The sequence below is a fragment of the Somniosus microcephalus genome, unplaced genomic scaffold, assembly GCF_052327205.1.
Source record: "Somniosus microcephalus isolate GS21.2 unplaced genomic scaffold, FLI_Smic_1.0 scaffold218, whole genome shotgun sequence".
Lineage (NCBI taxonomy): Eukaryota > Metazoa > Chordata > Chondrichthyes > Squaliformes > Somniosidae > Somniosus > Somniosus microcephalus.
In genome coordinates, this window is record NW_028225405.1 from 190,705 (window position 1) to 262,793 (window position 72,089).

Here is a 72,089-nt window from a genome sequence, read left to right on the forward strand (position 1 = left end):
GAGGTGGTTCACACGCAGACAGCACCTGATTTCGAGACGCTGTCCTTTTAAAATTGGTCCTCCACAGGCAAGGAGGGACTCGGTCCCTTTAATGAAAATCACATTGAAAAGAAGAGTCCCTGTCCCTTTAAGAGCCCTCCGCCCACCATTCCCACCTTTTTGGTAAAGTCTTTGAAATTAATAATAAAAGTTCATGCAGAAAAAATGTGAGTGTGTGTCTGACTATATTTTAGTGAGTATCTGTGTCTGTCTGACTGTATGTGTGTGTGTCTGTGTAGAATAGCATCATAGAATGATGCCGCACAGAAGGAGGCCATTCGGCCCATCGTGCCTGTGCTGGCTCTTTGAAAGAGCGATCCAATTAATCCCACTCCCCCTGCTCTTTCCCCAAAGCCCTGTAAATGTTTTCCCTTCAAGTACTTAGCTCAGTCTCTTTTGAATTATAATATCGAATCTGCTTCCACCGCCCTTTCAGGCAGCGCATTCCAGATCACAACAACTTGGTGTAAAAATCTGTTTCCTCATGTCACCTCTGGTTCTTTTGCCAATCGCCTTAAATCTGGTTTCTGTCCCTTCAGCCATTGGAAACGGTTTCTCCTTATTTACTCTCTCAAAATCCATCCTGATTTTGAACAACTCTATCAAATCTCCTCTTCATCTTCTTTGCTTAAGGAGAACAACCCCAGCTTCTCCCGTCTCTCCACGTAACTCAAGTTCCTCATCCCTGGTCCCATTCTCGTAAATTTCTTCTGCACCCTCTCTTAGGCCTTGACATCCTTCCTAAAGTGTGGTGCCCAGCGGAAGCCTAGCCAGTGTTTTATAAAGGCTTAGCATAACCTGCTTGCTTTTGTACTCTATTCCTCTATTAATAAAGTCAAGGATCCTGTATACTTTTTTAACAGCCTTCTCAACTTGTCCTGCCACCTTCTAAGATTTGTGTACATACCCCCCGAGGCCTCTCTGTTCCTGCACCCTCTTTAAAACTGGACCATTTAGTTTATATTGCCTCTCCTCATTCTTCCTACCAAAATGAATCACTTCACACTTCTCTACATTAAATTTAATCTGCCACGTTTCTGCCCATTTCACCAGTCTGGCTACATCCTCCTGAAGTCTGTTACTATCCTCATTGTTTACTACATTTCCGAATTTCGTGTCATCTGTAAATTTTGAAATTTTGCCCTGGATCCCCAAGTCCAGGTCATTAATATATATCAAAAAAAGCAGTGGTCCAAATCAATGTTCACGTTAAGTTGCACGGCCGCGCAGCGGTCTGGAGGTCCCGCGCAGCCGGCTCACCGCCCTATAAATGGAATAAACGCGCATGCGTGGAAATTTGAATGGGCCGCGCAGCCCGTTAAAAGGGCCATGCACCTCAAAACAAAAGAGGGAACATTGATCCTAATACCGACCCCTGGGCAACATCACTGTTTACCTCCCTCCAGTCTGAAAAGCAACCGTTCACCACTATTCTCTGCTTTCTGTCCCTTGGCAGAAAATTGGGAGGGGGCGAGTGCAAACAGCACCTGCTTTGTCGCCAAGCACTCAGTGGAGCAGGGGATTAGCCCTACTTTAAATGTCAGTCTCTTACATATACATTAATAAAAAGGGAGACGATGTCCCTTTAAAATCGGTCATCCATGGGGACGCGGTCCCTTTAATGAAAATCTCATAGAAGAGAGTGCCTGTCCCTTTAAGAGAACCCCCACCACTCCCATATTTATCTTAAAGTGCTTGAAATTAATAATTAAAAACGCAGAAAATTGGAGAAAAAATATTTTCACTCACATTTGCTCCACAGGGTTTCTTGTTTCTGTTTCATCAATTTAAAAACAAACTGCTTTTTTTACGATCAGCCATGATCGCATTGAATGGCGGAGCAGGCTCGAAGGGCCGAATGGCCGACTCCTGCTCCTATCTTCCATGTTTCCATGTTTAAAACAAGTATCTTCTGTAAAATAAAATTAGTTTGAGCTGTAAAATGGTAAAGGAACATTAAAAATAAACTTTCCCAGAATCACAGATTCTGACCAGGCCGCTTTACAAAATGGCGGCGGGCCGATCCCAGGTCCCTCCTCCTCCTTCGCCGCGATTGGTTGGAGGACCAAAGCCCCTCGGTCGGTCCTCCAGGCTCCGCCTCCCCTCGCTCATTGGTGGAGAGCTCAGTGTCAGTCAGTGCACGCCGGCGACGTCGTGACGTGGCAGGGTGGGCGGTTGGAGCAGGCGGGAAATTAAATTCATTTAAATTAAATCTCCCGTCAGCCTCCTCTGTCCCAATCAGCCGGCGCAAGTCCCGCCCCTCGGGCTCCCCGATTGGTTGGAGGACCCGCCGCCGGCTCGCTCCTCCAGCCCCGCCCCACTCGCTCCCTATTGGTCGGAACCTCCCGTCAATCAGGCACTGGGCCCGGGTCCTATCTTCTATGTACTTTCAGTGATGACTTTTATAAACTGGTTTTACAGAAAATTAGAAGAGGAGGGGAGAGATTTGAAGACACTCGGTCCCTTTGTGACTCTAAAGTTGCAGCTGGCCCCGCCCTCTCCTGCTCCACAGGCGACCAGCCCGCATCGCGCATGCTCAGTACAACCCCTGGGCCTCTGTCAATCATCCTCCCCCTCTGAACAGGCCCCGCCCCTCCTCCTACTCCGCATGCGCCGCCGGGCCCAGCTCTCGAAGTTGAACCGCGCAGGGCCTCCGATTCTGGGTCGGCCCGGGCAACCGCGAGTCCGGATCACCGGCGGAAAGTGAGTTTTATGAAGGTTTTTTTTATATATAGCGGAGAGAAGCGCGGGCGAGGAGATAAATAAAAAGAAAGTACAAACCGTACCGTCCCAGCGCCCTCCCGGCACCGAGCGGAGTGGATTGAGCGGCTGCAGTCCCTTCTCTGAATGGCCTCTTCCTGTGATGACGTCACAACCAGGCCCCAGCGCCGGGGAGGGAAGGTCCCGCCCCCTAGCCGCGCCGCCATTGGTTGGAGGACCAGGCCGCCCAGTTCAGTCCTCCCAGCTCAGCCCTCTTCCTACTGGTCAGAGCTCCCGTCAGTCAGAATCACAATGTTCCGGCTCACTCCGCCACCCCGCGCGGTTCAAACCGCTCCGTTCGGCGTCCACGGAGGTCCCGCCCGCCCCTCAGGTTTGTTTTTTCTGGTATTTTACTTTATAATCTCGCTCTCCGCTCCCCCCTCACCTCCATTTAAATCGATTCCCCAACACTTTACTTTACCCGGCCGCTGATTTCGCCTCTTTCCCGGGCCGACTTCCGTCTTCTCCCCAGAGGCCCCGCGCAGGCGCACTGGCAGCCTCGTTTTGTGGTGGGGCCGAATGAGCATGCGCGGCCCCGCCTCTCCACATTTAAAGGGACACCCACCCCGTCCACATTTAAAGGGACACCCACCCCATCCATATTTAAAGGGACACCCACCACCTCCACATTTAAAGGGACATCCACCCCGCCACATTTAAAGGGACACCCACCTCCTCCACATTTAAAGGGACTCCCTCCCCCCCTCACATGTCCTCTACTGTGGAGGAGGAATTCCTTGAGTGTTTACGGGATGGTTTCCTGGACCAATATGTCGAGGAACCAACCAGAGATCAGGCCATCTTAGACTGGGTATTATGTAACGAGAAAGGATTAATTAGCAATCTTGTTGTACGAGGCCCCTTGGGTCGGAGTTATCATAATATGATCGAATGCTTCATTAAGATGGAGAATCAAGTTGTTGACTCAGAGACTAGGGTCCTAAATTTAAATAAAGGAAACTACGATGGTCTGAGGAGCAAGTTGGATGGGATTGATTGGGGAATGTCACTCAAAGGGTTGACGGTGGATAGGCAATGGCAAACATTCAAAGACCGCATGGATGAACTACAGAATTTGTTCATCCCAGTTTGGCATAAAAATAAAACTAAAGAGGTGACTCAACCGTGGCTAACAAGGGAAATTAGGGATAGCATAAGATCCAAGGAGAGGACATATAAATTGGGCAGAAAAAACAGTAAACCTGAGGATTCGGAGCAGTTTAGGATTCAACAAAGGAGGGGAAAATAGAATATGAGAGTAAGTTTTCAGGGAACATAAAAACTGACTGACTGTAAAAGCTTTTATAGATATGTGAAGAGAAAAAGAACATAAGAAGTAGGAGCAGAAGTAGGCCATATGGCCCCTCGGGCCTGCTCCGCCATTCAATAGGATCATGGCTGATCCGAACCTAGACTCACGTCCACTTCCCTGCCCGCTCCCCATAACCCCTAATTCCCTTATCAGTTAGGAAACTGTCTATCTCCGTTTTAAATTTATTTAATGTCGCAGCTTCCACAACTATCTCAGGTAGCAAATTCCATAGATTTACCACCCTCTGAGTGAAGAAGTTTCTCCTCATCTCAGTTTTGAAACGGCAGCCCCTTATTCTAAGATTATGCCCCCTAGTTCTAGTCTCACCCATCAGTGGAAACATTCTCTCTGCATCCACCCGATCGAGCCCCCTCACAATCTTATATGTTTCGATAAGATCGCCTCTCATTCTTCTGAATTCCAATGAGTAGAGGCCCAACCTACTCAACCTTTCCTCATAAGTCAACCCCCTCATCTCCGGAATCAACCGAGTGAACCTTCTCTGAACTGCCTCGAGAGCAAGTATATCTTTTCTTAAATATGGAAACCAAAACTGCATGCAATATTCCAGGTGTGGCCTCACCAGTACCCTGTATAACTGAAGCAAGACTTCCCTGCTTTTATACTCCACCCCCCTTGCAATAAAAGCCAAGATTCCATTGGCCTTCCTGATCACCTGCTGTACCTGCATACTAACCTGTGTTTCATGCACCAGGACCCCCAGATCCCTTTGTACTGTAGCACTTTGCAGTTTCTCTCCATTTAGATAATAACTTGCTCTTTGATTTTTTCTGCCAAGGTGCATAACCTCACACTTTCCAACATTATATTCCATCTGCCAAATTTCTGCCCACTCACTTAGCCTGCCTATGTCCTTTTGCAGGTTTTTTATGTCCTCCTCACTCACTGCTTTCCCTCCCATCTTTGTATCGTCGGCAAACTTGGATATGTTGCACTCGGTCCCCTCCTCCAAATCGTTAATATAGATTGTAAAGAGTTGGGGTCCCAGCACTGACCCCTGCGGAACACCACTAGTTACTGATTGCCAACCCGAGAATGAACCATTTATCCCAACTCTCTGTTTTCTGTTAGATAGCCAATCTTCCACCATGCCAGTATATTACCCCCAATTCCATAATTTTTTATCTTGCGTAGTAATCTTTTGTGTGGCACCTTGTCAAATGCTTTTTGGAAGTCCAAATACACCACATCCACTGGTTCCCCTTTATCCACCCTGTTTGTTACATCCTCAAAGAATTCGAGCAAATTTGTCAAACATGACTTTCCCTTTATAAAACCATGCTGACTCTGTCCAATTAAATTATGCTTATCCAAATGTCCTGTTACTGCTTCCTTAATAATGGACTCCAACATTTTACCAACCACAGATGTTAGGCTAACTGGTCAATAGTTTCCAACCTTTTGTCTCCCTCCCTTTTTAAATAAGGGCATTACATTAGCAGTTTTCCAATCTGCTGGGACCTTGCCTGAATCCAGGGAGTTTTGGAAAATTACCACCAATGCATCCACAATCCCCACTGCTACCTCTCTCAAGACCCTAGGATGTAAGCCATCAGGTCCAGGGGATTTATCCACCTTAAGTCATTCAATGGCATTACCATCGCTGAATCCCCCACTATCAACATCCTGGGGGTTACCATTGATCAGAAACTGAACTGGACCAGCCATATAAAGACTGTGGCTACAAGAGCAGGCCAGAGGCTGGGAATTCTGCAGCGAGTGTCTCACCTCCTGACTCCCCAAAGCCTTTCCACCATCTACAAGGCACAAGTCAGGAGTGTGATGGAATACTCTCCACTTGCCTGGATGAGTGCAGCTCCAAGAACACTCAAGAAGCTCGACACCATTCAGGATAAAGCAGCCCGTTTGATTGGCACTCCATCCACCACCTTCAACATTCACTCCCTCCACCACCGGCGCACTGTGGCTGCAGTGTGTACCATCTACAAGATGCACTGCAGCAACTCGCCAAAGCTCCTTCAACAGCACCTTCCAAACCCGCGACCTCTACCACTTAGAAGGGCAAGGGCAGCAGACGCATGGGAACATCACCACCTACAAGTTCCCCTCCAAGCCACACACCATCCTGACTTGGACCTGTATCGCCGTTCCTTCACTGTCGCTGGGCCAAAATCCTGGAACTCCCTTCCTAACAGCATTGTGGGTGTACCTACACCATATGGACTGCAGCGGTTCAAGAAGGCGGCTCACCACCATCTTCTCAAGGGCAATTAGGGATGGGCACTAAATGCAGGCCTAGCCAGCCAGCGACGCCCACATCCCATCAATGAATATATTTTTTTTTTTTTAAAGTCCCATTATCTTACCGAGTACCACCTCCTCAGTGATTTTAATCGTATTTAGCTCCTCCCCCCCCATAGCCCCCTGTTTGTCCAGTGTTGGGATATTTTTAGTGTCCTCTACTGTAAAGACTGATACAAAATATTTGTTCAGCGTTTTTGCCATCTCCATGTTCCCCACTACTGACTTCCCAGTCTCGTCCTCTAAGGGACCAACATTCACTTTAGCCACCCTTTTTCTTTTTCTATAACTGTAGAAACTCTTGCTGTCTGTTTTTATATTTTTTGCTAGTTTACTTTCATAATCTATCTTCCCTTTCTTAATTAATGTTTTAGTTATTCTTTGCTGGCTTTTAAATACTTCCTAATCTTCTATCCTCCCACTAGATTTGGCTACTTTATATGCCCTTGTTTTCAGTCGGGTACCATCCTTTATTACTTTACATAGCCACGGATGGCTGGCTTTTCTTTTACGCCCCTTTTTAGTCAGTGGAATATATTTTTCTTGAAAGTTGTGAAATATCTCCGTGAATGTACACCACTGCTCATTTGCCGTCTTGCACCTTAATCTATTTTCCGAGTCCACTTTAGTCAACTCTGCTCTCATACCTTCATAGTCTCCTTTATTTAAGCCTAGTACGCTGGTTTGAGATCCAACTCTCTCACCCTCCAACTGAATTTGGAATTCAACCATGTTATGGTCACTCATTCCAAGGGGATCCTTTACTGGGACATTTTTTATTAATCCTATCTCATTACACAGGACCAGATCTAAGATTGCCTGGGACAGTGTAGAGAGAGCTTTACTCTGTATCTAACCCATGCGCTACCTGCCCTCATGAGCAAATTTGGCTAGGGTAAATAAAATCAGAGAGTTAAATGCGTGGCTCAAAGACTGGTGTGGGAGAAATGGGTTTTGCTTCTTGGGACATTGGCACCAGTACTGGGACAGGAGAGAGCTGTTCCGTTGGGACGGAGTTCACTTGGCCAGTGCTGGGACTAGAATCCTGGCGAATCGAATAACTAGGGCTGTCGAGAGGGCTTTAAACTAATTAGTGGCGAGGAGGTTTCAAGAGAGCCTGGTTGGTTCAGTAACATACTGCTCAAGGAACCCGTCCCTAATGCACTCTATGAACTCTTCCTCAAGGCTGCCCTGCCCAATTTGATTTGTCCAGTCAATATGAAAGTTAAAATCTCCCATGATTATAGCTGTTCCCTTATTACAAGCCCCAACTATTTCCTGATTTATACTCCGACCAATAGAGTTGCAACTGTTAGGAGGCCTATAGACTACGCCCACTAGTGACTTTTTCCCCTTATTATTCCTTATTTCCACCCAAACCGTTTCACTATCCTGATCCTTTGACCCAATATCATTTCTCACTATTGCAGTGATTCCACCTTTATTAACACAGCCACCCCACCTCCTTTTCCTTCCTGGCTGTCCTTCCTAATAGTCAAATACCCCTGGATGTTTACTTCCCAGTCATGGTCACCCTGCAGCCATGTCTTCGTAATGGCCACCAGATCATACCCATGTGTAGTTATTTGTACCGTCAACGCGTCTATTTTGTTATGAATGCTGCGTGCATTCAGATAAAGAACTTTTAAATATGTTTTGTGACAATTTATTCCTGCTTTTACCCCCTTTACTACTTTACCTTTATCTTTATATATTCTGTCCCTTCCTGACACGCTCTGGTTTTTAATTCCCCCACTGCTACCTTGCTCTATTGCCTTCTCTGCTGACATTTTTAGCTCTCTTGAAACCTCCCCCCCACTAATTAGTTTAAAGCCCTCTCTACAGCACTAGTTATTCGATTCACCAGGATTCTGGTCCCAGCACTGGCCAAGTGAAGTCCGTCCCAACGGAACCGCTCTCTCCTGTCCCAGTACTTGTGCCAGTGTCCCAAGAAGCAAAACCCATTTCTCCCCCACCAGTCTTTGAGCCACGCATTTAACATTCTGATTTTATTTACCCTAGCCAAATTTGCTCGTGAGGGCAGGTGCAGCATGGGTTAGATACAGAGTAAATCTCCCTCTACACTGTCCCATCAAACACTCCCAGGGCAGGTACAGCACGGGTTAGATAAAGAGCAAAGCTCCCTCTACACTGTCCCATCAATCACTCCCAGGGCAGGTACAGCACACGTTAGACATGCAGTAAAGCTCCCTCTACACTGTCCCATCAAACACTCCCAGGGCAGGTACAGCACACGTTAGACACGGAGTAAAGCTCCCTCTACACTGTCCCATCAAACACTCCCAGGGCAGGAACAGCACGGGTTAGATACAGAGTGAACCTTCCTCTACACTGTCCCATCAAACACTCCCAGGGCAGGTGCAGCATGGGTTAGATACAGAGTAAATCTCCCTCTACACTGTCCCATCAAACACTCCCAGGGCAGGTACAGCACGGGTTAGATAAAGAGCAAAGCTCCCTCTACACTGTCCCATCAATCACTCCCAGGGCAGGTACAGCACACGTTAGACATGCAGTAAAGCTCCCTCTACACTGTCCCATCAAACACTCCCAGGGCAGGTACAGCACACGTTAGACACGGAGTAAAGCTCCCTCTACACTGTCCCATCAAACACTCCCAGGGCAGGAACAGCACGGGTTAGATACAGAGTGAACCTTCCTCTACACTGTCCCATCAAACACTCCCAGGGCAGGTGCAGCATGGGTTAGATACAGAGTAAATCTCCCTCTACACTGTCCCATCAAACACTCCCAGGGCAGGTACAGCACGGGTTAGATAAAGAGCAAAGCTCCCTCTACACTGTCCCATCAATCACTCCCAGGGCAGGTACAGCACACGTTAGACATGCAGTAAAGCTCCCTCTACACTGTCCCATCAAACACTCCCAGGGCAGGTACAGCACACGTTAGACACGGAGTAAAGCTCCCTCTACACTGTCCCATCAAACACTCCCAGGGCAGGAACAGCACGGGTTAGATACAGAGTGAACCTTCCTCTACACTGTCCCATCAAACACTCCCAGGGCAGGTGCAGCATGGGTTAGATACAGAGTAAAGCTCCCTCTACACTGTCCCATCAAACACTCCCAGGGCTGGTACAGCACGGGTTAGATACAGAGTAAAGCAAAGATTATTATTTGAATGGCAATAGATTGGGAGAAGGGGAAGTGCAAAGAGACCTGGGTGTTATTGTGCACCAGTCGCTGAAGGTAAGCATTCAGGTGCAGCAGGCGGTTAAGAAGGCAAATGGTATGTTGGCCTTCGTTGCAAGAGGGTTCGAATACAGGAACAGGGCCTTGGTGAGACCACACCTTGAGTATCGTGTACAGTTTTGGTCACCTTACCATGGAGGGAGTGCAGCGAAGATTCACCAGGCTGATACCTGGGATGACAGGAATGACGTATGAGAAAAGATTGTGTCGATTGGGCTTATACTCACTGGAGTTTAGAAGATTGAGAGGGGATCTCATTGAAACCTATAAAATTCTGTCAGGTCTGGACAGACTAGATGCAGGAAGGATGTTTCTGATGGCCGGGGAGTCCAGAACCAGGGGTCATAGTCTAAGGATAAGGGGTAAGCCATTTAGGACTGAAATGAGGAGGAATTTCTTCACCCAGGGAGTGGTGAACCTGTGGAATTCTCTGCCACAAAGGGCGGTGGAGGCCAGTTCATTAAATATATTCAAGAAAGAGTTGGATATATTTCTTGAGGCTAAAGGGATCAAGGGATATGGGGAGAAGGCAGGGACAGGGTACTGAATTTCGATGATCAGCCATGATCTCATTGAATGGCCTACTCCTGCTCCTATCTTCTATGTTTCTATGTTTCTCTACACTGTTCCATCAAACACTCCCAGGGCAGGGACAGCACGGGTTAGATACAGAGTGAAGCTCCCTCAACACTGTCTCATCAAATACTCCCAGGGCAGGTACAGCACAGGTTAGATACAGAGTAAAGCTCCCTCTACACTGTCCCATCAAACACTCCCAGGGCAGGTACAGCACGGGTTAGATACAGAGTAAAGCTCCCTCTACACTGTCCCATCAAACACTCCCAGGGCAGGTACAGCACGGGTTAGATACAGAGTAAAGCTCCCTCTACACTGTCCCATCAAACACTCCCAGGGCAGGTACAGCACGGGTTAGATACAGAGTAAAGCTCCCTCTACACTGTCCCATCAAACACTCCCAGGGCAGGTACAGCACGGGTTAGATACAGAGTAAAGCTCCCTCTACAATGTCCCATCAAACACTCCCAGGGCAGGTGCAGCACAGGTTAGATACAGAGTAAAGCTCCCTCTACACTGTCCCATCAAACACTCCCAGGGCAGGGACAGCACGGGTTAGATACAGAGTGAAGCTCCCTCAACACTGTCTCATCAAATACTCCCAGGGCAGGTACAGCACAGGTTAGATGCAGAGTAAAGCTCCCTCTACACTGTCCCATCAAACACTCCCAGGGCAGGTACAGCACGGGTTAGATACAGAGTAAAGCTCCCTCTACACTGTCCCATCAAACACTCCCAGGGCAGGTACAGCACGGGTTAGATACAGAGTAAAGCTCCCTCTACACTGTCCCATCAAACACTCCCAGGGCAGGTACAGCACGGGTTAGATACAGAGTAAAGCTCCCTCTACACTGTCCCATCAAACACTCCCAGGGCAGGTACAGCACGGGTTAGATACAGAGTAAAGCTCCCTCTACAATGTCCCATCAAACACTCCCAGGGCAGGTGCAGCACAGGTTAGATACAGAGTAAAGCTCCCTCTACACTGCCCCATCAAACACTCCCAGGGCAGGTACAGCACAGGTTAGATACAGAGTAAAGCTCCCTCTACAATGTCCCATCAAACACTCCCAGGGCAGGTACAGCACGGGTTAGATACAGACTAAAGCTCCCTCTGCACTGTCCCATCAAACACTCCCAGGGCAGGTACAGCACGGGATAGATACAGAGTAAAGCTCCCTCTACACTGTCCCATCAATCACTCCCAGGGCAGGTACAGCATGAGTTAGATACAGAGTAAAGCTCCCTCTACACTGTCCCATCAAACACTCCCAGGGCAGCTACAGCACAGGTTAGATACAGAGTAAAGCTCCCTCTACAGTGTCCCATCAAACACTCCCAGGGCAGGTACAGCATGGGTTAGATACAGAGTAAAGGTCCCTCTACACTGTCCCATCAAACACCCCCAGGGCAGGTACAGCACAGGTTAGATACAGAATAAAGCTCCCTCGCCACTGTCCCATCAAACACTCCCAGGGCAGGTACAGCACGGGTTAGATACTGAGTAAAGCTCCCTCTGCACTGTCCCGTCAAACACTCCCAGGGCAGGTACAGCACGGGTTAGATACAGAGTAAAGCTCCCTCTACACTGTCCCGTCAAACACTCCCAGGGCAGGTACAGCATGGGTTAGATACAGAGTAAAGCTCCCTCTACACTGTCCCGTCAAACACTCCCAGGGCAGGTACAGCATGGGTTAGATACAGAGTAAAGCTCCCTCTACACTGTCCCGTCAAACACTCCCAGGGCAGGTACAGCACGGGTTAGATACAGAGTAAAGCTCCCTCTACACTGTCCCATCAAATACTCCCAGGGCAGGTACAGCACGGGTTAGATACAGAGTAAAGCTCCCTCTACACTGTCCCATCAAACGCTCCCAGGGCAGGTACAGCACGGGTTAGATACAGAGTAAAGCTCCCTCTACACTGTCCCATCAAACACTCCCAGGGCAGGTACAGCACAGGTTAGATACTGAGTAAAGCTCCCTCTACACTGTCCCATCAAACACTCCCAGGGCAGGTACAGCACGGGTTAGATACAGAGTAAAGCTCCCTCTGCACTGTCCCATGAAACACTCCCAGGGCAGGTACAGCACGGGTTAGATACAGAGTAAAGCTCCCTCTGCACTGTCCCATCAAACACTCCCAGGGCAGGTACAGCATGAGTTAGATACAGAGTAAAGCTCCCTCTACACTGTCCCATCAAACACTCCCAGGGCAGCTGCAGCACGGGTTAGATACAGAGTAAAGCTCCCTCTACACTGTCCCATCAAACGCTCCCAGGGCAGGTACAGCACGGGTTAGATACAGAGTAAAGCTCCCTCTACACTGTCCCATCAAACACTCCCAGGGCAGGTACAGCACGGGTTAGATACAGAGTAAAGCTCCCTCTACACTGTCCCATCAAACACTCCCTCTACACTGTCCGATCATAAGAACATAAGAAGTAGGAGCAGGAGTAGGCCATACGGCCCCTCGGGCCTGCTCCGCCATTCAATAGGATCATGGTTGATCCGAACCTCGACTCACGTTCACTTCCCTGCCCTCTCCCCGTAACCCCTAATTCCCTTATCTGCTAGGAAACTGTCTATCTCCATTTTAAATTTATTTAATTTTGCAGCTTCCACAGCTCTCTGGGGTAGCAAATTCCATAGATTTACTACCCTCTGAGTGAAGAAGTTTCTCCTCATCTCAGTTTTGAAAGGGCAGCCCCTTATTCTAAGATTATGCCCCCTAGTTCTAGTCTCACCCATCAGTGGAAACATCCTCCCCGCATCCACCTGATCAAGCCCCCTCACAATCTTATATGTTTCGATAAGATCGCCTCTCATTCTTCTGAACTCCAATGAGTAGAGGCCCAACCTACTCAAACTTTCCTCATACGTCAACCCCCTCATCTTTGGAATCAACCGAGTGAACCTTCTCTGAACCGCCTCGAGGGCAAGTATATCTTTTCTTAAATATGGAAACCAAAACTGCACGCAGTATTCCAGGTGTGGCCTCACCAATACCCAGTATAACTGCAGCAAGACCTCCCTGTTTTTATACTCCATCCCCCTTGCAATAAAAGCCAAGATTCCATTGGCCTTCCTGATCACCTGCTGCACCTGCATACAAACCTTCTGTGTTTCATGCACCAGGACCCCCAGATCCCTTTGTACTGTAGCACTTTGCAGTTTCTCTCCATTCAGATAATAACTTGCTCTTTCATTTTTTCTGCCAAAGTGCATAACCTCACACTTTCCAACATTATATTGCATCTGCCAAATTTCTGCCCACTCACTTAGCCTGTCTATGTCCTTTTGCAGGTTTTTTATGTCCTCCTCACTCACTGCTTTCCCTCCCATCTTTGTATTGTCGGCAAACTTGGATATGTTGCACTCGGTCCCTTCCTCCAAATCGTTAATATAGATTGTAAAGAGTTGGGGTCCCAGCACTGACCCCTGCGGAACACCACTTGTTACTGATTGCCAGCCTGAGAACGAACCATTTATCACAACTCTTTGTTTTCTGTTAGATAGCCAGTCTTCCACCCATGCCAGTATATTACCCCCAATCCCGTGATTTTTTATCTTGATCAGTAATCTTTTGTGTGGAACCTTGTCAAATGCCTTTTGGAAGTCCAAATACACCACATCCACCGGTTCCCCTTTATCCACCCTGTATGTTACATCCTCAAAGAATTCGAGCAAATTTGTCAAACATGACTTCCCCTTCGGAAAACCATGCTGACTCTATCCTATTAAATTATGTTTATCTAAATGCGCTGTTACTGTTTCCTTAATAATTGACTCCAACATTTTGCCAACCACAGATGTTAAGCTAACTGGTCTATAGTTTCCAGCTTTTTGTCTACTTCCCTTCTTAAATAAGGGTGTTATATTAGCAGTTTTCCAATCTGCCGGGACCTTTCCTGAGTCCAGGGAGTTCTGGAAAATAATCACCAATGCATCCACAATCCCTACCGCCACTTCTCTCAAGACCTTAGGATGTAGGCCATCAGGTCAGGGGGATTTATCCGCCTTAAGTCCCATTATTTTACTGAGTACCATCTCCTTAGTGATTTTAATCGTGTTTAGCTCCTCCCCCCCCCCATTGCCCCCTGTTTGTCCAGTGTTGGGATATTTTTAGTGTCCTCTACTGTAAAGACTGATTCAAAATATTTGTTCAGCGTCTTTGCCATCTCCATGTTCCCCAGCACGAGTTTCCCGGTCCCATCCTCTAAGGGACCAACGTTCACTTTAGCCACTCTTTTTCTTTTTATATAGCTGTAGAAACTCTTGCTATCTGTTTTTATATATTTTGCTAGTTTACTTTCATAATCTATCTTCCCTTTCTTAATTAATCTTTTAGTTATTGTTTGCTGGCTTTTAAATGCTTCCCAATCTTCTATCCTCCCACTAGATTTGGCTACTTTATATGCCCTTGTTTTCAGTCGAATACTATCCTTTATTACTTTACTAAGCCACGGATGGCTGTCTTTTCTTTTACTCCCCTTTTTCCTCAGTGTAATATATTTATCTTGAAAGATGTGAAATTTCTCCTTGAATGTAGACCACTGCTCTTGTACCGTCTTACACTTTAATCTGTTTTCCCAGTCCACTTTAGTCAATTCTACTCTCATACCTTCATAGTCTCCTTTATTTAAGCATAGTACGCTGGTTTGAGATCCAACTCTCTCACCCTCAAACTGAATTTGGAATTCAACCATATTATGGTCACTCATTCCAAGGGGCTCCTTTACTAGGACATTTTTTATTAATCCTGTCTCATTACACAGGACCAGATCTAAGATTGCCTGCCCCCTGGTTGGTTCAGTTACATATTGCTCAAGGAACCCGTCCCTAATGCACTCTATGAACTCTTCCTCAATGCTGCCATGCCCAATTTGATTAGTCCAGTCAATATGAAAGTTAAAATCCCCCATGATTATAGCTGTTCCCTTATTACAAGCCCCAACTATTCCCTGATTTATACTCCGACCAACAGATTTGCAACTGTTAGGAGGCCTATAGACTACGCCCACTAGTGACTTTTTCCCCTTATTATTCCTTATCTCCACCCAAACTGTTTCACTATCCTGATCCTTTGACCCAATATCATTTCTGACTATTGCAGTAATTCCATCCTTCATTAACATAGCAACCCAACCTCCCTTTCCTTCCTGTCTGTCCTTCCTAATTGTCAAATACCCTTGTATGTTTAGTTCCCAGTCATGATTATCTTGCAGCCATGTTTCCGTAATGGCCACCAGATCATACCCATGTGTAGTTATTTGTACCGTCAACTTGTTAATTTTGTTACGAATGCTGCGTGCATTCAGATAAAGAACTTTCAAATATGTTTTCTGACAATTTATTCCTGCTGTTACCCCTTTTACTACTTTATCTTTATCATTATACATTCTGTCCCTTCCTGACACGCTCTGGTTTTTAATTCCCCCGCTGCTACCTTGCTCTATTGCCTTCTCCGCTGTCATTTTTATTTTTCGCTCTCTTAAAACCTCCCCCCCACTAATTAGTTTAAAGCCCTCTCTACAGCCCTAGTTATTTGATTCGCCAGGACTCTAGTCCCAGCACTGGCCAAGTGAAGTCCGTCCCAACAGAACAGCTCTCTCCTGTCCCAGTACTGATGCCAGTGTCCCAGGAAGCAAAACCCATTTCTCCCACACCAGTCTTTGAGCCACGTATTTAACTCTCTAATTTTATTTACCCTAGCCAAATTTGCACGTGGCTCAGGTAGTAACCCAGAGATTATTACCCTTGTGGTTCTGCTTTTTAATTTGGCCCCTAGCTGCTCAAACTCCCTCAGCAGAACCTCCTTCCTTGTCCTATCTATGTCGTTGGTACCAACATGGGCCAAGACAACTGGATCCTCCCCCTCCCACTCCAAGTTTCTCTCCAGCCCAGAGGAGATGTCCTTAACCCTGGCACCGGGCAGGCAACACAGCCTTCGGGACTCTCGCTCTCAGCTGCAAAGAACTCTATCTATCCCCCTAACGATACTATCTCCTACCACTACAACATTTATTTTATCTCCCCCCACTTGAATGGCCCCCCGCTCCACGGTGCTGTGGCCGGGTTGCTCATCCTCCCTGCAGTCCCTGTTCCCATCCTCACAGGGAGTAAGAGCCTCAAACCTGTTGGACAAGAGCAAGGGCTGCGGCTCCTCCAACACTACCTCCTGGATCCCCGTACCTGCCTCACTTCTAGTCACACCATCCTGACCCTGGCCACGGACTACATCTGAATTAATTAATCTAATAATTGGTGTGACTACCTCCTGATACACAGAGTCCAGGCAACTCTCCCCCTCCCTGATGTGTCTCAGTGTTTGAAGCTCGGACTCCAGCTCTTCAACACGGAGCCGGAATTCCTCGAGCAGCCAACACTTACTGCAAATGTGATCACCGTGAGCATTAATGGTGTTCACCAGCTCCCACATATTGCAGCAGCAACACATCGCCTGATCTCCCATTCTATGTAATTAATTAAATTTATTAATATTATTTTTAAATACCCTCTGCCCCGATTCTAGATGATGAATATCGCACCTTAGAAACTATAAACCACAGAGTTTAAGCTTAAAAAAGAGAGAAATACTCACCAACCAATCACTTATCCGCTTTCTGGTGACGTCACACTTGGATTACTTTTTACCTCTCTCCTTCCCTCTGAGGTCCGAGACTGGAGATTGGTAAAACCTTACCTGGGTCTCGGGAGCCTTTATACAGCCGCTCAGCCCGCGATTCCCGCCGATTCTCGCACTGAGGCCTTACCTGGGTCTCTGGGGCCTTTATACAGCCGCTCAGCCCACGATCCCCGCCGATTCTCGTACTGAGGCCTTACCTGGGTCTCTGGGGCCTTTATACAGCCGCTCAGCCCGCGATTCCCGCCGATTCTCGTACTGAGGCCTTACCTGGGTCTCTGGGGCCTTTATACAGCCGCTCAGCCCGCGATTCCCGCCGATTCTCGTACTGAGGCCTTACCTGGGTCTCTGGGGCCTTTATACAGCCGCTCAGCCCGCGATTCCCGCCGATTCTCGTACTGAGGCCTTACCTGGGTCTCGGGAGCCTTTATACAGCCGCTCAGCCCGCGATTCCCGCCGATTCTCGCACTGAGCCCTTACCTGGGTCTCGGGAGACTTTATACAGCCGCTCAGCCCGCGATTCCTGCCGATTCTCGCACTGAGGCCTTACCTGGGTCTCTGGGGCCTTTATACAGCCGCTCAGCCCGCGATTCCCGCCGATTCTCGCACTGAGGCCTTACCTGGGTCTCTGGAGCCTTTATACAGCCGCTCAGCCCACGATTCCCGCTGATTCTCACACTGAGACCTTACCTGGGTCTCTGGGGCCTTTATACAGCCGCTCAGCCCGCGATTCCCGCCGATTCTCGCACTGAGACCTTACCTGGGTCTCGGGAGCCTTTATACAGCCGCTCAGCCCGCGATTCCCGCCGATTCTCGCACTGAGGCCTTACCTGGGTCTCTGGGGCCTTTATACAGCCGCTCAGCCCACGATTCCCGCCGATTCTCGCACTGAGACCTTACCTGGGTCTCTGGGGCCTTTATACAGCCGCTCAGCCCGCGATTCCCGCCGATTCTCGCACTGAGACCTTACCTGGGTCTCGGGAGCCTTTATACAGCCGCTCAGCCCGCGATTCCCGCCGATTCTCGCACTGAGGCCTTACCTGGGTCTCTGGGGCCTTTATACAGCCGCTCAGCCCGCGATTCCCGCCGATTCTCGCACTGAGGCCTTACCTGGGTCTCTGGGGCCTTTATACAGCCGCTCAGCCTGCGATTCCCGCCGATTCTCGCACTGAGGCCTTACCTGGGTCTCGGGAGCCTTTATACAGCCGCTCAGCCCGCGATTCCCGCCGATTCTCGTACTGAGGCCTTACCTGGGTCTCTGGGGCCTTTATACAGCCGCTCAGCCCGCGATTCCCGCCGATTCTCGTACTGAGGCCTTACCTGGGTCTCTGGGGCCTTTATACAGCCGCTCAGCCCGGGATTCCCGCTGATTCTCACACTGAGGCCTTACCTGGGTCTCGGGGGCCTTTATACAGCCGCTCAGCCCGCGATTCCCGCCGATTCTCGCACTGAGCCCTTACCTGGGTCTCGGGAGCCTTTATACAGCCGCTCAGCCCGCGATTCCCGCCGATTCTCGCACTGAGGCCTTACCTGGGTCTCGGGAGCCTTTATACAGCCGCTCAGCCCACGATTCCCGCTGATTCTCACACTGAGACCTTACCTGGGTCTCTGGGGCCTTTATACAGCCGCTCAGCCCGCGATTCCCGCCGATTCTCGCACTGAGACCTTACCTGGGTCTCGGGAGCCTTTATACAGCCGCTCAGCCCGCGATTCCTGCCGATTCTCACACTGAGGCCTTACCTGGGTCTCTGGAGCCTTTATACAGCCGCTCAGCCCGCGATTCCCGCCAATTCTCGCACTGAGCCCTTACCTGGGCCTCGGGAGCCTTTATACAGCCGTTCAGCCCACGATTCCCGCTGATTCTCACACTGAGGCCTTACCTGGGTCTCTGGATCCTTTATACAGCCGCTCAGCCCGCAATTCCCGCACTGGGGCCTTACCTGGGTCTCGGGAGCCTTTATACAGCCGCTCAGCCCGGGATTCCCGCCGATTCTCGCACTGAGGCCTTACCTGGGTCTCGGGAGCCTTTATACAGCCGCTCAGCCCACGATTCCCGCCGATTCTCGCACAAGCTTCACAATACAAGCTTCTTTCAAATGCAAAATTGATTCCTACAGACAGCCTTGGTCACTCTGCAAAAAAAACTGTTTAACAATTCATCATAACTCCCCTGCATTTGCAGAGGTGTAGAGTGCAAAAAGCAAGGAAGTTATGATGAAACTGTGTGAAAGACTGGAGTCAGCTGTGGCTCAGTGGATAGCAGAGTCAGAAGGTTGTGGGTTCAAATCCCGCTCCGGGGACTTGAGCATAAAAAGCGAGGCTGACACTCCAGTGCGGTGCTGAGGGAGCGCCGCACTGCCGGAGGGGCAGTGCTGAGGGAGCGCCGCACTGTCGGAGGGGCAGTGCTGAGGGAGCGCCGCACTATCGGAGGGGCAGTGCTGAGGGAGCGCCGCACTGTCGGAGGGGGCAGAGCTGAGGGAGCGCCGCACTGTTGGAGGAGCATTGCTGAGGGAACGCTGCACAGTCGGGGGGCAGTACTGAGGGAGCGCCGCACTGTTACATAAGAACATAAGAAATAGGAGCAGGAGTAGGCCATTCAGCCTCTCGAGCCTGCTCCACCATTCAATAAGATCATGGCTGATCTGATCCTAACCTCAAATCTTCTATCCCTCTCCATCCACCCGAACCCATGTGATCTCCCGGGAGAGGCGAAAAACCAGATAAAAAACCCAATGGCCAATTTGGGAGGAAAAATCTGGGAAATTCCTCTCCGACCCATCTAGGCGATCGAAACTCGTCCAGGAGATCACTCTGTCCCTGTATTTTCTACAGTACTTGCCTTCTGTAAAGGCGATCTCCACCCAGCCAGGAACAGGAATAAAATCATCTCCTGAAATCTAACACAGAATTAGAACACAAGAAGTAGGAGCAGAACCAGGCTACACGGCCCCTGGGCCCACTCTACTACCCACAGGGCCATGACCATTCCGAACCTAGACTCATGTCCAATTTGCTGCCCGCTCCCCGTAACTCTTAATTCCCTTCTAGGAAACTATCTATTTCTGTTTAAAATTTATTTAATGATGTAGCTTCCACAGCTTTCTGGGGCAGCAAATTCCACAAACCTACCACCCTCTGAGTGAAGAAGTTTCTCCTCATTTCAGTTTTGAAAGAGCAGCCCCTTATTCGAAGATTATGCCCCCTAGTTCTAGTTTCACCCATCATTGGGAACATCCTCACCGCATCCACCCGATCAAGCCCCTTCACAATCTTATATGTTTCAATAAGATCGCCTCTCATTCATCTGAACTCCAATGAGTAGAGTCCCAATCTACTCAACCTCTGCTCATATGACCACCCCCTCATCCCCGGGATTAACCGAGTGAACCTTCTTTGTACTGACTCGAGAGCAAGTATGTCTTTTCTTAAGTATGGACACCAAAACTGTATGCAGTATTCCAGGGGCAGTGCTGAGGGAGCGCCACCCTGTCGGAGGGGCAGTACTGAGGGAGCGCTGCACTGTCGGAGGGCGAATACTGAGGGAGCGCCACTTTGTCGGAGGGGCAGTACTGAGGGAGCGCCGCACTGTCGGAGGGTCAGTACTGAGGGAGTGCCACACTGTCGTAGGGGCAGTACTGAGGGAGCGCCACACTGTCGGAGGGGCAGTACTGAGGGAGCGCCGCCCTGTCGGAGGGGCAGTACTGAGGGAGAGCTGCACTGTCGGAGGGGCAGTACTGAGGGAGCGCCGCCCTGTCGGAGGGGCAGTACTGAGGGAGAGCTGCACTGTCGGAGGAGCAGTACTGAGGGAGCGCTGCACTGTCGGAGGAGCAGTACTGAGGGAGCGCTGCACTGTCGGCGGGGCAGTACTGAGGGAGTGCCGCACTGTCGGAGGGGCAGTACTGAGGGAGCACTGAACTGTCAGAGGGGCAGTACTGAGGGAGCGCTGCACTGTCGGGGGGGCAATACTGAGGGAGTGCTGCACTGTAGGCGGGGCAGTACTGAGGGAGCGCCGCACTGTCGGGGGGGGCAATACTGAGGGAGTGCTGCACTGTAGGCGGGGCAGTACTGAGGGAGCGGCGCACTGTCGGAGGGGCAGTACTGAGGGAGCGCCGCACTGTCGGAGGGTCAGTACTGAGGGAGTGCCACACTGTCGTAGGGGCAGTACTGAGGGAGCGCCACACTGTCGGAGAGGCAGTACTGAGGGAGCGCCGCCCTGTCGGAGGGGCAGTACTGAGGGAGAGCTCCACTGTCGGAGGAGCAGTACTGAGGGAGCGCTGCACTGTCGGAGGAGCAGTACTGAGGGAGCACTGCACTGTCGGCGGGGGAGTACTGAGGGAGTGCCGCACTGTCGGAGGGGCAGTACTGAGGGAGCGCCGCACTGTCGGAGGGGCAGTACTGAGGGAGCGCCGCACTGTCGGGGGGGCAGTACAGAGGGAGCGCTGCACTGTCGAAGGGGCAGTACTGAGGGAGCACTGCACTGTCGAAGGGGCAGTACTGAGGGAGCGCCGCACTGTCGAAGGGGCAGTACTGAGGGAGCGTCTCACTGTCGGAGGGGCAGTACAGAGGGAGCACCGCATTGTCGTAGGGGCAGTAATGAGAGAGCGCCGCACTGTCGGGGGGGCAGAGCTGAGTGAGCGCCGCACTGTCGGTAGGGCAGTGCTGAGGGAGCGCTGTACTGTCGGAGCAGTGCTGAGGGAGCGCTGCACAGCCGGGAGGCTGAATACTGAGGGAGCGCCACATTGTCGGCAGGGCAGTACTGAGGGAGCACCGCACTGTTGGAGGGTCAGTACTGAGGGAGCGCCGCCCTGTCAGAGGGGCAGTACTGAGGGAGCGCTGCACTGTCGGAAGGGCAGTGCTGAGGGAGCGCCGCACTGTCGGGGGTGCAATACTGAGGCAGCGCCACACTGTCGGGGCAGTACTGAGTGAGTGCCGCACTGTCGGACGGGCAGTACTGAGGGAGCTCCGCACTGTCGGAGGGGCAGTACTGAGGGAGCTTCGCACTGTCGGAGGGTCAGTACTGAGGGAGTGCCACACTGTCGGAGGGGCAGTACTAAGGGAGCATCGCGGTGTCGGAGGGTCGGTACTGAGGGAGTGCCACCCTGTCGGAGGGGCAGTACTGATGGAGCGCCGCACTGTCGGGGGGGCAGCACTGAGGGAGCGCCGCACTGTCGGGGGGGCAGTACTGATGGAGCGCCGCACTGTCGGAGGGGCAGTACTGAGGGAGCGCCACACTGTCGGAGGGGCAGTACTGATGGAGCGCCGCACTGTCGGGGGGGCAGCACTGAGGGAGCGCCGCACTGTCGGAGGGGCAGTGCTCAAGGAGCGCTGCGCCATCGGAGGGACAGTGCTGCGGGAGAGCCGCATTGTCGGAAGGGCAACAATGAAGGAGCGCTGCAGTGTCGGAGGTGCCGTCCTACGGATGAGACGTTAAACCGAGGCCCCCGTCTGCCCCCTCAGGTGGACGTAAAAGATCCTGTGGTGCTATTTCGAAGAAGTTATCCCCGGTGTTTTGTGCCCAATATTTATCCCTCAATCAACATGACGAAAAAAGATTATCTGGTCATTATCACATTGCTGCTTGTGGGAGCTTGCTGTGCGCAAATTGGCTGCCGCGTTTCCCACATTACAACAGGGACTACACTTCAAAAGTACTTCATTGGCTGTAAAGCGCTTTGGGACGTCCGGTGGTCGTGAAAGGCGGTTAAGAAGGCAAATGGTATGCTGGCCTTCATACAAGAGGATTTGAGTACAGGAGTAAAGAGGTCTTACACCAATTATATCTTCTTCTTCTTAGGCAGTCCCTCGGAACCGAGGATGACTTGCTTCCACATTAAAAATGAGTTCTCGGGTGTGAGGGTAAACCGGGAGAGCTTCTTCTCCCTGATGCGCCATCAATTACTCAAAAGACTGAGGTTAAGTGAGTAACAACCAGGCTTTTATTAACTAAAGAATGAAGGTCTAGTCTCGAGTGGTCGACCCGTCCAGAATACTAAGGGACTGGGAGGTAGTCACTTATATACCTGGAATAGTGGGAGGAGTCAGCCGAGGCATGTCCAGACCTGTACCGAGTGGAATACACATACAGACACAGACAGGTATAACAGTGGTTTACCACATTCACCCCTTGTTTAAAAATGAGTCCGGCGGGGTGAAGTGTATTTAAAAGTTCGTGTATTGGAGTCTCTCCGGAGGTCTTGTCTGCCGCTGTGATCGACGTGGCGACGGCAGGGGTGGTGTAGCTTCCGGCGTCGCGTCCCGTGTAGGCTGGGGCACTGGAGTGTAGTCCTCGTGGGTGACGGTCCAAGGCGAGCCGGCTGCTGGGGTTGGATATCGGGTCGTGGGGGGGGTGGTAATGGGTAGTGGGTTACAGCGGTCCCCGAGGGTGTCGTGGGGGGTGGGGTGGTAATGGGTAGTGGGTTACAGCGGTCCCCGAGGGTGCGAGGTCTCGTATGGAGACTGTGTCCTCCCGCCCGTCCGGGTACGCAATGTAAGCGTACTGGGGGTTGGCGTGGAGGAAGTCGACCCTCTCGACCAGGGGGTCCGTTTTATTGGTCCTCACGTGTCTTCTCAGTAGTACCGGCCCTGGGGACGTCAGCCATGGCGGTAACGCTGTCCCCGATGTGGACTTCCTTGGGAAGACAAACATTTTCTCGTGAGGGGTGGCATTGGTGGCAGTGCAGAGCAGTGACCGAATCGAGTGGAGCGCATCGGGGAGCACCTCCCGCCAGCGGGAGGTCGGAAGGCCCCTAGACTTTAAGGCTAGTAGGGCGGCCTTCCAAACTGTTGCATTCTCTCTTTCCACCTGTCCGTTCCCCCGGGGGTTGTAACTGGTGGTCCTGCTTGTGGCTATACCCCTAGCGAGCAGGTACTGGCGGAGTTCGTCGCTCATAAACGATGAGCCCCGGTCGCTATGGATATAGCTGGGGAAACCGAACATGGTGAAGAGGCTGTTCAGACATTTAATGACCGTGGCACTGGTCATGTCCAGGCAGGGGAGAGCGAACGGGAAACGGGAGTACTCGTCAATGATGTTGAGGAAGTACACATTGCGGTCGGAGGAGGGGAGAGGCCCTTTAAAATCGACGCTCAGGCATTCGAAAGGGCGAGTGGCTTTTATCAGGTGGGCTCTGTCTGGTCTATAAAAGTGCGGTTTGCACTCAGCGCAGACTTGGCAGTTCTTGGTCATGGTCCTGACCTCCTCAATGGAGTAAGGCAGGTTGCGGGCCTTGATGAAGTGGAAGAACCTGGTGACCCCCGGGTGGCAGAGGTCATTGTGGAGGGCCCTCAGCCTATCGATCTGCGCGCTGGCGCAGGTGCCACGCGATAGGGCATCTGGGGGTTCATTGAGCTTCCCAGGCCGGTACAAGATCTCGTAATTGTAGGTGGAAAGTTCGATTCTCCACCTCAAGATCTTGTCATTTTTGATTTTGCCCCTCTGCTTGTTGTTGAATATAAAAGCAACTGAAAGCTGGTCAGTGAGCAGGGTAAATCGTTTTCCGGCCAGGTAGTGCCTCCAATGACGCACAGCCTCCACAATAGCCTGGGCCTCCTTCTCGACCGCGGAGTGTCTGGTCTCCGGGCCCTGGAGGGTTCGTGAGAAGAATGCCGCAGGTCTCCCCGCCTGATTAAGGGTGGCGGCCAGAGCGAAGTCGGACGCATCGCTTTCCACCTGGAAGGGGATGGATTCGTCCACTGCGTGCATGGTGGCTTTGGCAATGTTCTCCTTGATACGGTGGAAGGCCGAGCGGGCCTCTGCCATCAGGGGAAAAGAGGTGGATTTGATCAGCAGACGGGCTTTGTCTGCATAGTAGGGGACCCACTGGGCGTAGTAGGAAAAAAACCCTAGGCACCTCTTCAGAGCTTTTAGGCAGTGGGGCAGTGGGAGTTACATAAGGGGACGCATCCGGTCGGGGTCGGGACCAATGACTCCGTGTTCCACAACACAGCCAAGGCTGGCGAGGCGGTCTGTGCGGAATATGCACTTCTCCTTGTTATACGTCAGGTTCAGGAGTTGGGCGGTGCGGAGGAATTTCTCGAGGTTTGCGTCATGGTCCTGCAAGTCATGGCCGCAGATGGTCACATTGTAAGGGAAAGTGGCCTGCAGCGCATTTTGATCGACCATCCGGTCCATCTCCCTTTGCAAGACGGAGACCCCGTTGGTAACGCCAAAGGGAACCCTAAGGAAGTGATAGAGGCGGCCGTTTGCCTCAAAAGCAGTATACTGGCGGTCTTCGGGGCGGATGGGGAGCTGGTGGTACGCTGATTTCAGGTCAATGGTCGAAAAGACGCGGTACTGCGCGATCTGGTTGACCATGTCAGCTATGCGGGGGAGTGGGTAGGCGTCCAGCAGGGTGTAGCGGTTTATTGTTTGGCTGTAGTCGATGACCAGGCGCTGCTTCTCGCCGGTCTTAACGACCACAACCTGGGCTCGCCAGGGGCTGGAGCTGCCCTCAATAATCCCCTCCTTCAGGAGCCGCTCCACTTCGGTTTTGATGAAAACCCTGTCCCCGGCACTGTATCGCCTGCTCTTTGTGGCGATGGGCTTACAGTCGGGGGTGAGGTTAGCAAACAGTGAGGGGGGGGGGTGGGACTCTGAGTGTGGAGAGGTTGCATCTGGTGCGCGGCGGGCAATTTGGAGGCTGCTGGCTGCGGACTGTGAGTGGGGGGAGGGGGCCATCGTAACGCTTTTGAGGTGGCATTGGAAATCCAACCCCAGTAGAACGGCAGCGCAAAGTTGGGGCAGGACCAGGAGTTTAAAATTATTGAACACAGTCCCGTCTACTACTAGTGTCACCACGCAGTAGCCGCCAATGTCCGCTGACTGGGACTCAGCGGCCATAGAAATCTGCTGGTGCGCAAGCAGGACTGGGAGAGAGCAACGCCGCACCGTGTCGGGGTGGATGAAGCTCTCTGTGCTCCCGGAGTCAAAAAGGCAGTTTATTGCATGGCCGTTTACCTTAACATCCATTTTGGACCGAGCTAGTTGGTGCGGTCTCGTTTGGTCCAGCGTCACAGAGGCCAGCGTAGGGGTCGGTGTGTCGCTGCGGGTATCAGGTGGGGAGGGGTTGGCGGCCTGCTGTGTCCCGGCTGGTGTCCAAGATGGCGGCGTCCATGATTCCCATGTGGCTGGAGTCGTCCAAGATGGCTGCTGCTGCGGTGGTTCGCACATGGCTGGGGAAGCCCAAGATGGCGGCCCACACGCGGCGCTGTTGGGGGCCCAAGATGGCGGCTCGCACGGCCCACACGCGGCGCTGCTGGCGTTCGGGGTGGCTTTGGCCTTGCAGACGCTAGCGTAGTGTCCCTTTTTCCCGCAGCCCGAGCAGGTCGCATTCTTCGCCGGGCAGCGCGCTCTGGGGTGTTTGGCCTGGCCACAGAAGTAGCATTTCTGGCCTTGGGATACTGCTGTCTGACTTTGGGACACTGCTGCGGTGGTTGGGCCATTGTTGGGCTGTGGCTGGGGTGGCACGGTGCTATGGGGCTGTCCTACCGTGTCCCAGGTTGTCGTTCCCCGCGGCGTCCACGGTGCAGAGGAGTAGGCATCCATGCCCCGGTAGGCTGCGTCCAGCGTTAGTGCAATTTCGGAGGCTTTGTCGAGGGTGAGGTCACTCTGCTCCAGCAGTCGCTGTCGGGTGTAGTTGGACCTGTGGCCCGCTACGAAGGCATCCCGGATCAGTTCCTCCGTATACTTAGTGGGCGTTACCGCCTTACATCCACAGGCCCGGCCAAGCACGGACAGTGCTTGGAGGTATTCCTCAGTCGATTCCCCAGGTTGTTGCTTGCGACTCCCCAGGAGGTGCCTGGCGTAAACTTCGTTCACAGGGCGCGTGTACTGGGTCTTGAGGAGCTGGAGGGCGGCTGTGTACGAGGTCGCGTCCCGGATGACTGAGTACACTCGGTGGTTCACCTTGGAGATCAGGACAGACAGTTTGTTCGCATCCGTTACGACCGCAGTGGAGGCAGTCAGGAATGCCTCGAAGCACATGAGCCAGTGAGCAAACTTGGTGGAAGCGTCCGCTTCCCGACTGTCCAGGTCCAGGCATGCTGGTGTGAGGATCTTCTCCATTATAAAAAATTTAGTTAATAAAATTGATGCGCCATCAATTACTCAAAAGACTGAGGTTAAGCGAGTAACAACCAGGCTTTTATTAACTAAAGAATGAAGGTCTAGTCTCGAGTGGTCGACCCGTCCAGAATACTAAGGGACTGGGAGGTAGTCACTTATATACCTGGAATAGTGGGAGGAGTCAGCCGAGGCATGTCCAGACCTGTACCTAGTGGAATACACATACAGACACAGACAGGTATAACAGTGGTTTACCACACTCCCCGAGACGGACCCTCTGATATAAAGGGTCGACTGGATCCATGTTTATCTGTAATTTAAACAGAGGTCTGGTCGTCTTCCGAGCTCTTTCCCCTAGAGGAGAGGGTAGAATGGGGGTCTTTAGTGTTAAATGGTTTCACCTGGGTCCATTGCTTCCATCGCATACCCATCGGTTCTTGTAGACAAACACACGTATCACTTGTCATTAATACAGTACATGGCCCCATCCAACGGGCCCCATTCCCTTTCTTCCGATAACTTGCGTCATTACTTGTTGACCGATTCTGGGCAACTCGTCTGGTTTAAGTCCAGCATTCTGCCTTTCTAGATCTTTAATCTGTTGTTGGTTCCTTACTACTTTATTTAGTGCTTGTACCTCCTGATTTAGTTGTACTAAGTATCGCCTTAATCTATCTTGCACTGGTCCTGGTCCTAAATACATACTTTAGTTCTGTCTTCACAAAGGAGGACACAAATAACCTCCCAGAGATGTCGGGGAACATAGGGTCTAAATGAAAGGGAGGAACTGAATGAAATCAGTATTTGTAGGGAAATGGTGTTCGGGAAATTGATGGGATTGAAGGCCGATAAATCCCCAGGGCCTGATAATCTACATCCTAGGGTACTTAAGGAAGTGGCCCTAGAAATAGTAGATGCATTGCTGGTCCTCTTCCAAAATTCGATAGACTCTGGAACAGTACCCATGGATTGGCAGGTAGCTAATGTTACCCCACTATTCAAAAAGGGTGGGAGAGAGAAAATGGGGAATTATAGACCGGTAAGCCTGGCATCGGTAGTGGGGAAAATGCTAGAGTCCATTATAAAGGATGTAATAGCAGAGCACTTGGAAAACAGTGACAGGATCGGACAAAGTCAACATGGAGGGTCCCTAAACTTACATAGAAACATAGAAGATAGGAGCAGGAGTAGGCCATTTGGCCCCTCGAGCCTGCTCCGCCATTCAATGTTCAAGTTTCTGGAGTGGGACTTGAACCCACAACTTTGTGCCTCAGAGGCGAGAGTGCTACCCACTGAGTCACTGGCTGACACTAAAGAACAAGCAGTTCTGACGAAAGGTCATTGACCTGAAACGTTAACTCTGTTTCTCTCTCCACAGATGCTGCCTGACCTGCTGAGTATTTCCAGCATTTTCTGTTTTTATTAAAGAAACGAGGGAGTGATTGCTGACAGGAGGAATGTTGGGTCGTCCTGCACATGCGCACCTCCTTGGCAGCTGAGGCGAAACACCGACTCGCCCCCACCTGAGCCGCTCACGCGTACCAGATGTTGCGGCTCCGCATGTGCGCCCGATGTTCCAACCGCGGGGTTTTGTGCGCTGAGCATGCGCGTTGTGGACCAATCGGGACGGGCGATTGTGGAGCAGGAGGGAGAGCGTGGGGGCCATGAGCACATGCGCAGGACTCAGAGTCAACAGAGTGCTTTCTGGAGCATTGGGGCTTATGGGTATTACAGCCACCATCACTGCTGATCCTTTCAACCAACCTGTGCAGCAGCTGGAGCCTGAAAATCAGCTTCACTGCCCCTAGGTTCGGAAAGGGGAAAATTAAACAACAGTTTGCCTCTGATCCTTTTCTGATCTCAATTTACAGGGTTATAGAAGTGGAGCAGTTACAGGCGGGAAGCTCAGACCAAACATTACGTCAACATCTGACAGAGTCGCTGGATTCATCAGGACCTGAATATCATCGGCCTTTGCACATGGAAGGAGAAAGCAGCGATCGCAGCGATGACAAACCGCACATGTGTTCGGTGTGTGGACGCGGATTCAGCCGATCGCCTGACCTGGCGAGACACATACACCGTCACACCGGGGAGAAACCGGGTAAAGGTGGGGACGGTGGGAAGGGATTCAGTTCCCCGTCTACGTTGGAAGTTCAACGGCGCAGTCACACCAGGGACAGTCCGTTCACCTGCTCCGTGTGTGGAAAGGGATTTGTTTGTTCATCCCCCCTGCAAACACACCAGCGAGTTCACACTGGGGAGAGACCCTTTCAGTGTTCTGACTGTGGGAAGAGCTTTAAAAGCACTGGGGATCTGAAGCGACACCAGCTTGTTCACACTGATGAGAGACCATTTCAATGCTCTGACTGTGGGAAGAGCTTTAAAAGCGCCAGGGAACTGAAGGAACACCAGTTTGTTCACAAAGATGAGAGACCATTTCAGTGTCCTAACTGTGGGAAGAGCTTTAAAAGCCCCCAGCATCTGAAGCAACACCAGCGAGCTCACACTGATGAGAGGCCGTTTAAATGTTCTGACTGTGGGAAGAGCTTTAAAAGATCCAGGGATCTGAAGAAACACCAGCGAGTTCACACTGGTGAGAGGCCTTTCACCTGCTTCGTGTGTGAGAAGGGATTCATTGAGTCATCCCACCTGCTGGCACACCAGCTTGTTCACACTGGAGAGAGACCCTTTAAATGTTCTGACTGGGAAGATCTTTAAAAGCTCCAGGGAGCTGAAGAGACACCAACACCTACAAACTGGAGAGAAACCACCTGCTCTGAATGTGGGAAGGGATTCACTCGGTCCTCCACCCTCTTAGCACACCAGCTTGTTCACACTGACGAGTGACCCTTTAAATGTTCTGACTGTGGGAAGAGCTTTAAAAGCTCTAAGAGCCTTAAGGGACACCAGCGTGTTCACACTGATCATCAAATCTAACAGCACAGAAGGAGGTGATTCGGCCCATCCTGTCTGTGCCGGCTCTTTGAAAGAGCTGTCCAATTTAGTCCCAAACCCCAGCTTTATCCCCAGAACTCTGCAAACTAGTCCTCTTCAAGTACATGTCCAATTACTGTTTGAAAGTTCCTGTGGAACCTGATTCCAGCATCCTTTCAGATGGTGCGTCCCAGATCTTAACAACCCTCTGTGTGAAAACAATTCTCCTCATTTCCCTCTAGTTCTTTTAGCAACTATTTTAACTCTGTGACCTTTGGTTACCGACCCACTTGCCAGAGTGAACAGTTTCTCCCTACTTGCTCGATCAAAAGCCCCTCATTATTTTGAACACCTCTATTAGGTCTCCTCTTAACCTTCTCTGCTCTAAGGGGAACAATCCCAGCTTCTCCAATCTCTCCACATAACTGAAGTCCCTCATCCCTGGTACAATCCTGGTCAACCTCCTCTGTACCCTCTCCAAGGCCTTGACATCCTTCCTAAAGTGTGGTGCCCAGAACTGTACACAAGACTCCAGCTGAGGCCAAAACCCTGCAGCTGCACAAAACCCTGGTTAGACCACACCTGGAGTACTGTGAGCAGTTCTGGGCACCACACCTTAGGAAGGATATATTGGCCTTGGAGGGAGTGCATCGTAGGTTTACCAGAATGATACCCGGACTCCAAAGGTTAAGTTACGAGGAGAGATTATACAAATTAGAGTTGTGGTCCCTAGAATTTAGAAAGTTAAGGGGTGATCTGATCGAAGTTTTCAGGATATTAAGGGGAACAGATAGGGTAGATAGAGAGAAACTATTTCCACTGGTTGGGGATTCTAGGATTAGGGGCATGGTCTAAAAATAGAGCCAGATCTTTCAGGAGTGAAATTAGGAAACACTTCTACACACAAAGGGTGGTAGAAGTTTGGAACTTCATTCTGCAAATGGAAATTGATGCGAGATCAATTGTTAATTTTAAATCTGAGATTGATAGGTTTTTGTTACCCAAAGGTATTAAGGGATATGGGCCAAAGGCGGGTGTATGGAGTTAGATCGCAGATCAGCCATGATCTCATTGAATGGCGGAACAGTCTCGAGGGGCTGAATGGCCTCCTCCTGTCCTATGTTTCTCACTAGTGTTTTGTAAAGGTTTAGTGTAACTTCCTTGTTTTTGTATTCAATGGCACTATTTACAAAGCCAAGTATCCCACACACTTTCTGAACCGCCTCACCAACTTGCCGCGGCACTTTCTAAGATTTGTGAATATGGACCCCCAGGTCCCTCTGCTCTTGCACCCCCTCAAAATAGTCCCATTTAGATTATACGGCCTCTCCCTGTTGTTTCTCCCAAAGTGCATCACTTCACACTTATCCTCATTTTAATTTCATCTGCCTTGTGTCTGCTCATTTCACAGTCTGGCTCTGTCCTTCTGAAGTCTGCTACTACTATGCTCACTATTTACTACGTTGCCAAGTTTTGTATCATCTAACTTCAAACTTGTACACCTATACCCAAGTCCAGGTCAGTTATATATAACAAGAAAAGCAATGGTCCTAATCCCGACCCCTGGGGGAACCCACTGCATACTTCCCTCCAGTTAGAAAAACATCCCTCAGCGCTGCTCACTGTCTCCTATCCCTCGTCCAATTATATACCCAAATTACCATCAGCCCTTTAATACCACGTGCTTCTATTCTCCATATAAGTCTTTTATGTGGTACTTTATCAAATGTCTTTTGAAAGTCCATATGTATAACATCTACTGCACTACCTTCATCACTTGGTAAAATAATGGGACTCAAGGTGGATAAATCCCCTGGACCCGATGGCTTGCATCCTAGGGTCTTGAGGGAAGTGGCGGTAGGGATTGTGGATGCATTGGTAATAACTTTCCAAAACTCACTGGACTCAGCAAAGGTCCCGGCAGATTGGAAAACTGCTAATGTAACACCCTTATTTAAAAAGGGTAGTAGGCAGAAGGCTGGAAACTATAGACCTGTTAGCCTAACATCTGTGGTTGGTAAAATGTTAGAGTCCATTATTAAGGAGACAGTAATGGGACATTTGGATAAACATAATTTAATAGGACAAACTCAGCATAGTTTCATGAAGGGGAAGTCATGTTTGACAAATTTGCTGGAGTTTTTTGAGGAAGTAACATACAGGGTGGATAAAGGGGAACCAGTGGACGTAGTGTATTTAGACTTCCAAAAGGCATTTGACAAGGTGCCACACAAAAGATTATTGCTCAAGACAAAAAATCACGGGATTGGGGGTAATATTCTGGCGTGGGTGGAGGATTGGCTCTCTAACAGAAAGCAGAGAGTTGGGATAAATGGTTCATTCTCAGATTGGCAACCAGTAACTAGTGGTGTTCCGCAGGGGTCAGTGCTGGGTCCCCAACTCTTTACAATCTATATTAACGATTTGGAGGAGGGGACCGAGTGTAACATATCAAAGTTTGCAGATGATACAAAGATGGGACGGAAAGTAGTGAGTGAGGAGGACATTAAAAACCTGCAAAGGGACATAGACAGACTAAGTAAGTGGGCAGAGATTTGGCAGATGGAATACAATACTGGAAAGTGTGAGGTTATGCACTTTGGCAGGAAAAATCATAGAGCAAGTTATTATCTTAATGGCAAGAAACTGGAAAGTACTGTAGTACAAAGGGATCTGGGGGTCCTGGTGCACGAAACTCAAAAAGTTAGTATGCAGGTGCAGCAAGTGATCAAGGCGGCCAATGGAATGTTGGCTTTTATTGCTAGGGGGATGGAATATAAAAACAAGCAGGTATTGCTGCAGTTGTACAAGGTATTGGTGAGACCGCACCTGGAATACTGCATACAGTTTTGGTGTCCATACTTAAGAAAAGACATACTTGCTCTCAAGTCAGTACAAAGAAGGTTCACTCGGTTAATCCCGGGGATGAGGGGATGGTCATATGAGGAGAGGTTGAGTAGATTGGGACTCATTGGAGTTCAGAAGAATGAGAGGCGATCTTATTGAAACATATAAGATTGTGAAGGGGCTTGATCGGGTGGTTGCGGTGAGGATGTTCCCAATGAAGGATGAAACTAGAACTAGGGGGCATAATCTTAAAATAAGGGGCTGCTCTTTCAAAACTGAGATGAGGAGAAACTTCTTCACTCAGAGGGTGGTAGGTTTGTGGAATGTCCTGCCCCAGAAACCTGTGGAAGCTACATCATTAAATAAATTTAAAACAGAAATAGTTAGTTTCCTAGAAGTAAAGGGAATTAAGGGTTACGGGGAGCGGGCAGGAAATTGGACATGAGTCTAGGTTCGGAATGGTCATGGTCCTGTGGGTAGTGGAGTGGGCCCAGGGGCCGTGTAGCCTGGTTCTGCTCCTACTGTGTTCTAATTCTGTTAGATTTCAGGAGATGGTTTTATTCCTGTTCCTGGCTGGGGTGGAGATCGCCTTTACAGAAGGTAAGTACTGTAGAAAATATAGGGACAGAGTGATCTCCTGGAAGAATTTCGATCGCCTAGATGGGTTGGAGAGGAATTTCCCAGATTTTTTTCTCCCTAATTGGCCATTGGGTCTTTATCTGGTTTTTCGCCTCTCCCGGGAGATCACATGGGTTCGGGTGGATGCAGAGTGATAGAAGATTTGAGGTTAGGATCAGATCAGCCATGATCTTATTGAATGGTGGAGCAGGCTCGAGGGGCCGATTGGCCTACTCCTGCTCCTATTTCTTATGTTCTTATGTAACCCTCTGTTACTTCATCAAAGAACTCAAACAGTTTAGTCAGACATGATTTACCTTTAGCAAATCCACTGGCTGCCCCTTATTAACCCATGCTTCTCCAAGTGAGAATTAATTTTGTCCTTGACAATGGTCTCTAGTCGTTCACCCACCACTGACATTAGACTGATTGGCCTGTAGTTACCAGGTTTATCCCTCTCCCCTTTTTTAAACAGGGGTGTAACATTTGCAATCCTCCAGTCTTCTGGCACCACTCCCATATATCTGAGGGAGATTGAAAGATTGTGGTCGGAGCTTCTGCTATTTCCACCCTAGCTTCCCTCAGCAATCTAGGATGCATCGCATCTGGACCGGGTGACTTGTTAACTTTGAGCGATGACAACCTATTTAGCACCTCCTTTCTATCCATTTTTATCCAATTTCTCTACTCCCCCCTCCTCTACTGCGACATTAACTTCATCCTCTTCTTTTGTGGAGACAGATGCAAAGTACTCATTCAGTACCTGAGCCCCGCCCTCTGCCTCCGTATGATCATAATACAGTCAAGCAGAGTCAGCATGGTTTTATGAAAAGGAAATCATGTTGACAAATTTGCTGGAGTTCTTTGAGGATGTAACGAGCAGGGTGGATAAAGGGGAACCAGCGGATGTGGTGCATTTGGATTTCCAGAGGGCATTCGATAAGGTGCCACATAAAAGGTTACTGCACACGATAAGAGCTCATGGGGTTGAGGGTAATATATTAGCATGGATAGAGGATTGGCTAACTAACAGAAAACAGAGAGTCAGGATAAATGGGTCAAATGCAGGACGGATGTTCCCGATGGCCGGGGAGTCCAGAACCAGGGGTCATAGTCTAAGGATAGGGGGTAAGCCATTTAGGACAGAGATGAGGAGGAATTTCTTCACCCAGAGAGTGGTGAACCTGTGGAATTCTCTACTACAGAAGGCAGTGGAGGCCAATTCATTAAATATATTCAAGAAGGAGTTGGATATATTTCTTAAGGCTAAACTGGTCAAGGGATATGGGGAGAAGGCAGGGACAGGGTACTGAAATTGGATGATCAGCCATGATCTCATTGAATGGCAGAACAGGCTCGAGGGGCCGAATGGCCTACTCCTGCTCCTATCTTCTATGTTTCTATGTATTTTCAGGTTGGCAAACTGTAAGAAAAGTAAAAAAGCAAATTATTATTTAAATGGAGAGAGATTACAAAATGCTGCAGTACAGAGTGACCTGGGGGTCCTTGTTCATGAAACACAAAAAGTTAGCATGCAGGTATAGCAAGTAATCAGGAAGGCAAATGAAATGTTGGCATTTATTGCAAGGGGGCTGGAGTATAAAAGCAGGGAAGTCCTGCTACATCTGTACAGGGTATTGGTGAGACCACACCTGGAGTACTGCGTACAGTTTTGGTCTCCGTATTTAAGGCATTGGAGGCAGTTCAGAGACGATTCACGAGATTAATTCCAGAGATGAGGGGGTTGACTTATGAAGAAAGGTTGAGCAGGCTGGGCCTATACTCATTGGAGTTTAGAAGAATGAGAGGTGATCTTATTGAAACATATAAGATACTGAGGGGGCTCGACAGGGTAGATGCTGAGAGGATGTTTCCCCTCGTGGGGAAATCTAGAACGCGGGGGCAGAGTTTCAGAATAAAGGGTCGCCCTTTTAGAACTGAGATGAGGAGGAATTTCTTCTCTCCGAGGGTCGTAAATCCGTGGGATTCTCTGCCCCAGAGAGCTGTGGAGGCTGGGTCATTAAATACATTTAAGGTGGAGATAGACAGATTTTTGAACGATAAGGGAGTGATGGGTTATGGGGAGCGGGCAGGGAAATGGAGCTGAGCCCAAGATCAGATCAGCCATGATCTCATTAAATGGCGGAGCAGACTCGAGGGGCCGAATGGCCGACTCCTGCTCCTATTTCCTATGTTCTTATGATGAGCCCCTATTTGGTCGCTAATCGGCCCCACCATTCCTTTAACTATCCTTTTACTTTTCATATGTTTATAGAAAATTTTTGGGTTCCCTTTTATATTACCCCCTAATCTTTTCTCATATTCTCTCTTTGCCCTTCTTATATCCTGTTTCAATTTCCCCCGCACTCTCTGTATTCTGCCTGGTTTTTGACTGTATTCTGTACCTGACATTTGTCGTAAACCTTTTTTTGTTTTATTCTAACCTCTATATCCTTTGTCATCGGGAGCTCTAGCTTTGGATGGCCCATCGTTCCTCCTTATGGGAATATGCTTGGTTTGTACCCGAACTATCTCAGCCTTGAAGGCCTGCCATTGGTCATTCACTGTTTTCCTGGACAATCTTTGTTTCCAGTCCACCTGTGCTCGATCCCTTCTCAAATCACTGAAACTGGCTCTCTTCCAGCTGGGCATTTTCACCATTGATTTTATTTTGTCCCTTTCCATAACTTTTTTTTTATTCATTGATGGGATGTGGGCGTCGCTGGCTGGCTAGGCCTGCATTTAGTGCCCATCCCTAATTGCCCTTGAGAAGATGGTGGTGAGCCGCCTTCTTGAACCGCTGCAGTCCATATGATGTAGGTACACACACAATGCTGTTAGGAAGGGAGTTCCAGGATTTTGGCCCAGCGACAGTGAAGGAACGGCGATACAGGTCCAAGTCAGGATGGTGTGTGGCTTGGAGGGGAACTTGTAGGTGGTGATGTTCCCATGTGTCTGCTGCCCTTGTCCTTCTAAGTGGTAGAGGTCGCGGGTTTGGAAGGTGCTGTTGAAGGAGCTTTGGCGAGTTGCTGCAGTGCATCTTGTAGATGGTACACACTGCAGCCACAGTGCGCCGGTGGTGGAGGGAGTGAATGTTGAAGGTGGTGGATGGAGTGCCAATCAAGCGGGCTGCTTTATCCTGAATGGTGTCGAGCTTCTTGAGTGTTGTTGGAGCTGCACTCATCCAGGCAAGTGGAGAGTATTCCATCACACTCCTGACTTGTGCCTTGTAGATGGTGGAAAGGCTTTGGGGAGTCAGGAGGTGAGACACTCGCTGCAGAATTCCCAGCCTCTGGCCTGCTCTTGTAGCCACAGTATTTATATGGCTGGTCCAGTTCAGTTTCTGATCAATGGTAACCCCCAGGATGTTGATAGTGGGGGATTCAGCGATGGTAATGCCATTGAATGTCAAGGGGAGATGGTTAGAGTCTCGCTTGTTGGAGATGGTCATTGCCTGGCACTTGTGTGGTGCGAATGTTACTTGCCACTTGTCAGCCCAAGTCTGAATGTTGTCCAGGTCTTGCTACATATGGACACGGACTGCGTCAGTATCTGACGAGTCTCGAATGGTGCTGAACAGTGTGCAATCATCAGCGAACATCCCCACTTCTGACCTTATGATGGAGGGAAGGTCATTGATGAAACAGCTGAAGATGGTTGGGCCTAGGACACTGCCCTGAGGAACTCCTGCAGTGATGTCATGTGATTGAGATGAATGACCTCCAACAACCACAGCCAACTTCCTTTGTGCTAGGTATGATTCCAACCAATGGAGAGTTTCCCCCTTGATTCCCATTGACTTCAGTTTTGCTAGGGCTCCTTGATGCCACACTCGATCAAATGCTGCCTTGATGTCAAGGGCAGTCACTCTCACCTCACCTCTTGAGTTCAGCTCTTTTGTCCATGTTTGGACCAAGGCTGTAATGAGGTCAGGAGCTGAGTGGCCCTGGCGGAACCCAAACTGGGCGTCAGTTAGCAGGTTACTGCTGAGTAAGTGCCGCTTGATAGCACTGTCGACGACACCTTCCATCACTTTGCTGATGATTGAGAGTAGACTGATGGGACGGTAATTGGCCGGGTCGGATTTGTCCTGCTTTTTGTAGACAGGACATACTTGGGCAATTTTCCACATTGCCGGGTAGATGCCAGTGTTGTAGCTGTACTGGAACAGCTTGGCTAGGGGCGCAGCTAGTTCTGGAGCACAAGTCTTCAGTACTATTGCTGGAATGTTGTCAGGGCCCATAGCCTTTGCAGTATCCAGTGTCTTCAGCCGTTTCTTGACATTACGTGGAGTGAATTGAATGGGCTGAAGACTGGCATCTGTGATGCTGGGGACCTCAGGAGGAGGCCGAGATGGATCATCCACTCGGCACTTCTGGCTGAAGATAGTTGCAAATGCTTCAGCCTTGTCTTTTGCACTCACGTGCTGGGCTCCACCATCATTGAGGATGGGGATATTTTTGGAGCCTCCTCCTCCTGTTAACTGTTTAATTGTCCACCACCACTCACGACTGGATGTAGCAGGACTGCAGAGCTTTGATTTGATCCGATGGTTGTGAGATCGCTTAGCTCTGTCTATCGCATGTTGCTTCCGTTGTTTGGCATGCAAGTAGTCCTGTGTTGTAGCCTCACCAGGTTGACACCTCATTTTTCGGTATGCCTGGTGCTGTTCCCGGCATGCTCTCCTGCACTCTTTGTTAAACCAGGGTTGATCTCCCGGCTTGATGGTAATGGTAGAGTGAGGGATATGCCGGGCCATGAGGTTACAGATTGTGGTTGAATACAATTCTGCTGCTGCTGATGGCCCACAGCGCCTCATGGATGCCCAGTTTTGAGTTGCCAGATCTGTTCAAAATCTGTCCCATTTAGCACGGTGGTAGTGCCACACAACATGGTGGAGGGTATCCTCAACATGAAGACGGGACTTCGTCTCCGCAAGGACTGTGCGGTGGTCACTTCCACCAATGCTGTCATGGACAGATGCATCTGCAACAGGTAGATTGGTGAGGATGAGACCAAGTAGGTTTTTCCCTCTTGTTGGCTCCCTCACCACCTGTCGCAGACCCAGTCTGGCAGCTATGTCCTTTAGGACTCGGCCAGCTCGGACATACCCAGGGATGGTGATGGTGATGTCTGGGACATTGGTTGTAAGGTATGATTCGGTAATTATGACTATGTCAGGCTGTTGCTTGACTAGTCTGTGGGACAGCTCTCCCAATTGTGGCACAAGCCCCCAGATGTTGGTAAGGAGGACTTTGCAGGGTCGACAGGGCTGGGTTTGTCGTTGTCGTTTCCGGTGCCGAGGTCGATGCTGGGTGGTCCGTCTGGTTTTATTCTTATTGTTTTTCGTAGCGGTTGTTTACAACTGAGTGGCTTGCTCGGCAATTTCAGAGGGTGGGTTGTCTTATGAGGAAAGGTTGGACAGGCGAGGCTTGTATCCGCTGGAGTTTAGAAGAGTAAGAGGTGACTTGATTGAAACACACAAGATCCTGAGGGGTCTGGACAGGGTGGATGTGGAGAGGATGTTTCCTCTTGTGGGAGAATCTAGAACTTGGGGTCACTGTTTAAAAATAAGGGGTCGCCCATTTAAGACAGAGATGAGGAGAAATTTTTTCTCACAGAGGGTCGTGAGTCTTTGGAACTCTCTTCCTCAGAGGGCAGTGGAAGCAGAGTCTTTGAATATTTTTAAGGCAGAGGTAGATAGATTCTTGATAAGTAAGGGGGTGAAAGGTTATCGGGGGTAGGTGGGAATGTGGAGTAATCAGATCAGCCATGATCTTATTGAATGGCGGAGCAGGCTCGAGGGGCCGAGTGGCCTACTCCTGCTCCTAATTCGTATGTGACCTATGCCCATTAACTCCCAGATCCCTCTGTCCCTGCACACTGTTTAAAACTGTGCCATTAAGTGTATTTTGCCTCTCCCTGTTCCTTCTGCCAAAATGCATCACCACACACTTCGATTGGGTCGATTGGGCTTATACTCGCTGGAGTTTAGAAGAATGAGAGGGGATCTCATTGAAACTTATAAAATTCTAACAGGACTGGACAGACTAGATGCAGGAAGGATGTTCCCGATGGCGGGGGAGTCCAGAACCAGGGGTCACAGTCTAAGGATAAGGATAAGGGGTAAGCCATTTAGGACAGAGATGAGGAGGAATTACTTCACCCATAGAGTGGTGAACCTGTGGAATTCTCTACTACAGTAGAGGCCAATTCATTAAATATATTCAAGAAGGAGTTAGATATATTTCTTAATGCTAAAGGGATCAAGGGATATGGGGAGAAGGCAGGGACAGGGTACTGAATTTGGATGATCAGCCATGATCTCATTGAATGGCGGAGCAGGCTCGAGGGGCCGAATGGCCTACTCCTGCTCCTATTTCTTATGTTCTTATAAGTGCAAGTCTATTTTGAACCCACAACCTTCTGACTCTGCTATCCACTGAGCCACAGCTGACTCCAGTCTTTTACACAGTTTCATCATAACTTTCTTGCTTTTGCACTCTACGCCTCTCCTAAAGCAGGGGCGTTATGATGAATTGTTAAACAGTTTTATTTTGCAGAGTGACCAAGGCTGTGTGTAGGAAACAATTGTGCATTTGAAAGCAGCTTGTATTGTGAAGCTTGTGCCCCTTTGCCAGGCCCGCTGCCTGCGGCCCCTCTCCCAGATTCCAGCCCCAGCTCTGTGCTGACTGAGCTGCTCTCACCTGGGGACAGCGCGTCACAATCGGCCCCAGCGCACCTGAGCTGGAGAGGAGGCCCCGCCCCCTTGCCGCGCCGCCATTGGTTGGAGGACCAGGCCGCCCAGTTCAGTCCTCCCACCTCAGCCCTCTTCCTATTGGTCAGAGCTCCTGTCAGTCAGAGGCCCGGGCCGGCCTACATCCACCTGAATTGGCCTCTTCCGTTGATGACGTCAGAATCGGGCCCCCGCCCACCATCGCCGGGGAGGGAGGGAAGGTCCCGCCCCCTAGCCACGCCACCATTGGTTGGAGGACCAGGCCGCCCAGTTCAGCTCTCTTCCTATTGGTCAGCGCTCCCGTCAGTCAAAATCACATTGCTGCGGCTCAATCCGCTCCGTTCGGCGTCCGCGGAGGTCCCGCCCGCCCGACTCTCAGGTTTGGTTTTTCTCGTATTTTACTTTATAATCTCGCGCTCCGCTCCCTCACCTCACCTCGATTTAAAGCGTCAACTCAAATTTCTCTCCACGGATGTTGCCTGACCTGCTGAGTTTTTCCAGCATTTTCTGTTGTTATTTCGGATTTCCAACATTTGCAGTATTTTGCTATCGTTTCTTGACCTTACTCCGGCCGCTGATTCCGCCTCTTCCCCGGGCCCGGCCTTCCGTCTGCTCCCCGGAGGCCCCGCGCAGGCGCACTGGCAGTCTGGTTTTGTGGTGGGCCCGAATGAGCATGTGCGGCCCCGCCTCTCCACATTTAAAGGGACACCCACCCCCTCAACATTTAAAGGGACACCCACCCCCTCAACATTTAAAGGGACACCCACCCTCTCCACATTTAAAGGGACACCCACCCCCTCCACATTTAAAGGGACACCCACCCCCTCCACATTTAAAGGGACACCCAATATACAATACAATACAAATCGCTTTATTGGCATGATAAGGTACATCTTATGTTGCCAAAGCATCAAAATACATTTATGGTTGAACACATAAACGCGGTTCCATTCATACAGTGTATAAACAGGTATATCCCTGAGTTTATAAATATATTTTCGCCTTGTTTATATATACTCTTGTCTTAGTTTACTGGTTGTCCCTCTGTTCATGGCAAGCTGTAACATAGTGTGCCGCCAGTGTTACACAGCTTCTCTCCTCCCCCAGTAGGAATGGGAGTTTTTGGTTGTCAGTCAGATTTCTGAATTCAGGGCATATTTGTGAGAATTTTTGATAGAAATTCTCTCTGATGCCCTGATATTTTCCACAGGCTGTGAGGAAGTGCATCTCTGTCTCAACTACTCCCTGACTGCAGTGAGAGCATATCCTGTCTTCTCTTGGCAGCCTGGTCTGCCTGTGTCTGCCTTTTTCGATCGCTAGGCTATGTTCGCTAAGTCTGTACCTTGTCAAGGTTCTTCTCAGTTTGTTATCCTTTACCATGGTCAGGTAATCAGCTATGTTGTATTGTCTGTTTAGGGCCAAGTAGCAATTGAGTTTGCTTTGGGTTTTTGTTGTTTCTGCCCAATATGACAGATATTTTTCCTTTTGCTTAGCGACGATTGTGTTGGGTCGAATTCTTTGTGTTACCCTGTCACTGTCCTGGGACTGGTTATTGTTAGTATTGTTATTAGTTACTTTATTGAGTCCCAGGACTAGTTGACTGAGGGTATTCTTCTTTATGGTCAGCTCTTGGCATTTCAGGGCGTCGTAGTGATAGCATTGGGGGTTGCTCATTTGTAGGTGATTCCAAAATTTGGTGGCTCTTTTTTGGATAGTGATTATTAATGGGTATTGGCCTAGTTCCGCCCTGCATGCGTTGTTTACTGTTTTCCTTTGAGTCCGGAGGATACTTTTACAGAATTCCGCATGTAGGATCTCAATTGGGTGTTTGTCCCATTTTGCAAAATCTTGTTGTGTTAGTGGTCCCCAGACCTCACTGCCATAGAGTGCAATTGGTTCAATTACTGATTTGAAAGTTTTGAGCCAAATGCTAATTGGGATTTCTATTTGGATTGATTTTTTGATGGCATAGAAAGCCCTTCTTGCTTTCTCTTTCAGTTCATTCACAGCCAGTTTGAAGTTTCCCGTAGAACTGATTTTTAAGCCCAAGTATGTGTAGTGAGTGGTTTGTTCAATTTTGGTTGTTCCTACTGTGAAATTTATTGTGGGTCCATGTTGTTTGGATCTTTGCTGGAACACAAGGACTTTGGTTTTTTGGGGATTTATTGTCAGGGCCCAAGTCTGGCAGTACGACTCCAGCAGGTCCAGGTTCTGCTGTAGACCCTCCTTAGTTGGTGACAGCAGAACCAGGTCGTCGGCATAGAGGAGGAATTTAACCTTGGATTCATATAGGGTGAGGCCGGGTGCTGTAGATTGTTCAAGTAGTTTTGCCAATCCATTAATGTAAATATTAAAGAGTGTCGGTGAGATTGGCGAGCCCTGCGTCACCCCCCGCCCCTGTGGGAAGTATTTTGTTTGTTTGTCTCCAATTTTAACTGCACATTTATTGTTTGTATACATTGATTTAATTACATCATATGTTTTACCTCCTACCCCGCTTTCGATAAGTTTCAGGAATAAACCGTCATGCCAGATGGAGTCGAAAGCCTTCTGGAAATCTACAAAGCATGCGTAGATTTTGCTTTTGTTATGGTGAACGTGTTTGTCAATTAGGGTCTGTAGGGTGAAGATATGATCGGATGTTCTATAGTTTGGCAGGAATCCAATTTGGCTTTTACTCAAGACATTGTGCTCTTCAAGGAAGTTTATAAGTCTTTTGTTTATGATGCTACAGAATACCTTCCCCAGGTTACTGTTTACACAGATGCCTCGATAGTTGTTTGGGTCGATTTTGTCCCCACTTTTGTATATGGGTGTTATGAGTCCTTTGTTCCAGATGTCAGGGAAATAACCGACACTCAGAACCAAGTTGAAGAGTTTTAGGATAGCCAGTTTCAGTTTGTCGTCTGCGTGTTTAATCATCTCATTTAGTATGCCGTCTGTCCCGCAAGCTTTTCCTGGTCGCAGGTCCTTGAGTTTTTCAAGAAGTTCTTTTTCTGTTATTATGGCATCTAGCGGGTTTTGGTTATCTTTTATGGCCATTTCAAGCTTTTCCAGTTTTTTGCGTATTTGGTGTTGCTCTGGCCTTAGTGTGTTTTTCTGGTATAATTTTTCAAAGTGGTTTACCCATGTGTCCCCATTTTGAATGGACAAATCGTCGTGTTGTTTTTTGTGTAGTGTTTTCAAGTCCCAGAAACAATTCGACTCAATGGATTCCTCCATGGAGCTGAGTGTATTCTTAATAAATTGCTCTTTTTTGGTCCTGAGTGTGTTTCTGTATTGTGTTAGCGTCTGACAATAAGTAAGGCGTAATTCCTCGTTTTCTGGATGTCTGTGTTTTTGGTTTGATAGTTTTCTAAGTTTTTTCCTCATGTTATGGCAATCATGGTCAAACCATTTTTCATAGTTTTTTGTTTTGGGTTTGTTCTTGCGAGCTTTCAAGTTTGCATTTGTTGCCAAATTATCAAAAATATTGTTTAGTTTACTAACTGCCCGGTTTACGCCTTCTTTATTGTGAGTGTATATGTTATCCAGAAAGGTGTCTAAGAGAGCTTGAGTTGATGCATTGCTAATTGTTTTCTGGTATTTTTCCGTGTCGTTTTTGGCCCATCTGTATGATTTTTTGGTGTTGTACAGTTTACTGGGTTGTGTTTCTATGTTGTTTGTTTCTGTCTTTTTGAGAAACATAGTAATTTGGCTGTGATCTGACAGTGTTGTTTGTGGTTTGACTGTGAATGCTCTGAAAGAGGATGGGTCCAAGTCTGTAATCATATAGTCTACTGTGCTGCAGCCAAGAGGTGAGCAGTAGGTCGATCTTCCTAGGAGGTCTCCTATGAACCTACCATTGACAATGTACAGACCCAGGTTTCGACAGAGCTGTAGTAGCTGTTTACCGTTGGTATTTGACTGCTTGTCGCAGTTATGCCTGTATGGAAGGGAAGGGATGTCAAAGTGGTTATTCCCGAATACATAATTGTTTCCCTGATTATTGGTGAAGTCTGGTTCTTCGCCCGTTCTTGAATTGAGGTCCCCACAGATCAACACGTTCCCCTGGGCCTGGTATTGGATAATTTCCCCCTCCATGTTGGAGAAGGTGTCCTCTTTGTAGTACGGGGAATCGATTGGAGGGATATAAAGTGCGCAAATGTAAACATCTTGGGTGTTTGAGATAATCTCCCTCTCAAGTTTGAGCCACATATGGTTTTCGCCCTTTTTTATAAATTTGATGTAATTCTTAAGTTCTGTTTTAAACCAGATCAGTATGCCTCCGGAGTCTCTGCCTTGGGTTACACTTGGTAATTTATTGGAGGGGACCACTAGCTCAGTGTACCCTTGGGGACAGCCGGTGTGTCCTTTTCCTTTATACCAAGTTTCCTGTAAAATGATAATATCTAGATCTTTAGTTTCCTCTATGAACTCTGGGGTCCTACTCTTCACTTCTCGCACTGAAGAGCGTAGACCTTGGATATTCCAGGTCGAAATATATAAGGATTTCATGTTAAGTTTTATCTTTTTCTATGATAGGTTAAAGAGTGGTACGTGTTTGTCGTGTCTAAGTGTGGGGAAAAAAAAGATCACCCCAGTTGTCTACAAAAGTTAATACAATTTGGTTACAGTTCTTTCTATTAATTAGTCCTTGATCCATAAGGCGGAAGTAGATGCTGCTGCACATCTGCTTATTGTCTCTTAATGGATTGTTTCTGTCTGAGGTATTGCGTACGTCCTGTGCATCTCTCCCTCTGTCTGGCTGGTAGCGGTCCTATTCCCCTGTGGGACAGGAGTGGTGCAGGTCTGATAATGTTGTTTTGCATGGGGATCCTCTCCGGTCTCGGTTGGTGTGGTGGTGGTCTTTGTAGTGTTCCTGATATGTACCCCGCTGATCTCTGGTGGTCGGGGGGGGGTCCTCTTGGAGTCTGGGTATGGACCCGGTTAAAAGCGACGTCCTTCAGGGCTTTAGCAAAGATCGATATTTTTTGCCTTTGGATGTGGACGTGGTCGTAAAGACATTCTTCATCGAGGGTGGGGTGTTGGGCCAGGTGTACGTTGTGGTTTGATTCGCATTCTGTTGCTATGCTGGCATTTATCTCATGAATTGTGTTGTTGTTGAAGTCTGTTCTCGGCAATATTGTGGAAACAGTGATTCTAGTGTTTGGAAATGTACTGCTTGCCTTCCTAATCATTGCTCTGAGCGATGTTGCTACCTCTTTCTGTTTGGCCTTTAGGTCATTTGTGCCCGTGTGTATTATTATGTGTTGGGGGGAGCCTAATCTGGCTTTGGTCAGCCATCCCATGGCTCTGTTTGTTGTTGGGCACCAGATCTTTTCTACTTTACTTCTAGGGAAGAGCTTTTTCTCCCATAGAAATTTCCCATTTGAGTCTATGAGTATTACGACGTCAGCCTTGTTTGTGTTTACTGTCTGGTGGCTTTCGCCTGGACTCATAGTGTGTGTGCTGGGCTGGGGTGTCTGGTGTGTGCGTACCTCTTGTGAGCGGCTCGCTTGTGGTTCCATGGTGGTGGGGGAAGATTGCGAGTCAGCATGCTGGTCGGTCTGTGTGGCACCCCTTGTATTGTGTGTCTGTTGCTTTTGTTCCATGTGGGAGTGCAGCCGTTCCGTCCGGCTCTGTCTTGTCTTATCTCTAGTCTCTGGTTGCTGGTCTAATGGTGTTTTCTCTCCTCTATGGCTCTCTTCTTTTTCCTGCAGCTCTTTCACCTGATTCTTAAGTAGATTCACCTGGTTATCAAGTCTATTCAGCTCTCTCTTGTGTCTCTCCCTCTCCTGCTTTTGTTTGTCATTCAATTTGAGGACCTCCTCTCTAAGTTTAACCATCTCTATCTCTAATTTGTTAAATTTATCTTTTGGTTGTATCTGGCTGTGTGATCCCGGGGTATGTGTCTGGTCGGCCCTGGAAGGCTCACTCACTTCCTGGCTAGGCTGGTCGGCCCTGGAAGGCTCACTCACTTCCTGGCTATGCTGCTCTTCTCTTGGTGGGCTGGGAATGGTAGGGGAACTATGTGTGGCTTCCTCCGTGGTAGTTATGCTGGGGTTTGTCAGTTGTATCGTGTGGCTGTGGTTCCCCGGGGTTAGTGTCTGGTTTGAACTGTGTGGCTCGTTCATCCCTTGACCATGCAGATTTTCTCCTGGTAAGTTGTCAATGTTGGGGGGAGTGCGGGCCACTCTGGGGCTGTTCATTCCCCTTGTAGTTGATCTTTTCAGTGTCCTGAAGGCCGTTGCAAATTTGTCGAGGTTGCCTTGCACTAATATTGTTCCGGTATTGTACGCGTTGACAGTCGTGATTGAACTGTCTCCTGGTGTGTTAATTTTCATTATGGACCCATTTGCGGTATTTTTTAGCTTAACACTGGTATAGTGTGATTTTATTGCTCTGATCCAAGCCGCTGGCTGATCTGAGTAGAATATGAGGTTACTTTTTGTCCCATTGTTGTAACAGTCAGTAAAGAGAGTTTCTGGTTTTTCTCTCATCTGAGCATGCTTGATCGTTTTTATAGCTTTTTTTGTGGTGTTGGGGGGAATCTGGAAGCGGGGCTGTTGTGGATCTTCTGATTCGCTCATTTTTGGTAAAGTATTGTTGATCTTAGAATAAGCTTTTCTGGGGCCCCGGGTTTGGTGTTACCCTCTCCCTGTTCGCGAACTTTCCCGGTCCCCCTCTCCGACCCCGTGGTCCCTGGGCCTCGGCTCCTGGGTTCACCCTTCTCAGGTCTGAGTCTGTGAGCCGCTGTTTCCCGGTGCCTTCGGGCTGTTCCCCTCCCCCTCAGAGGTCTCTGGGCCTCTGTTTCGGCCTGGCTCCTCGGGCCTTTCCCTGGGCCTCCCTCCCTGGGCCCTGTACTCACGGTCTTGGTTGCGAGCCTTCTGGTTGCTCTCCTTCTCCTCAGAGGTCTCTGTGCCTGCTGGCCTGGCTCCTCGGGCCTTTCCCGTGCTGGATTGTTGGGCTGTGGCCCGAGTCCCCTCGGCTGTGCCGATTGCTGGATTTCCGGGCTGCGTTCCGAATCTCCTCGGCTGTGCCGATTTCTGCGATGCGGCCCGAGTCCTCTCCGCTGTGCCGATTGCCGGGCTGCGTTCCGGATCTCCTCGGCTGTGCCGATTTCTGGGATGCGGCCCGAGTCCTCTCCGCTGTGCCCGTTGCCGGGCTGCGTTCCGATTTCTGGGATGCGGCCCGAGTCCCCTCGGCTGTGCCGGTTGCTGGACCGCTGGGCTGTGGCCCGAGTCACCTCGCCTCCTCGAACTCGGTCCCGATGCCGCCGACTCAACCACCGCTGCTGAAGCCCCGTGTGGCTGCCGTTCACTGGTTTGTGTAGTTCTTCTCTTGTTTCTTTTTTTTTTTTGCTTTGGCTTTTTTTTTTGCTTTGGCTTTTTTTTCCCTCTATTTTCCTCTGGGTTTTTTTTTTCTTTGGTAGTCTTTCTGGCGGTCTTTTCCTTCTCTACTTTGTCTAGACTAATCTAAACTTAAACTAAACTAAACTAAACTAACTTAACTAGAACTAAATTTAATTTTAAAACCTTTTTAAAAATTGAAATGAAATGAAACTTTTTTCCCCCACTTTAGACACTAAAAACACTAAAATCTCAGCAGCCCATCTTCAGCATGTGTATTCACTCCGTCTGCTCTCCTCCACCCCCTCCACATTTAAAGGGTCACCCACCCCCTCCACATTTACAGGGTCACCCACCCCCTCCATATTTAAAGGGACTCCCTCTCCCCTCTCGTGTGTTCTTCTGATTAAAGGGTCTGTGACAATTCCCCCCACCACCGCACTTTAGCAAGGATGTGAAAGACCTTGAGAGCCAGCTAGTGGCTCAGTTGAGAGCACCCTCATCTCTCAGTCAGAAAGTTGTGGGTTGAAGGTCCCCACTCCAGGGACTCGAGCACATAAACCTAGGCTGACGCTCCGGGGCAGTGCCGAAGGAGCGCCGCCCTGTCGGAAGGGCAGTACTGAGGGAGTGCCGCACTGTCAGAGGGGCAGTACTGAGGGAGCCCCGCACTGTCGGAGGGGCAGTACTGAGGGAGCCCCGCACTGTCGGAGGGGCAGTACTGAGGGAGCGCCGCACTGTCGGAGGGCCGTCTTTCGGAAGAGACGTTCAGGTGGACATAAAAGATCCCATTATTTCGAAGAAGGGCAGGAGAGTTATCCCCGGTGTCCTGGCCATTATTTATCATGCAAATTGGCTGCAGTGTTTCCCACATTACAACAGCGACTACTCTTCAAAAAGTAATTCATTGGCTGTAAAACCGTTGGTCGTGAAAGACGCTGCATAAAGGCCAGTCTTTCATAAGAACATAAGTAGGAGGAGCAGGAGTAGGCCATACGGCCCCTCGGGCCTGCTCCGCCATTCAATAAGATCATGGCTGATCTGAATCTGGACTCACGTCCACTTCCCTGCCCTCTCCCTGTAACCCCTAATTCCCTTATCTGCTAGGAAACTGTCTATCTCCATTTTAAATTTATTTAATGTCGCAGCTTCCACAGCTCTCTGGGGTAGCAAATTCCATAGATTTACCACCCTCTGAGTGAAGAAGTTTCTCCTCATCTCAGTTTTGAAAGGGCAGCCCCTTATTCTTAGATTATGCCCCCTAGTTCTACTCTCACCCATCAGTGGAAACATCCTCCCTGCATCCACCCGATCAAGCCCCCTCACAATCTTATATGTTTCGATAAGATCGCCTCTCATTCTTCTGAACTCCAATGAGTAGAGGCCCAACCTACTCAACCTTTCCTCATACGTCAACCCCCTCATCCCTGGAATCAACCGAGTGAACCTTCTCTGAACCGCCTCGAGAGCAAGTATATCTTTTCTTAAATATGGAAACCAAAACTGCACGCAATATTCCAGGTGTGGCCTCACCAATACCCTGTATAACTGAAGCAAGACTTCCCTGCTTTTATACTCCATCCCCCTTGCAATAACAGCCAAGATTCCATTGGCCTTCCTGATCACCTGCTGTACCTGCATACTAACCTTCTGTGTTTCATGCACCAGGACCCCCAGATCCCTTTGTACTGTAGCACTTTGCAGTTTCTCGCCCTTTAGATAATAACTTGCTCTTTGATTTTTTCTGCCAAAGTACATAACCTCACACTTGCCAACATTATATTGCATCTGCCAAATCTCTGCCCACTCACTTAGCCTGTCTATGTCCTTTTGCAGGTTTTTTATGTCCTCCTCACTCACTGCTTTCCCTCCCATCTTTGTATCGTCGGCAAACTTGGATATGTTGCACTCGGTCCCCTCCTCCAAATCGTTAATATAGATTGTAAAGAGTTGGGGTCCCAGCACTGACCCCTGCCGAACACCACTAGTTACTGATTGCCAACCCGAGAATGAACCGTTTATCCCAACTCTCTGTTTTCTGTTAGATAGCCAATCTTCCACCCATGCCAGTATATTACCCCCAATCCCGTGGTTTTTTATCTTGTGCAGTAATCTTTTCTGTGGCACCTTGTCAAATGCCTTTTGGAAGTCTTTATTTTCTCTGCTGTATTTACATTATTTATATAAACCTGTTTTACTGTCTCTTGCAAGGGGAGGAACTGCAGACGGGCAGCTTAACGCAAACTTCACACGAAGATCTGACAGAGTCACTCGATTCATCAGGACCTGAATATCATCGCCATATGGAAGCGGAAAGCAGCAATCAGAGTGCGGGCAAACTGCACACGTGTCTTGTGTGTGGACGTGGATTCAACCAAAGGTGCAGCCTGGGGAGGCACAAGTGTAACCAAAGCGAGGAGAATCTGTGCAAATGTCGGGAATGCGGAAAGGGATTCAGTTGCCTCTCCAAGCTGGAGACTCATCAACGCAGTCACTCTGTGAAATGGCCGTTCACCTGCTCCGTGTGTGGGAAAGGATTCACTCATCCCTCCACTCTGCGGGAACACCAGCTGGTTCACACTGATGAGAGGCCGTTTAAATGTTCCGAATGCGACAAGAGTTTCAAATGCTCCAAGATCCTGGAGAAGCATCGACGTATCCACACCGGGGAGAGGCCGTTCAGCTGCTCTCACTGCGGGAAGAGGTTTACGCACTCATCCAGTCTTCGGAAACACCAGTTCACGCACACCGGGAAGAGTCCGTTCCCCTGCTCAGTGTGTGAAAAGGGATTCACCAGTCCATCTCACCTGCTGACACACCAGCGCACTCACACTGGGGAGAGGCCATTCAGCTGCTCTCGCTGCGGGAAGAGGTTTACGCACTCATCCAATCTTTGGAGACACCAGTTCACCCACACCGGGAAGAGGCCGTTCCCCTGCTCAGTGTGTGAAAAGGGATTCACCAGTCCATCTCACCTGCTGATACACCAGCGCACTCACACTGGGGAGAGGCCGTTCAGCTGCTCTCACTGCGGGAAGAGGTTTAAGCACTCATCCAATCTTCGGATACACCAGCGCACTCACACTGGGGAGAGGCCGTTCAGCTGCTCTCACTGCGGGAAGAGGTTTACGCACTCATCCACTCTTCGGATACACCAGCGCACTCACACTGGGGAGAGGCCGTTCCCCTGCTCAGTGTGTGAAAAGGGATTCACCACTTCAACTCACCTGCTGAGACACCAGCGAGTTCACACCTGAGCGCACTGGTCCCATTCTGCTGTCAATCACATGAAGGACTGTTCTGTGTTAATAATGGCAATTACGGGGTTGTCGGGGGGGGGGGGCGGTTTGAAAACGCTGATAATAACCCCAGTAACTAGGCTGGAGTTTAAGAGGGGTCAGCCTTGGCTCAGTGAGCGACACTCCCACCTCTCGAGTCAGAAGGTCGTGGGTTTGAGTCCCACTCTGGAGACTTGAGCACGTAATCTTGGCTGACACTCCAGGGCAGTACTGAGGGAGAGCTGCCCTGTCAGAGGTGCCATCTTTCGGATGCGACATTAAACCGCTGCCCCGTCTGCCCTCTCAGCTGGGTGTAAAAGATCCCGTGGCCGCTATTTTGAAAAACGGAAGGGAGAAAGGATCTCGACTTGGAAGATCAGGAAGTAGATGTGAAACTGTAATGTCGCTTGAAATGATTGTAAGACTGAATTTAACTGTGACTGTAATAATTGTGTTTTGTAGGTAACAGAGCGTGGGGAAAAACCAGTACGAATCCAGTATGAGGTGATTTTGGTGGTGCCTCCTGTGTCACTACCACCACAACTACCATGCTTTACGGGTCTAACAGGACCTGTCCCATCAACCAACACGTTTTTAAGTACGAGCTGCACAGTTATGTGGCACAATTCAGACCCGACATTCCCCTATTGGTTGAGGGTTTCAGTGAGCTCATGATACGACTGAACTCCTCCCTAAAGCATTTTTTATGTTTTGGAGCAAGACAACTGGAGAATAGATATTGAAATTGAAAGCAGAAGGGACAACACACACTGGTGGGATATTGGGCTTAATACATCAGCATGCCCTTAGGCTCGTATTATTTCACACGCTCTGGTTGTTCTCCAACTTGTAATGATTTTGTATTTGAGATATGTAACCCATGTAGTAAAACTTTGAACTATGTAAGATCAGAAGTTTGTTTAAGATCTACCCAGTTAAACACAAACGTCACAAGGTAGGGAGTCAAAAACTGTTAGGACTAATAAGACAACATAGGGACAAACATGGAAATTCCTCATTGGATTAGGATAATTTCCCATGTACTGGTCATATCCCAACTTGTAGTAATGATGTGCTTACTATTCTACACCTGCTACCTGAAACACCTAAAGTCCAATGTCCAATCACATTTAAATATGATCACAGCCCAGAACATGTTAGAGTTACATAAACGGAAGAAAAATAATCCATATGTAAGATTTTAGTTTTGAGGGGTCGGCAAATGCCTCGCCCTCAAGGTAGGGATATGTAGGATAGGGTGTACCTGTAGGATTTAGTAAACATTATTAAGATTCGATAACCATTCTAATATAACTATAATATGTGAAATTGTATGTTAAGATCCTAAAAGCCTGTATAAAATGGAGAATGGCTGAGAGCAAAGCAGGATGGGATTATGCCAACCTGACTAAAAACCTGTTTAAAATTACTGAAGTAATGGAATGTTGTGCTAAGTTTATGGAGACGAGGAATTCAGCAATATTATGTTTAAAGAGATAAAAACTAGAGAGATAGATAAGAGTTGGAGACGTCCTTCATTGGTCCAGCTATCGGATGGACAGACTGTGTCGTCAACATTCTAGGAAGTGTTCTGTGAAAAGTGAAGATCTGAGATAAGGGTACTTTGTAATGTAGAGAGAAAAAGTCAGAAGGATCAAACAAGGTCATAAGATGGGTAACGAGGGAGCAAGACTTTTTACCAGGTGTTAGAGGGTTAATTACTGCCACGCAGGCAAAACGAGAGGGAAAAGGGTATAAAGATACAGGTTTTGAACATCGAAAGCAGCGCACCATGTAACCAGAGATTGACAGGAGCTTCGGTCAACAGAACACAGCAAGATCCCAAGGAAGCGCGCATGGGTCAACGGAACACAGCAAGGTACATCAGGAGACTTGCGCCGCACTCACTCGGAAGGAACGCCGGGGTTTGAACGAACAGACTGTGACTATCTTCTTGTTAAGTACTACTTCTTTGTACCGGATTTTTAATGCTTAATAAACCTCTTTTACTGATACACAATATACCTGTACCCAGAGTGATTTGTGTAGTCACGGACTGTTTTACTGATACACAATATACCTGTACCCAGAGTGGTTTGTGTAGTCACGGACTGTTTTACTGATACACAATATACCTGGACCCAGAGTGGTTTGTGCAGTCACGGACTGTTTTACTGATACACAATATACCTGGACCCAGAGTGGCTTGTGTAGTCACGGACTGTTTTACTGATACACAATATACCTGGACCCAGAGTGGTTTGTGTAGTCACGGACTGTTTTACTGGTACACAATATACCTGAACCCAGAGTGGTTTGTGTAGTCATGGACTGTTTTACTGATACACAATATACCCGTACCCAGAGTGGTTTGTGTAGTCACGGACTGTTTTACTGATACACAATATACCTGTACCCAGAGTGGTTTGTGTAGTCACGGACTGTTTTACTGATACACAATATACCTGGACCCAGAGTGGTTTGTGTAGTCACGGACTGTTTTACTGATACACAATATACCTGGACCCAGAGTGGTTTGTGTAGTCACGGACTGTTTTACTGATACACAATATACCTGGACCCAGAGTGGCTTGTGTAGTCACGGACTGTTTTACTGATACACAATATACCTGGACCCAGAGTGGTTTGTGTAGTCACGGACTGTTTTACTGGTACACAATATACCTGAACCCAGAGTGGTTTGTGTAGTCACGGACTGTTTTACTGGTACACAATATACCTGGACCCAGAGTGGTTTGTGTAGTCACGGACTGTTTTACTGATACACAATATACCTGTACCCAGAGTGGTTTGTGTAGTCACGGACACATTATTATAAGAGCTTTTGAAAGCTACATCAGTCATCGGGAAAATGCTGGTATCCATTGTTAAGGAAGTGGTATCAAGTCACTTAGAAAATCATAATATGATTAGGCAGAGTCAACATGGTTTTATGAAAAGGAAATCGTGTTTCACAAGTTTATTAGAGTTTTTTGAGGATGTAACTAGCAGGGTAGATAGAGGGGAACCAGTGGATGTAGTATATTTGGATTTCCAAAAGGCATTCGATAAGGTGCCACATAAAAGGTTATCACACAAGATTAGGACTCATGGGGTTGGAGGTAATATAGTAGCATGGATAGAGGATTAGTTAACGGACTGAAAACAGAGAGTAGGGATCAACGGATCTTTTTCAGGTTGGCAGGCTGTAACTAGTGGGGTGCCGCGTGGATCAGTGTTGGGGCCTCAGCTATTTACAATCTATATTAATGACCTAGATGAAGGGACCGAGTGTAATGTATCCAAGTTTGCTGATGATACAAAGCTAGGTGGGACAGTAAGCTGTGAGGAGCCTTTGGACCTTCTGCCAATCACCTTAAACCTGTGTCCTCTGGTTCTCGAGCCTTCCGCCAATGGGAACAGTTTCCCTCTACTCTGTCCAGACCCCCTCTCGATTTTGAACACCTCCATCAAATCTCTCAACCTTCTCTGCTCTAAGGAGAACAACCCCAGCTTCTCCAGTCTCTCCACATAAATGAAGTCCCTCATTCCTGGAACCATTCTGGTAAATCTTTTCTGCAGCCTCTCTAAGGCCTTCACATCCTTCCTAAAGTGCGGTGCCCAGAATTGGACAAAATAAGAAAGAAAGACTTGTATTTATAAGAACATAAGAAATAGGAGCAGGAGTCGGCCATTCGGCCCTTCGAGCCTGCTCCGCCATTCAATGAGATCATGGCTGATCTTCTGCCTCAACTCCATTCACCGGCCCTATCACCATATCCCTTGATGCCCTTACTAGTCAGAAATCTATCGACTTCTGTTTTGAATATACCCAATGACTGAGCCTCCACAGCCCTCTGGGGTAGAGAATTCCAAAGATTCACCACCCTCTGTGTGAAGAAATTTCTTCCCATCTCAGTCCTGAATGGCCTACCCTTTATCCTGAGGCTGTGGCCCCTGGTTCTGGACTCCCCAGCCAAGGGAAACATTCTCCCAGCATCCACCCTATCAAGCCCTGTAATAATTTTGTCTGCTTCAATGAGATCCCCTCTCATTCTTCTGAATTCAAGAGAATACAGGTCTAGTTTACTCAATCTCTTCTCATACGACAGTCCCGCCATCCCAGGAATCAATCTCGTGAACCTTCGTTGCACTCTTTCTATGGCAAGTATATCCTTCCTTAGGTAAGGAGACCAAAATTGTACCCAGTACTCCAGGTGTGGTCTCACCAAGGCCCTATATAATTGGAGGCAGCATTGGTGGTACCTCTCCAGTGATTTGAGGCGCACTGGAGAGGTACCACCAACGCTGCCTCCGCAAGATCCTGCAAATTTATTGGCAGGATAGACGCACCAACGTCAGTGTTCTTGCTCAGGCCAACATCCCCATCATTGAAGCTCTGACCACGCTCGATCAGCTCCGATGGATGGGTCACATTGTCCGCATGCCCGATACAAGACTCCCAAGACAAGCGCTCTACTCGGAGCTCCGGCACGGCAAGAGAGACCCAGGTGGGCAGAGGAAACACTTCAAGGACACCCTCAAAGCCTCCTTGGAAAAAGTGCAGCATCCCCACCGACACCTGGTAATCCCTGGCCCAAGACCGCACAAAGTGGAGGAGAAGCATCCAAGAAGGCGCCGAACACCTCGCGTATCTGGGAGCAAGGGGAAGCCAAGCACAAGGAGTGCACGTCAACCCAAGCACCCCACCCACCCGCCCCTTCAACCACCATCTGCCCCACCTGTGACAGAGACTGTAGCTCCCGCACGAGACCCATCAGTCACCTGCGAACTCATTTTTAACATGGAAGCAAGTCATCCGTGGTTCCGAGGGACTGCCTAAGAAGAAAGAAGATATAATTGGAGTAAGACTTCTTTACTCCTGTACTCAAATCCTCTTGTAATGAAGGCCAGCATACCATTTGCCTTCTTAACCGCCTTTCACGACCACCGGACTTCCCAAAGTGCTTTACAGCCAATGAAGTACTTTTGAAGTGTATTCACTGTTGTAATGTGGGAAAAGCGGCAACCAAATTGCACACAGCAAGCTCCCACAAACAGCAATGTGATAATGACCAGATAATCTGCTTTTTTGTCATGTTGATTGAGGGATAAATATTGGGCTCAAAACACCGGGGATAACTTCTTCGAAATAGCACCATGGGATCTTTCACATCCACATGAGGGGGCAGACGGGGGCCACGGTTTAACGTCTCATCTGTAAGATGGCACCTCCGACAGTGCAGCGCTCCTTCATTACTGCCCCTCAGACAATGCAGAGCTGCCGCAGCATTGCTTCCCCCGACAGTGCGGCGCTCTATCAGTACTGGCCCCCGACATTGCAGCGCTGCCTCGGTACTGTCCCTCTGACAGTGTGGCGCACCCTCAGCACTGCCCCTCTGACAGTGTGGTGCTCCCTCAGCACTGCCCCCCCGACAGTGCGGCGCTCCATCAGTACTGCCCCCCCGACATTGTGGCGCTGCCTCAGTACTGTCCCTCTGACAGTGTGGCGCACCCTCAGCACTGCCCCTCTGACAGTGCGGTGCTCCCTCAGCACTGCCCCCCCGACAGTGCGGCGCTCCATCAGTACTGCCCCCCCGACGTTGTGGCGCTCCCTCAGCACTGCCTCTCTGACAGTGCGGCGCTCCCTCAGTACTGCCCCTCTGACAGTGCGGTGCTCCCTCAGCACTGCCCCCCCCGACAGTGCTGCGCTCCCTCAGTACTGCCCCTCCGACAGTGCGGCGCTCCCTCAGTACTGCCCCTCTGACAGTGCGGCGCTCCCTCAGCACTGCCCCCCCGACAGTGCTGCGCTCCCTCAGTACTGCCCCTCCGACAGTGCAGCGCTCCCTCAGTACTGCTCCTCCGACAGAGCGGTGCTCCCTCAGCACCACACTGCAGTTTCAGCCTCGCTTTATGTGCTCAAGTCCCTGGAGCGGGATTTAACCCATGTCCCTGGAGCGGGATTTGAACCCACAACCTTCTGACTCTGCTATCCACTGAGCCACAGCTGACTCCAGTCTTTTACACAGTTTCATCATAACTTCCTTGCTTTTGCACTCTACACCTCTCCAAAAGCAAGGGAGTTATGATGAATTGTTAAACAGTTTTTTTGCAGAGTGACCAAGGCTGTCTGTAGGAAACAATTTTGCATTTCAAAGAAGCTTGTATTGTGAAGCTTGGATTTATAAATAGGGCATTGCAGGTATTCGTGTTGACCTCTCAGGACGAATGCCTACTAAATAATTTAGTTCGAGTTCGGATGAACATAAACATAAGAACATAAGAAATAGGAGCAGGAGTAGGCCAATCGGCCCCTCGAGCCTGCTCCACCATTCAATAAGATCATGGCTGATCTGATCCTAACCTCAAATCTTCTATCTTCTATCACTCTGCATCCACCCGAACCCATGTGATCTCCCGGGAGAGGCGAAAAACCAGATAAAGACCCAATGGCCAATTTGGGAGAAAAAAATCTGGGAAATTCCTCTCCGACCCATCTAGGCGGTCGAAATTCTTCCAGGAGATCACTCTGTCCCTATATTTTCTACAGTACTTACCTTCTGTAAAGGCGATCTCCACCCCAGCCAGGAACAGGAATAAAACCATCTCCTGAAATCTAACAGAATTAGAACACAGTAGGAGCAGAACAAGGCTACACGGCCCCTGGGCCCGCTCCACTACCCACAGGGCCATGACCATTCCGAACCCAGACTCATGTCCAATTTCCTGCCCGCTCCCCGTAACCCTTTATTCCCTTTACTTCTAGGAAACTATCTATTTCTGTTTTAAATTTATTTAATGATGTAGCTTCCACTAATTGTTTATTAACTGGAACTGATGAAATACAACAGGTAAGCTGGCTTTACACAGGAGCAATGCGAGATAGGTCTTACCCCAACGGGGACTCCACGAGGACTGAGTCCGTAGTCCTCGGGAGAGCGTGATGACATCATCATGCTCGGTCGCGTTTTCCCACTCTTCGGGTGTCACGTGACCGCGTCCTGACGTTAGCGCGTTGGCCTGCGTTTGGGGCAGTCACGTGACCCGCGCCGATACGTCGGCGCCTTCACCCGGTGTGTAGGCTGGCCATTGAGGCCGAAGTCGCGACCACGGTAGCAGGAGCTGGAGGCCGAGCGGGGGATTGCATCGCTTATGTCTGCCGGCCGATGCGGCCGAAGTCACGGTAGGCCGGGCTGTGCCGGCGGCCGTCCTGGAAAGCCGAGTCAGGCCGGCGGCTGCCGCACGTACGTCACGCAATGTGTTGTGTCTGTGTATAATAAGACACAGACTGCAGGAGAACAGTACAACAGGTGTTTACTCAACGTGGCTCACACGGGAACTGATCTGTACAGATTACCACTCAGTGCTATATACAGGTGTGGTCACTGCCGGTACTGCAGTATACATGAGCTGTAAAAGATAGTTCCCCCCTTAAAGGTATATACATTACAATTCCTCCCCTTTTAGATTAACAGTACCATAACACTCATTTAACAATTAAATATCGAACTAATTACAATTAACACTTTTAACATGCAACATTAGCTGAAAATAGTCTATTTATATATTCAGTCTTTGGGGAGGCTTCCTGATCCTTTCTGGATAGCGCCTTTCCCGAGTGTCTTGCTCTTGCTGCGGAGGCGATTCTGGCCCCCTGTCGTCGGTTGATTCATCAGCTTCCGATGCTACTGTTTCTGGGGTAGATGCGACCTGTATGTCGGGTTCATCACCAGGTACGTATGGGCGAGGCATGGGGTTGACTTGTTCCTGTGACTCTAGGATCTGGTCAGCATAGCATCTCACGATGCTCTCCCCAACGTCCACTGTGTACATTAGTGGGCCCTGCCGTGTGCATATTGTTCCTGGCTGCCATTTTTCTGTTCGGTAGTCGCGGACCAAGACTGGTTGCCCTACATTGAAGCTCCTTGCTGGCTTCTCATGGATGTGCTGGAATTGCTTACTCTCAACATCTCTTCGTATGTTTGGTCTGAGCAAATCCAGGCGAGATCTTAACCTTCGGTTAAAGAACATCATGGCTGGGGCTTGGTTGGTGACTGCATGTGTCGCATTCCGGTAGGCGAACAGGAAATTGTCCACCTTGTGCTGCAGCAGAATGTTGTCATTGTACATAGCCTTTATTGCCTTCTTAAAGGTTTGTATGAACCTCTCAGCCAATCCATTTGTGGCTGGATGATACGGGGCAGATGTGTAATGCCTTACCCCATTCTTTTTCAAGAACCTCCGGAACTCTTCGGACACAAACAGTAGTGTCCGTGTGTTGATAAAGACACTGAAGACAGGAGTTGGTTCATAGGTATTTGTTAAGTATGTGTATTGTATTGAACAATTAACACAAAGACTTAAACGTATAACTCAAACAGGCCTTTACTGGTTGGAGGTAGGGACTGCACGTAGGTCTTTACTTCATGCCCACAGGCGGGAACTGAGGGGAGATCAGTACCCACAGTACTATTTATACCCCTATGGCCAGGAGTGGTACTGCGTATCACTACGCCCTACAAGTAGTGCAGTCCTGTCCATAGGTTCAAGTAGCACACATATTACATACACAACATTCCTCCCTTCTTAGCTTTACAGTCATCTCCCCATTTAACATAACGTAATAACATATATACATATATAACTTCAGGTTTACATAACAGAATAACATAGATACATAGATAACTTCATGTCAAAACAGATCACAGATTCAGTCTCTGCGGGAAACAGTTCACAGATTCAATCTCTGTGGTGTAGTCGGTTCACGTTGCTGGAGTGACTCATTCAATAGTCCTTCCATGGATTTAACAGTTTGAACTTCCGAACTGAATTGGCTCCGTTCGGAGGGACCACGTGTGTGATCTGGTAGAGGTAATAATGGTTCAGATGGGTCATCTTCTGTTTCGACTTTTCCTTTTCTGCTTCTTGGAGACTCTCTGGGCTCCATTGTCAGCTGCCACAGCTGCCAGCTGCATGCGCAGTTCCTCCTTCTCTTCCTCCTGTTTCCGTCATAGAGCCAGCTTCTCCCGATGTTCCGTAGACTTTTGGTGCTCCTCCATGATTTCTGCACTTTGGGAGTCGAAGTTACAAGCTGGGCAGGACAGGACATCGTAATATTCGGTGTCGTCCACCAGGTCATGGTAATATTCGGTGTCGTCCTGAGCTAGACCAGTGAGAGGGTCGTCTATTTCCTCCATACCCAGCTGGACGTTAGCCAGCTCTTGTTCCAAATCCAGACATCTTTCCTGAAGAGACTTCTTCATGTGTACCTCTGCATCCAGCTTTTTCTGGGCTTTCAGCAAGTCGTTTACTAATGACCTCATTTGAGATTTTACCACTTCAACTTCTTTTGGAGATTGATTGATCGGACTATTCAATCCCTCTACCGGAGCAGCTGTTTCAGCGGTCTGTTGTTCTACGTTGACGTGAGTCAGCGTACTTTTGGCATCCAAGGGCTGCTCTGTTGCAGTCATCTCAGTCTGTGTTGCCACCTCAGCTCTTCCAATAACCTTTGAGAGCTCCGAACCCCTTTCGTTTGAATATTGAAGTTCGTGTTCAAGTTTTTCCCATTTCAGAGTCCTGTCCTTCAGCATATGCAGGAGTTGGCTGACCGTTAACTCCTCTGACATCAGACGTTTTGTGTGCTCCTGCTCCATTTTCTCCATCAGCTGCTTCTGTTGTCTTTCCAGATTCTCCAACTCTATATCAAAGAACTCTTTCGTTGCATTCAACTCTTGCTCAAAACGGCGAAGCATTTGTTCTAATTGCTGTTGTAGTTTGAAATGGAGTTGAGTTCGAGCCCGGTGTCCCTCAGAAATGGGCACATCAGTAGACTTGCCAGACTCAGAATCCACAGTTAAACTATGTTGTTGTTGCTCAGTGGAATTCTGTGCTGAAACTTTGTCTTTTGCACCTGAGTTGGGCTTACCATCATCTGTTCCAGAGTCTGGGCCGACTATCTTCACCGAGTTCTCACTCGTTATTGTTTGTAGGAAATGCCAGTCCATATTCATTTTCCTAATCCACTCCCGTCCTAGTAGTGGAGGACCTCCTTCAGATATCACATATAAGTCCATCATTTAACTGTCTTCGCCCTTGTGGACCACTGCAACCTCTATTTTCCCGATGGGGTACACTCTTTGCCCCGTGTATGTTTTCAATATAATCCCCGTATCCTGTAGGGGAATATGTTGGAATAACTTTCCGTAATCTTTCTTATTTATGACCGTCAATGCCGATCCAGTGTCCAATTCCAGTTTTACTTGGACTCCTTCTATCTGAAGAGTGACCCAAATTGTCTGGAGGTCTGCACCCTTACCAGCGTTGAGTACTCTTAAGCTAGCCAGTTCATTACAGCTTAAGCTAGCCAGTTCATTACTGCTAGCGTCTGAATCGGACTCCTGTTCGGTCACCTTGTGTACCTTTGCGTATTTTCCTTGCGGTGACTTCTTGTTGCTGGTCTTCTTCCCTGACCTGCATACTCTAGCTATAGGTCCAAGCCTACCACAAGTTCTACATTCTTGGTTTTTAAACCAACACTGGTTCTGATCATGCGTTGTCTTTCCACAACGATAACATTTGCCAGAACTCACACCCAATTTGTGTGCACTGAGCTCCGGTGACCGTAGCTGCATTACTGCCGTGCCTCTCGCTGCGGCTTCGTGTGCTGCTGCCATAGTGACCGCCTTCTCAAGCGTCAGCTCATTCTCCTCGAGCAGTCGCTTTTGCGTATCCTGTTTAAATAAACCACACACAAATTTGTCTCGTAGTGCATCTGTCAGTCCCGTTCCAAACTGGCAATATTTCGCTAATTTACGCAATTCCAGCAAATATTCAGCATTGCTTTCATGCTGTAGCTGCCTTCTGTCGTAAAATTTAAATCGTTCCGCTAGCATCAGTGGCGTGGGGTTTAGATGATCTTTCAGGACAGTAACAATCTCATCGAACGTCTTATCCGTCGGTTCATCTGGTGATAACAGGTGTTTCAATTGCCCGTATGTCTTCGCACCCATTAAATTTAATAATGTTAGAGCTTTATCTTGGTCACGAATTTTATTGGCCTTACAATAATTTTTTACTCTTTCAACATATATGGCCCAATCTTCGAGATCACTATCAAAGGTGCTAATATTCCCGTGTTTAGGCATTGTAGATTTGCAATTTCTCAGATTTTATTTTCTTTACTTGTTATCAAAGATGGCGGCTTCCCGCTCTTGCCGTCGTCCTCCGCCCACAAAATGGCGGTTTTCCCGCGCTTGGCGGTCTTCACCCGTCCCCCGACGCCGTCTCCCTTCAGCCCCCGAGTGCGGCCCTTATCAGCGGATGCGATCGCTGGATCGTGAAGTGGCTCCCGACCGAAGCGGCTCTCGCACCTTGAGCTTCTGCAGCCGCCGCGCCTTTCAGTCCGAGTGCGGCCCTTATCTTTGGTCCCGATCGCTGGCCCGCGCTGCGCCTCGCACTTGAAGCAGCTCCTGGCCTCTGGCTCACCCGCTCGCGCGGCTCTTGCTCGCTCCCTCCCGGGCTCTGGCTTACCCACGAGGTTATGGAGGCTTCAGGGTCCTAATGCCTGTCGCTTCCAGTCGCTGGAAGCTGTCAGGATTTCTGCTGCCCTTCAGTTTTGAGTGGGGTGTTGAGGATTGAAACCTCTCTTCAACGTCCTGTCTTTGGACGAAGCCGCCGTGGAATAACTGCCGCAGGGTTCGAACCGACTCGTCGCCAGTGTTAAGTATGTGTATTGTATTGAACAATTAACACAAAGACTTAAACGTATAACTCAAACAGGCCTTTACTGGTTGGAGGTAGGGACTGCACGTAGGTCTTTACTTCATGCCCACAGGCGGGAACTGAGGGGAGATCAGTACCCACAGTACTATTTATACCCCTATGGCCAGGAGTGGTACTGTGTATCACTACGCCCTACAAGTAGTGCAGTCCTGTCCATAGGTTCAAGTAGCACACATATTACGTACACAACAGTATTTACTAAGCAAAGTCTGGGGCGGGGGGTTCTAACGGATATACACAATATACAGGCTTATATAGCCCGAGTGGCAATTACCGGCATTACAGCACACCTGGGGCTCTTAAAGGCACATACACCACAATTCCTCCCCTTTTAGCTAACCAGTACATCATATTTTAAGTAATTATTAATTACATGTTATAAGCAAAATAATATACATTGCTGTAGTTAATTAATTATAAGTCAGTCTCTCAGGAGGCTTCCTGACTCGGTCCGGATAACGCCTCGGGGGTGTAGTAGTTTCTGGTGGTGTAGTAGGTTCTTCTGGCAAGGCTGATTCGGCTTGAATGCCAGTGTCAGGTTCATCGGGTTCCAGTATCACCGGATCGGAGGTAGATATGGGTATCTCTACTTCATCGTTAGTTGTATAGAGTTGTGGTGTAGGTTGTCCCTTTTTGGATGACTTTATGATTTGGTCAGCATGGCGCCTTATTATGCTTTCTCCGATGTCCACGGTATACATCAGTGGTCCTAGTCCTGTGCAGATAGTTCTAGGCTGCCATTTCTCGGTACGGTAGTCCCGGGCCAAAACTTGTTGACCTATCTGGAAGGTTCTAGTTGGCCTTTCATTCATGCCTTGAAACTGCCAGTTCTCCGCGTCCCTTCTGATGTTGGGCTTCACCAAATCCAGCCAGCATCTTAGGTTTCTATTGAAGAACATCATGGCGGGAGTTTGGTTGGTAACCATATGTGTTGCATTCCTGTATGCGAATAAGAAGTTATCCAACTTGTGCTGAAGTTTTATGTCTTCATTACCCATGGCCTTTATGGCCTTCTTGAAGGTCTGGACAAACCTTTCAGCCAATCCATTGGTGGTGGGATGGTATGGGGCAGACGTGTAGTGCTTAACCCCATTGTCTTTTAAGAACTTTCTGAATTCTTCGGACACAAATTGCGGTCCATTATCAGAACATATCTGTTCCGGCAGCCCATTCCTGGCAAATATGGTCCTTAATACTGTGATGGTTTGTTCCGTGGTGGAGGAGGACATCTTTATTACCTCCAGCCACTTGGAGTGTGCATCAACCACGATTAAGAACATTGAGTCCATAAATGGACCAGCAAAGTCGATGCGCACCCTTTGACAGGGAGATGAGGGCCACTCCCATGGATGTAAAGGGGCTTGTGGTGGAGCGTTTTGGACCTTCTGGCATCCTAGGCAGCTCTTGGTCATTTCTTCGATGTCTCCATCGATACCTGGCCACCATACAAACGCCCTAGCTAGGTTCTTCATTTTCACTCCACCCAGATGCCCCTCGTGAAGCTCCTTTAGCACTTTATCCTGGAGTTTGGGTGGAATTACCACTCTGGATCCACACATCAAGGTTTCTCGGCACACTGACAGCTGTTCTCTTCTTTGCGAGAATGCTGGCAACAGTGGTTTGCCATGTGCTGGCCATCCCTTCACTGTTAAATTGTAGACCCGTGAGAGAGTCGGGTAATTTCTCGTCTCCCTTTCAATGGCAGAATTTGTTACTGGTAGACATTCCACTATGGTAGAGTGGAACATCTCAACTGGGTCTACTGTAGGTGCCTCTTCTACCGTTGGCAACGGTAGGCGCGATAAACCGTCAGCATTCCCATGCTGTTTTGATCCTTTATATTCTATGTTGTATTGTGTGCCCCTAGAAAAAGGGACCACCTCTGTAGCCTTTGCGCTGTCATAATGGGAACACCCTTTTTAGGGTTGAATATGGAGATGAGGGGTTGATGGTCAGTCAACAAGGTAAATTTTTGTCCGTGTAGGTAATGGTTGAATTTCTTCACTCCCCATACCAGGCTGAGTGCTTCCCTGTCGATTTGGGCAAAGTTACGCTCAGCTGAGTTTAATGAGCGTGACGCAAAAGCTATCGGCCGTTCTGAGCCATCAGGTAATTTATGGGATAATACTGCTCCTATGCCGTAAGGGGATGCATCGCACGCCAGTCTGATTGGCAGTGATGGGTTGTAATGAGCCAAAACTTCTTCGGATGTGATTAAGTCTTTGCATTTATGGAAGGCACGTTTACAGTCTTCGATCCATTTCCAAATCACTCCTGTTTGTAGAAGTTCATTAAGAGGGTGTAGAAGAGTTGATAAGTTCGGTAAAAATTTATGATAGTAATTTATTAATCCCAGGAACGACCTTAATTGTGAAACATTTTCAGGTGCTGGGGCTTTTATGACCACTTCAATTTTTTCAGGTGACTTATGCAACTCTTCATTATTAATTATGTGGCCACAATATGATATCTGATTTTGGAAAAATTCGCACTTGGGGCGATTCGCTCATAGGCCCCGTTCTTTCAGCCTAGTGAGCACCTGCTCCAAATTGGCAAGGTGCTCGTTGTCATTTTCTCCTGTTACAAGGATGTCGTCTAGGTAGCATTGAGTCCCCGGAATCCCTTGCAGGACTTGCTCCATAGCTCTTTGCCAGATAGCTGGAGCTGATGCTACTCCAAAAACCAGTCGATTGTACTGGTACAGGCCTTTGTGTGTGTTTATCGTGAGATACGTTTTAGAGGCCTCCTCAACCTCCATTTGTAGATATGCCTGTGCCAAGTCAATTTTGGTGAAATGTTTCCCTCCGGATAGTGAGGCAAAAACATCTTCTATCCTCGGAAGAGGATACTGTACTGTGTGAAGGACCGGGTTTACAGTTACCTTGAAGTCACCACAGATGCGAAATTTTCTCTGTTCTTCAGATTTATCTTTATTCAGTGCTTTTTTCATGACTGGAACGATGGGTGTTGCCCACTTGCCCCAATCTATTTTGGATAATACGCCTGCTTTTTCCAAATTCTCCAGCTCTGCCTCGACTGCTGGACGTATTGCGTATGGCACCGGTCTTGCCTTAAAAAATTTGGGAATTGCTGCATCTTCCACTTTTATTGAGGCAGTGATGCCTTTCAAGGTTCCTAGTTTCTCTTGAAACACTTCTTTGGCGTTGGCCAAGATGTCTTTTAATCGTTCAGGTATGATGTCATCATTGTTTTTTTTCTTACTGGTCACCGTCAGTGCCTGAATGGAGTGCCAGTCTAAACGTATCTTTCTGATCCATTCACATCCCAACAACAGTGGACCACCATCTTGTAGAATGTATAAATACAACTTTTGTATTTCTTTGCCGTTGTATACAACAGGCACCCTTATTTTTCCTTTGGGGTATACTTTCTGCCCCGTATATGTTTTTAAGATAATGGATGTGTCTTTTGGAGGTATATGCGAAAATAGCCTCTCGTAATCCCATCGATTTATTACGGTTAGAGCTGATCCTGTATCTAGCTCCATTTTAACTGGGGACCCTGCTATTGTGAGGGTAACCCAAATGGTTTGGTAATCATCTTTGGCAAGTACATTATGTAATTTGAGACAGCTTAGTCTCTTGTTTTCGAAGTCGCTATCGCTCTTCTGGTCTTCGGAGCTACTGTCCGTCATCATTTGTACCTTCCTGTACTTTTCTTTATTGATTTTTTTTTCTGTCTGTGGATTTATTTTGTCCAGATCGGCATACCCATGCAATGTGTCCAATCTTTCCGCATTGCATGCATGCTTTGTCCTTGAACCAGCAGTCCCTCTGGTTATGGGTGGATCTGCCGCAGCGATAACACCTTTCGACACCCTGTGTCATTTCATGGGTGCCGAAGTCTTGTGTCTTTTGTTGTATCTCTGCAGCTCCTCTTGCTGCAGCTTCATATGATACAGCCATACTGAAAGCTTTGTCCAATGTTAAATCTTTATCAGAAAGCAGCCTTTTTTGTGTTCCTTCACTTAAGAGACCGCAAACGAATTTCTCTCGAAGATAATTTGATAGTCCTGCCCCGAATTGTCAGTACTTTGATAGCTTTCTTAATTCGGTTAGGTAATCAGAGTTACTTTCATTCTTGTGTTGATTTCTCTTGAAGAACTTGAATCGTTCCGCTATCAGCAGCGGCGTTGGGTTTAAGTGCTCCTGCAGGGTATCAACAATTTCTTTAAAATTCTTGTCCTTTAGTTTGGCTGGAGTGATTAAATTTCATAACAGCCCGTATGCCTTTGCGCCCATTAAGTTCAGAAGTACTGAAACTTTTTTTTCATCTTCTATTCCATTTGCAGTGCAATATACCTCTACTCTTTCCACGTATGTGGTCCAATCCTCTATTTCGCTATCAAAAGCATCAATATTGCCAGACTTAGGCATTTCAGAAAAGATATGGCGCTTCCCGCGCTTTTTTTTCTTTTCTGTAGCAAAGATATGGTGCTTCCCGCCGCTGCTGCCGATGACAACGCTGTTTACTGCGGTTTCCGTTCTTTTATTTTTTTATTTACTGTTGCAGACTCATTCCCGCCGGAGTTTCTCTCCAGGTCTGAACGCTGACCTGCTTGCCGCGCCAGCCATCTCCCAAGTGCTCCCTCCCAGTCCGTTATTGCTTGCCTCCGATTTCGCTGCCTGTCTCAGCTGTAGAGCCAGCCGCTGGAGCCCCAGCCTGACGCCCAGGAAGAATTAGCGCAGTACCTGCCACCAGCTTGGCCAGCTGGTGAAACCACAGCTTCTCTCACTTCCTTGAGTCTTCTGGATGCCCGAGGAATCGATGTCCTTGAGGTGCTGCCGAATTGCAGGTAAGCCCGTTTCCACTTCGTCGCCACCGTAGTGTCCGTGTGTTGATAAAGACACTGAAGACAGGAGTTGGTTCATAGGTATTTACTAAGCAAAGTCTGGGGGGGTTCTAACGGATATACACAATATACAGGCTTATATAGCCCGAGTGGCAATTACCGGCATTACAGCACACCTGGGGCTCTTAAAGGCACATACACCACACAAACTGTGGTCCGTTGTCGGAGCAAATCTGTTCTGGCAAGCCATTTCTGGCAAAAATGGTCCGTAGGACTGCAATAGTTTTCTCCGTGGTGGTGGAGGACATTTTGATGACCTCAGGCCATTTCGAGTGCGCATCCACGGCTATTAAAAACATTGAGTCCGTGAATGGACCAGCAAAATCAATATGCACCCGTTGCCATGCAGATGAGTGCCACTCCCATGGGTGTAGAGGGGCCTGTGCTGGTGCATTTTGGACTTTCTGGCATCCTGAGCAGCTCTTGGTCAGGTCCTCGATTTGTTTATCGATTCCCGGCCACCACACATAAGCCCTGGCTAGGCTTTTAATTTTTACCCCTCCCAGATGACCCTCATGAAGCTCATTGAGCACTCTATCCCTTAACTTGGGTGGAATTACCACTCGGGATCCACACATCAAGGTCCCCCGGCACACTGACAGCTGTTTTCTCCTTGTCGAGAATGCTGGCAACAGTGAGTCGCCATGTGCTGGTTATCCCTTCACCGTCAAATCATATACCCGAGACAGTGTCGGGTCATTTCGGGTTTCCTTTTCGATACAAGCGTTAGTTACCGGTAGGTATTCAACTATAGTCGAATGGAATATTTCGACAGGATCCACTGCTGGTGCTTCCTCCGCAGTAGGCAGTGGCAGGCATGATAGCCCATCAGCATTTCCATGCTGTTTCGTGCCCTTATATTCAATCTCATAGTGGTGCGCCCCTAGAAAAAGTGACTATCTTTGTAGTCGTTGCGCAGTCATCACCAGAACGGCCTCCTTTGGATAAAAAATGGAGACAAGAGGCTGGTGATCAGTCAGCAAGGTGAATTTCTGCCCGTGCAGATAGTGATTGAACTTTTTCACTCCCCACACTAGGCTGAGGGCCTCCCTGTCGATCTGGGCATAGTTACGCTCGGCTGAGGTTAGTGATCGTGACACAAAGGCTATTGGCCTCTCTGAGCCGTCCGAGAATTTGTGCGACAGCACCGCTCCAATGCCGTAGGGTGACGCATCACATGCCAACCGAATTGGTAATGCTGGGTTGTAATGGGCCAATACCTCTTTCGATGTGATTAGTGTTTTGCTCTTCTGGAAAGCGCATCTACATTCGTCACTCCACTTCCATGGCACCCCAGTTTGCAGTAGGGTGTTCAGTGGGTGTAGTATTGTAGACAAATTTGGCAAAAACTTATGGTAGTAGTTTACCAGCCTGAGGAATGACCTCAGTTGTGACACATTTTCCGGTGCTGGAGCCTTGACTGCTGCCTCAATCTTCTCTGGGGACTTATGTAACCCCTCTTTATCGATAACATGGCCACAATACGAGATCTGTGTTCTAAAAAACTCGCATTTGGGGCGGTTAGCTCGGAGCCCATATTCCTGCAATCTAGTGAGCACCTGCTCCAGGTTGGCAAGGTGATCACTGTCATTTTTGCCCGTGACCAGGATGTCGTCCAAATAACACTGGGTCCCTGGGATCCCTTGCAGGACTTGTTCCATTGCTCTCTGCCAAATAGCCGGAGATGATGCTACCCCGAATACCAGCCGGTTGTATTGGTAGAGACCTTTATGGGTGTTGATTGTGAGGTATTTTTTTGATGCTTCTTCTACCTCCATTTGCAGATACGCCTGGGCCAGATCAATCTTAGTGAAGCGTTTCCCTCCAGATAGCAAGGCGAAAATATCTTCAATCCGCGGAAGTGGATATTGTACGGTGTGAAGGACTGGGTTCACTGTTACCTTAAAGTCCCCACAGATGCGAACCTTCCTTGGTTCCCTAGGCGTGCTGCTCAACGACTGTTTCATCACAGGGACGATGGGTGTAGCCCACTCGCTCCAGTCTACCTTGGATAGTACACCTGAACGTTCCAGACTCTCCAGCTCTGCTTCGATGGCTGGGCGGATCGCATAAGGTACCGGTCTGGCCTTAAAAAATGTTGGGCTTGCGTTTTCTTCAATTTTAATCATTGCTGTCATGCCTTTTAGTGTTCCGAGTCCTTGCTGGAACACTTCTGTCACATCAGTTAGGATCTTTGACAGTCACCCAGGTGTGACATCGTCATCCTTTTTGTCAGCCACAGTCAGTGCGTGTATGGAATGCCAATCCAGTTGTATTTTCCAGATCCATTCACGTCCCAGTAATGGTGGTCCTCCACCTTGCAATACATACAGGTCTAGTTTTGGTGTTTCCTTACTGTTATATATAACGGTCACCCTTATTTTTCCTTTGGGGTAGACTTTTTGCCCCGTGTACGTCTTCAAAATAATTTTTGTGTCTCTCAAGAGTATGTGTGAGAATAGCCGCTCGTAGTCCCGTCGGTTTATGACTGTTAGAGCTGATCCTGTGTCCAATTCCATCTTTACCTGGACTCCTGCTATCTTGTGAATGACCCAAATGGTTCGGTGATCCTCCGTTGTGGTCACATTATGTAATTTCAGACAACTCAGTTCCCTGCTTTTGGAGTCGTTATCACTCTTTTGTTCGTCTGAACTATTCCCCGTCATCTTATGTACCTTCTTGTACTTTCCTTTGGTAGGTTTCTTATTGCTGGTTTTCTTTCCCGACCTGCAGACTCGTGCTATGTGTCCTACTTTTCCACACTGTCTGCACACTTTGTCTTTGAACCAGCAATCATTCTGGTTGTGTGTTGTTCTGCCGCAGCGATAGCACTTCTCTGTTCCATATGACATTTCATTTGTGCCATATTCTTGCGGTCTCTGTTGTATCTCTGCAGCGCCCCGTGCTGCTGCTTCATATGATACCGCAATGCTGAAAGCCTTTTCCAGCGTAAGGTCCTTTTCAGATGAAAGCCGTTTCTGGGTTCCTTCACTTTGAAGCCCACACACAAACTTGTCCCTTAAGGTATCTGCCAGTCCCGCTCCAAACTGGCAGTGTTTCGATAGTTTGCGCAGTTCTGTTAAATAATCAGCATTGCCTTCATCCTTATGCTGGTTCCGTTTGTGAAACTTGAATCTTTCTGAGATCAGCAGCGGTGTGGGGTTTAAATGTTCCTGTAGTATCATTACTGTGTCTTCAAAACTCTTTTCCATTGGCTTCGTTGGGGTTACTAGATTTCGTAATAAACCATACGCCTTTGCACCCATTAAATTTAACAATACCAACACTTTCTTGTCATCTGACACCTCATTTGCCTTGCAGTATACCTCTATTCGTTCGACATATGTAGTCCAATCTTCGACTTCATTGTCAAATGCGGTGATACTGCCACTCTTCGGCATTTTGGGCGTGGTTTAAAATGGCATCTCTCAATGGCTTAAAATGGCATCTCCCGCGCTTTCCTTTCTCCCCCGCTGCTGCCAACGCCGCTCCTGGCGGTTCTCGTGGCAATGGCGGCACCCTGTAGGTTTCGCGCGCTTCTCCTGCACTGCTGCCAACGCCGCTCTCGGCGGTCCTCGTGGCAATGGCGGCACCTCGTGGGTTTCTGTGCATCTCTCTCTCCCTCTCTTCGACGCTGCTCGTCCCCTGAACACCGGCTGTGCCCTGTGCGCTCTGCCCTCTCCCTCTCTCCCCCGTCGACGCTGCTTGGCCCTTTGCTGTGCCGCTCGGTCGGGCTCTAGCCCGCCGCTGTCCGGGAAGCGTCTGCGCACTACCTGTTGCCAGCCCGTTTCGCTGGACCACCTCGATTGGAAAGCCAAGCCTGGCTCTCAACAGCCTCCCCTGCAATTCTCGAGTCTCTACTGGATGACTGGGCGGTTGCCCGTGGTCGACGCCCGAGTCTCTGGCCTTGACCTCCAATCCACTGATCTCCAGGAACAAATCCCCGGGAGGTGATGCAGAGTTGCAGGTAGGTTCGAACTTGCCTTGTCGCCAATGTTGTGTCTGTGTATAATAAGACACAGACTGCAGGAGAACAGTACAACAGGTGTTTACTCAACTTGGCTCACACTGGAACTGGTCTGTACAGATTACCTCTCAGTGCTATATACAGGTGTGGTCACTGCCGGCACTGCAGTATACATGAGCTGTAAAAGATAGTTCCCCCCTTATAAAGGTATATACATTACACAATGCGTGATGTGACGTCAGTGCGCTAGGGCGCGTCTTAAAGGGGCAACGACCCCCACAGGTAAGTTAAAGGGGCAATGGCCCAATAAGGTGAGTAATACACGTACAGTTAGGTTAAAGTGAATTATATACATTATATGTGTAAGGGACACCCGGTGCAACCGCCACAGCATAGTGCACAGAGCAAAGAGGCAATGATAAACTTGTAATACCAGAAAATGATGGAAACACTCAGGCAACATTTAATCTAATATAAGCTAATAGAATGTTATTGTTTATTGCGAGGGGAATTGAATACAAAAGTAGGGAGGTTATGCTTCAGTTATACAGGGCATTGGTGAGACCACATCTGGAGCACTGTGTACAGTATTGGTCTCCTTATTTAAGGAAGGATGTAAATGCATTGGAAGCAGTTCAGAGAAGGTTTACTAGACTAATACCTGGAATGGGTGGGTTGTCTTATGAGGAAAGGTTGGACAGGCTAGGCTTGTATCTGCTGGAGTTTAGAAGAGTAAGAGGTGACTTGATTGAAACATATAAGATCCTGAGGGGTCTGGACAGGGTGGATGTGGAGAGGATGTTTCCTCTT

The 72,089-nt window shown here is 48.8% G+C and overlaps 1 protein-coding gene across 1 annotated transcript; it reads left to right on the forward strand.

Annotated features, from left to right (window-relative positions):
• Window positions 1–2,637: 2,637 nt before the first annotated feature.
• On the forward strand, window positions 2,638–30,053 carry LOC147082039 (uncharacterized). Its single transcript, XM_085980508.1, has 2 exons — window positions 2,638–2,742; window positions 28,783–30,053. Exons 1-2 carry the CDS (start codon window positions 2,648–2,650, stop codon window positions 29,630–29,632), a joined length of 945 nt encoding a protein of 314 aa, XP_085836634.1. The 5' UTR covers window positions 2,638–2,647; the 3' UTR covers window positions 29,633–30,053.
• The last annotated feature ends 42,036 nt before the right edge of the window (window positions 30,054–72,089 follow it).

Bases quoted from the DNA above. Each gene is read 5' to 3' on its own strand.
- LOC147082039 (XM_085980508.1), top strand. From the start codon at position 2,648: ATGCGCCGCCGGGCCCAGCTCTCGAAGTTGAACCGCGCAGGGCCTCCG. The intron at 2,743-28,782 runs GTGAGTTTTATG...CTCAATTTACAG, and splicing joins GTCCGGATCACCGGCGGAAA to GGTTATAGAAGTGGAGCAGT.